Here is a 72,089-nt window from a genome sequence, read left to right as displayed (position 1 = left end):
TCCCAATCTTCTCTGCCTTTTGTTGATTACTGTTACAATGATTTATCTTTCTCCATTCTTTTTATTTTTAATATGTGTCAATCTTTAAAGTAGGTTTACTTTAGAAAACATGGATCTTGGTTTTTTATCCACTCTGACAATGTCTATTTTTAATTGGTGTATCTATACCATTGATATTTAAAGTGATTATTGATATATTTGGATCAATATCTAACTTTTTTTTTTACATTTTCTATTCATTGCTCTTCTTCTTTGGTCTTCTTATTGTCCTTCACGTTTTTCTTCACTTTGTGGTTTTAATTGAGCATTGTATATTATTCCATTTTCTCTCCCTTCTTAGGATATGTATTATATATTTTTTAAAACTTTTTTGAGTGGTTTCCTTAGAGCTTTCAATATACATTTACAACTAACAAGAGTCTACCTTCAAATAACACTATACTGGTTCACAAGTAGTACAAATACTTTATAATAACAAACGTATCTTATTCTCCTTTCCTGTCCCTTGTTTTATTGCTGTTATTTATTTCACTTACACATACAAAATTATATATGACATACATACACTTAAACACATATAAGCATACTTAAGCTATTATTATATTAAACAAACTGTTAGGTTAATTATGGATAAAAAACACAAGATTTTATTTTACTTTTATTTTTCCTTTCTCTAACACTCTCTTTTCTTTATATAGATCTTAGTTCTGAATTTCATTTTTTTTCCTTCTAAAACATTTCTTGCAAGGTAGGTCTACTTGTGACAAATTACCTCAATTTTTGCTTTTCTGAAAATGATTTCTCCTTCACTTTTCAAGGATCATTTCACAGGGTACAGAATTCTAGGTTAGTGGGTTCTCTTAACATTTAAACATTTCACTCCACTCTCTTCTTGTATGATTACTGAAGAGATTTCAGATGAAATTCTCTTCTTTCCTTCTCTATAGATAAGTTGTCTTCCTCTGACTTTTTAGAAGATTTTCCGTCATATTTGATTTTCTGTAGTTTTAATATGAAGTGTTTAGGGGTAGTCTTTTAGCATTTTCCTGCTTGAGGTTCTCTGAGATTCATGGATCTGTGGTATGATGTCTGACATTAACTTGGGGAAATTCTTGGTCATTATTGCTTCACATATAGCTTCTGTTCTTTTCTTTTTTCTTTTTCTGGTATTCCCATTACATATATGTTCCTTTTTAGCAGTAGTCACACAGTCCATAGATACTCTGCTCTTCTTTGTCTCTTTTCTCTATGCTTTTGCATTTTGGAAGTTCCTAATAAGATATCCTCTAGCTCAGAGATTCTTTCCTCAGTCATGTCCAGCCTACTAATGAGGCCATCAAAAGCATTTTTCATTTCTGTTACTGTGGTTTTTTAATCTTTAGCATACTTTTTCATTCACAGAATTTCTATATCTCTACTTACATGGCCCATCTGTTCTTTCATGCAGTCTACTTTTTCCATTAGAACCGTGGCATAAGATCATAGTCGTTATATTTTATATTTAAAAAATTTTTAAACATCTTTATTGGAGTATAATTGCTTTACAATGGTGTGTTTCTGCTGTATAACAAAATGAATCAGCTATACATATACATATATCCCCATATCTCGTCCCTCTTTTGACTCCCTCCCACCTCCCTATGCCACCCCTCTAATTGGACACAAAGCACTGAGCTGATCTCCCTGTGCTATGCAGCTGCTTCCCACTAGCAATCTATTTTACATTTCGTAGTGTATATATGTCCATGCCACTCTCACTTCGTCCCAGCCTAGCCTTCCCCCTCCATATGTCCTCAAGTCCATTCTCTATGACTCCGTCTTTATTCCTGCCCCTAGGTTCTTCAGGACCATTTTTTAAATTAGATTCCATATATATGGACTCTTGATGAGTCTGGCTAATGGTTTATCAATTTTGTTTATTTCTCAAAGTACCATCTTTTAGTTTTATTGATCTTTGCTATCATTTCCTTCATTTCTTTTTCATTTATTTCTGAACTGATCTTTATGATTTCTTTCCTTCCGCTAACTTTGCAGTTTTTTTATTCTTCTTTCTCTAATTTCTTTAGGTGTAAGGTTAGGTTGTTTATTTGAGATGTTTCTTGTTTCTTGCGGTAGGATTGTATTGCTATAAACTTCCCTCTTAGAACTGCTTTTGCTGCATCTCACAGGTTTTGGGTCATCATGTTTTCATTGACATTTGTTTCTAGGTATTTTTTTATTTCCTCTTTGATTTCTTCAGTGATTTCTTGGTTATTTAGTAATGTATTGTTTAGCCTCCATATGTTTGTATTTTTTACAGATTTTTTCCTGTTATTGATATCTAGTCTCATAGCATTGAGGTTGGAAAAATACTTGATGCAATTTCAATTTTCTTATATTTATCCAGACTTGATTTGTGACACAAGATATGATCTATCCTGGAGAATGTTCCATGAGCACTTGAGAAGAAAGTGTATTCTGTTGTTTTTGGATGGAATGTCCTATAAATATCAATTAAGTCCATCTTGTTTAATGTATCATTTAAAACTTATGTTTCCTTATTTATTTTCATTTTGGATGATCTATTTGGTGAAAGTGGGGTGTTAAGTTCTCCTACTATTATTTTGTTACTGTCGGCTTCCCCTTTTATGGCTGTTAGCATTTGCCTTTGTACTGAGGTGCTCTTATGTTAGGTTCATAAATATTTACAATTGTCATATCTTCTTCTTGGATTAATGCCTTGATCATTATTTAGTGTCCTTCTTTGTCTCTTGTAATAGTCTTTATTTTAAAGTCTATTTTGTGTGATATGAGAACTGCTACTCCATCTTTCTTTTGATTTCCACTTGCATGGGATATCTTTTTTGATCCCCTCACTTTCAGTCTGTGTGTGTCCTTAGGTCTGAAGTGGGTTTCTTGGGTCTTGTTTTTGTATCCATTCAGCCAGTCTATTTCTTTTGTTTGGAGCATTTAATCCACTTCATTTAAGGTATTTATCGATATGCATGTTGCTATTACCATTTTCTTAATTGTTTTGGGTTTGTCTTTTCCTTCTCTTGTTTTTTCTGCCTAGAGAAGTTCCTTTAGAGTTTGTTGTAAAGCTGGTTGGTTGGTGCTGAATTCTCTTACCTTTTGCTTGTATTTAAAGGTTTTAATTTCTCCATTGAATCTGAATGAGATCCTTGCCTGGTAGAGTAATCTTGGTTGTAGGTTCTTCCCTTTCATCACTTTAAATATGTCCTGCCACTCTCTTCTGGCTTGCAGAGTTTCTGCTGAAAGATCAGCTGTTAACCTTATGGGAATTCCCTCGTATGTTATTTATTGCTTTTCCCTTGCTGCTTTTAATATTTTTTCTTTGTATTTGATTTGATAGTTTGATTAATATGTGTCTTGGCATGTTTCTCCTTGGATTTATCCTGTATGGGACTCTCTGCACTTCCTGGACTTGATTGACTATTTCCTTTCCCATATTAGGGAAGTTTTCAACTACAAACGCTTCAAATATTTTCTCAGTCCCTTTCTTTTTCTCTTCTTCTCTGGCACCTCTATAATTCAAATGTTGGTGAGTTTAATGTTGTCCCAGAGGTCTCTGAGACTGTCCTCAATTATTTTCATTCTTTTTTCTTTATTCTGCTCTGTGGTACTTATTTCCACAATTGTATCTTCCAGGTCACTTATCCATTCTTCTGCATCAGGTATTCTGCTATTGATTCATCTAGAGAATTTTCAATTTCATTTATTGTATAGTTCTTCATTGTTTGTTTGCTCTTTATTTCTTCTAGGTCCTTGTTAAACATTTCTCGTATTTTCTGCATTCTATATCCAAGATTTTGGATCATCTTTACTATCATTACTCTGAATTCTTTTTCAGGTAGACTGCCTATTTCCTCTTCATTTGTTTGGTCTGTTGGGTTTATACTTTGTTCCTTCATCTGCTGTGTATTTATGTCTTCTCAATTTGTTTTTTATGTGTGTTTTTTTTTTTGTTTTCTTTTTTGCGGGACACGGGCCTCTCACTGTTGTGGCTTCTCCCATTGCGGAGCACAGGCTCCGGATGCACAGGCTCAGCGGCCATGGCTCACAGGCCCAGCTGCTCTGCGGCATGTGGGATCTTCCCAGACCAGGGCACGAACCTGTGTCCCCTGCATCAGCAGGCGGACTCTCAAGCACTGCGCCACCAGGGAAGCCTGGTTAAATTTGTTTAACTTACTGCGTTGGGGTCTCCTTTTTGCAGGCTGCAGGTTTGTAGTTCCCACTGTTTCTGGTGTCTGCCCCCAGTGAGTAAAACTGGTTCAGTGGGTTGTGTAAGCTTCCTGGTGGAGGGGACTGGTGCCTGTTTTCTGGTGGATGAGGCTGTATCTTTTCCTTCTGGTAGGCAGGACCACATCTGGTGGTGTGTTTTGGGGTGTCTGTGAACTTAATATGATTTTAGGCAGCGTCTCTTCTAATGGGTGGTGTTGTGTTCCTATGTTGCTAGTTGTTTGGCATGGGGTGTCCAGCACTGTAGCTTGCTGGTCGTTGAGTGGAGCTGGGTCTTAGTGTTGAGATGGAGATCTCTGGGAGAGCTTTTGCCATTTGATATTATGGGGGGCCGGGAGGTCTGTGATGGACCAATGTCCTGAACTCGGCTCTTCCACCTATCAGGCTCAGGCCTGACACCTGGCTGGAGCACCAAGACTCTGTCAGCCACATGGCTTATAAGAAAAGAGAGGGAAAATAAAAGAAAGAAAGAAGAAATAAATAAATAAAATACAATAAAGTTATTAAAATTAAAAAGTATTAAAAATTTAAAAATTAGAAAGTAATAAAAAAAGAAAGTAAGAAGAAAAAGAGCAGCCAAACCAAAAAAACACATCCACTAAGTATAACAAGTGCTAAAATCTGTACTTAAAAAAGAAGAAAAACCAGACAGACAGAACCCTAGGAGAAATGGTAAAAGCAAAGCTGTACAGACAAAATCTCTCAGAGAAGCATATACACACACACACTCACACAAAGAGAAAAGGAAAAATATGTGTGTGTGTATATATATATATATATATATATATATATATATACATATATATATAAAGGAAGAGAGCAACCAAATCAATAAACAAACCTAACAATGATAATAAGCTCTAAATACTAAACTAAGATAAACATAAAACCAGAAACAAATTAGATGCAGAAAGCAAACCCCAAGTCTACAGTTGCTCCCAAAGTCCACCATCTCAATTTTGGGATGATTCACTTTCTATTCAGGTATTCCATAGATGCTGGGTACATCAAGTTGATTGTGGAGATTTAATCCACTGCTCCTGAGGCTGCTGGGAGAAATTTCCCTTTCTCTTCTTTGTTTGCACAGCTCCTGTGTTTCAGCTTTGGATTTGGCCTTGCCTCTGTATGTAGGTCACATGAGGGCGTCTGTTCCCCTCCCAGACAGGACAGGGTTAAAGTAGCAGCTGATTAGGGGGCTCTGGGTCACTCAGGCTGGGGGGAGGAAGGGGTATGGAATGCAGGGCAATCCTGCAGCAGCAGAGGCCAGCATGACGTTGCAACAGCCTGAGGTGCACTGTGTTTTCTCCTGGGGAAGTTGTCCCTGGACCCAGGACCCTGGCCATGGCAGGCTGCACAGATTCCTGGGAGGGGAAGTGTGGATAGTGACCTGCACTTGCACACAGGCTTCTTGGTGTCTGCAGCAGCAGCCTTAGTGTTTCATGCCGGTCTCCAGTGTCCACGCTGATAGTCGTGGCTCATGTCTGTCTCTGAAGCTAATTTAGGCGGTGCTCTGAATCTCCTCTACTCATGCACCCTGAAACAATGGTCTCTTGCCTCTCTAGCAGGTCCAGACTTTCCCCCTCAACTCCCTCCTGGCTAGCTGTGGTACACTAGCCGTCTTCAGGCTGTGTTCACACAGCCAACACCAGTCCTCTCCCTGGGATCTGACCTCTGAAGCCCGAGCCTCAGCTCCCAGCCTCCACCCACCCTGGCAGGGGAGGAGACTCTCAGGCTGGTGATTGCTGGTCAGCACCCATCCTCTGTGTGGGAATTTCTCCACTTTTCCCTCTGCACCCCTTTTGCTATGCTGTCATTCATGGCTCTGAAACTTCCCCCTGGTCCACCCCCTGTCTCCACCAGTGAAGGGGCTTCCTAGTATGTGGAAACATTTCCTCCTTCACATCTCCCTCCCAGAGATGCAGGTCCCATCCCTATTCTTTTGTCTGTTTTTTCTTTTTTCTTTTGGCTTACCCCAGTATGTGGGGGAGTTTCTTGCCTTTGGGGAAGTCTGAGGTTTTCTGCCAGCATTCAGTAGGTGTTCTGTAGTTGTTCCACATGTAGATGTATTTTTGATGTATTTGTAGGGAGGAAGGTGATCTCCACATCTTACTCCTCCACCATCTTATTTTTTTATTTTTTATTTTTTTGGTACACGGGCCTCTCACTGTTGTGGCCTCACCCATTGCAGAGCACAGACTCCGGACGCGTAGGCTCAGCGGCCATGGCTCACAGGCCCAGCCGCTCCACGGCATGTGGGATCTTCCCAGACTGGGGCATGAACCTGTGTCCCCTGCATCGGCAGGTGGACTCTCAACCACTGCGGCACCAGGGAAGCCCCTCCACCATCTTGAAGGTCCCCCCGATCATAGTCATTTTAAATTTCAGGTCTGATAGTGCCAACATCCCTGCCACATCTGAGTCTGGTTCTCATGCTCGCTTTTTCTCTTTAAACTGTTTTCTCCCTTTTAGTATAATTTGTACCTTTTTCTTGATAGCTGAACATCATGTACTGAGTAAAAGGAAGTGTGGTAAATAAGCCGTTAATAATGTGGTGGCAATGTGTGGGGAATGGAAAGCATTCTGTAGTGTTATAATTAGGTCTCAGTCTTTTAGTGACCCTGTGCCCTTTGACTGTGAGCTTTACAAATGTTTCTCAGTTTTTCCTCCCTTAGATGGGAAAGGATAGCTAGTGTGGACAGGAGTTGGGTATTTTCTTTCCTCATGTGGAAGGGTAGAGAGGGCTGAGGTTGGTATTTGCTATCTCCTGATGTGGTTAAGCTCTGAAAAAATACCATTTAGGCTATAGTAAGAGTCTCTGGAGGGCAGGCCTTGTTAAGAAGAACAAAATGCTCTGGCAAGTTTCAAAATTGTTCCTTTTCCCTTCTCCTACTAGAAGTATGAGGGGCTTTTTCTCTGATATGTACTGTGAGAATTTGTTTAGGTTTCTGGCGATAAACTCACAAATTTGTGGGAGTCTCCTTTTGACTGAGTCCCACTGGAGTTTTTAACTCTCAAACTTGTCCACACTGCATTTCCAGCAATTCATCGATTATAGTTTAGGTTTTCCTACATGTGTACTGGTTCCCATAGAAGTTTCTCCTTGTGGGTTTCTGCTCTGGTAAGTTGTGATAATTTGTTTCTCCAATTGCCTGTCTGTCTCTTCAGTTTGGGGGATAATGGTTTGCCCTGTGACCTCATTTCTCTGGAAGATCCAATAATAGTTTTTATTATTCAGTATGTTCAGCTTTTTATTTATTGTTAGGACAAAGTGACGACTTCCAAACTCTTTACATGCCAGATCAAAAACAGAAAGCCTCTGCTGTTGTTTGTTCCTATGTACATAAGGTGTCTTTTTTCCTTAGTCAACTTTTCAGAGTTTCTATTGTCACTAGTTTTAAGAAATGTAGTTATGATATGTTTTGGCATATTTTCTTCTTCTTCAGGTTTGTGAGGTTCTTGAATCTATGGGTATATAGAGTTCATCAAATTGGGGGAAATTTGACCATTATTTCTTTAAATATTTTTGCTTGTCCCCCCCTTTGGGGATGCTAAATATTTGTATGTTAGGATGCCTGAAACTGTCTTGCTGCTCACTGATGCTCTGGTGTCTATTTTTTGTGTCCATTTTCTGAGATTACTTTTGGACAGTTTCCATTGCTATGATTTTTAGTTCAGTATTTCTTCCTCAATGTAACCTAATATTAATACAACACAGTGTACTTTTAATCTCAAGAATAGTGGTTTTCTTATTATGAAGTTTGAATCATGTCTTTTTTATATCTTCCATATCTATTTAATTCATTTAATCTTCCCTCTATCTCCTTGATCATTTTTAATACAGTTATAACTGTACTTTAATGTTCTTGTCTACTAATTCAATCATGTCATTTCTAGGTTTATTTCTAATTCATTTTTCTCCTCCTTCTGGGTTATATTTACCTCTTTATTTTCATGCCTGATAATTTATAATTGTATGCCAGACACTGAATTGTTGTATGCTGAATATTTTCATGTTTCCACTAATATTTTTGAGATTTGTTCTTAAATGCAGTTTAGTTACTTGGAAACATTTGATCCATTGGGTCTTTCTTCTAAAGTTTGTTAGACAGGATCAGAGCAGCATTTGGTATAGGGCTAAATTGCCCCACTAGTGAGGCAAAACGTATCTATCTGAGTACCTTACCCAGTGCCCCACAAATTATGAGACTTTCCACTGTGGGTGGCCAGAACAGGAACAATTTCCATCCCTGTGCAGTGTGAGTGTGGTGTGTGTGTGTGTGTGTGTGTGCGTCTGTGTGTGCAGCTCTCTCCCGCCTGGTTCTGTGTCCTGGAATGCTAGTCATTTTGACCTCCCTCAGCTCATCTCCCCATGCAATATTTTAAGTAAACATTTTAGATATAGCAAAAACGTATGAAAAATAGTACAGAGTTTCCATGTACCCCACACCTAGTACTCTCTACTATTTACATCTTACATTAGTATGGTGTTTGTCACAAGTAATGTATCAATACTGACTCATTATTACTAACCTTATTCAGAATCTACTTTTTTGTATGTTCTTTTTTGTGTTCCAGGAGCCCATCGAGGATTACATTTGGTCATCATGTTTCCTTCTGGCTGTGACACACTTCATTTTTGATGACCTTGACAGGTTTAAGGAGTACTAGAGAAGTATTTTGTAGGATATCCCTGAATTGAGCTTTTTCTAATGGTTTTCTCATGATTAGACTGGTGTTATGTGTTTTGAGGAGGAAGGCCATAGAGGAACATGCTACTCATTACATCAAATCTTTAGTACATATCATCAACATGGTTTATCATTGTTAATGTTAACCTTGATCATATGGCTGAGTCCCCAAGTAACTTAGAACACCATTTCGTGCTGTACGTCCTCTGTTTAGAGACAGGAAGAGCTATAAACAAATACTGAACTATAGTTTCTTATTTTGCAGAAGAGTAGATTAGCCATTCTGTACTTCCTATGTATTCTAGAGAGAGAATACGGAAATATATTGTGGATAATGGGAGCTGTGTTTCTCACTGTCAGAAAAGGGAGTTACAAATATGGAAAGGGAAGTGAGCATAAACATTTTCATTTTGGATATGAATTGGGGGTATTAAAATGAACTCATGCTTTTAAATATATAGATACTGAAACAGATCACATGTGCATGTACATAATATTTTGAATGTTTATGGGAATGTATGTATAGTTATTCATTTATTTATTAGTTCTTTCCCTGATACAGACAAGAAATTATAATATTTCAATAGCAATGTATACACAGCACCCAGATCTTGGTTTCTAATATTATCCTCTTCTATAAATAAATATGATATTATATTATCCTCACCTTCATGTATCCTTTATGACATTGCTAACTTGGGGCTAGGAAAAGGAAAATGAACTTGGAACACCTTGTGGCAGAAAATAAGAAGTACTCAAAAAAAAATGGGAATACATCCAAAAGACATAGGAGTTAGCCTGAAGGGATGCCCACTTGTCTAATATGGGATAATTTGAGCATCAAAATAAATAATGGGGGATGAAGGGAAGATAGCGGAAGAGTAAGACATGGAGATCACCTTCCTCCCCACAGATACACCAGAAATACATCTACACGTGGAACAACTCCTACAGAACACCTACTGAACGCTGGCAGAAGACCTCAGACCTCCCAAAAGACAAGAAACACCCTACGTACCTGGGTAGGGCAAAAGAAAAAAGAATAAACAGAGACAAAAGGATAGGGACGGGACCTGCACCAGTGGGAGGGAGATGTGAAGGAGGAAAAGTTTCCACACACTAGGAAACCCCTTCGCGGGTGGAGATTGCAGGTGGCAGAGGGGGAAGCTTCGGAGCCATGGAGGAAAGCGCAGCCACAGGGGTGCGGAGGGCAAAGCGGAGAGATTCCTGCACAGAGGATCGGTGCCGACCGTCACTCACCAGCCCAAAAGGCTTGTCTGCTCACCCGCCGGGGTGGGTGGGGCTGGGAGCTGAGGCTAGGGCTTCGGTCAGAGCGCAGGGAGAGGACTGGTGTTGGTGGCGTGAACACAGCCTGCAGGGGGTTAGTGCATCATGTCTAGCCGGGAGGGAGTCCGGGGAAAAGTCTGGACCTGTCGAAGAGGCAAGAGACATTTTCTTCCCTCTTTGTTTCCTGGTGCGCGAGGAGAGGGGATTAAGAGCGCTGCTTAAAGGAGCTCCAGAGATGGGCGCGAGCCACGGCTAAAAGCGCAGACCACAGAGACATGCATGAGACGCTAAGGCTGCTGCTACCACCACCAAGAAGGCTGTGTGCAAGCACAGGTCACTATCCACAACTCCCTTCCGGGGAGCCTGTGCAGCCCGCCACTGCCAGGGTCCCGGGATCCAGGGACAACTTCCCCAGGAGAACACATGGCGCGCCTCAGGCTGGTGCAACCTTATGCCGGCCTCTACTGCAGCAGGCCCGCCCCGCACTCTGTGCCCCTCCCTCCCCCCCGGCCTGAGTGAGCCAGAGTCCCTGAAGCAGCTGCTCCTTTAACCCTGTCCTGTCTGAGCGAAGAACAGACTCCCTCCAGCGACCTACACGCAGAGGTGGGGCCAAATCCAAAGGTGAGCCCCGGGAGCTGTGAGAACAGAGAAGAAAAAAGGAAATCCCTCCCAGCAGCCTCAGAAGCAGTGCATTAAACCTCCACAATCAACTTGATGTACCCTGCATCTGTGGAATACATGAATAGACAACCAATCATCCCAAATTGAGGAGGTGGACTTTAAGAGCAAGATTTATGATTTTTCCCCCTTTTCTTCTTTTTGTGAGTGTGTATGTGTATGCTTCTGTGTGAGATTTTCTCTGTATAGCTTTGCTTCCACCATTTGTCCTAGGGTTCTATTCATCCAGTTTTTTTTGTTTTTTTAAGTTTTTTTCTTAATAATAATTTTTTATTTTAATAACTTTATTTTACTTTATCTTCTTTCTCTCAATCTTTCTTTCTTTCTTTCATTTTCTTTCTTTCCTTCCCTCCTTTAGACAACAAATCATCCCAAATTGAGGAGATGGACTTCGAGAGCAAGATTTATTATTTTTTCCCCTTTTCCACTTTTTGTGAGTGTGTATGTGTATGCTTCTGCATGAGATTTTGCCTGTATAGCTTTGCTTCCACCATTTGTCCTAGGGTTCTATCAGTCCGGGTTTTTTTTGGTTTTTAAAAAATTTTTTGCTTAATAATTATTTTCTATTTTAATAACGTTATTATATTTTATTTTACTTTATTTTATTTTACTTCTTCTTTCTTTTTTTCCTTCCTTCCCTCATTCCTTCCTTCCTTCCTCCCCCCTCCCTCCTTCCCTCCCTCCCTCCCTCCTTTCTTTCTTTCATTTTTCTTTCTACATCTACTAATTCTTTCTTTCTACTTTTTCTCCCTTTTATTCTTAGCCGTGTGAATGAAAGTCTCTTGGTGCTGCAGCCAGGAGTCAGTGCTGTGCCTCTAAGGCGGGAGAACCACCTTCAGGACGCTGGTCCACAAGAGACCTCCCAGCTCCACATAATATCAAATGGCAAAAATCTCCCAGAGATCTCCATCTAAACAGCAGCACCCAGCTTCACTCAACGACCAGCAAGCTACAGTGCTGGACACCCTATGCCAAACAACTAGCAAGACAGCAACACAACACCACCCATTAACAGAGTCTGCCTAAAATCTTAATAAGTCCACAGACACCTCAAAACACACCACCAGATGTGGACCTGCCCACCAGAAAGACAAGATCCAGCCTCAACCACCAGAACACAGGCACTAGTCCCCTCCACCAGGAAGCCTACACAACCCACTCAACCAACCTTAGCCACTGGGGACAGAAACCAAAAACAATGGGAACTACGAACCTGCAGCCTGCAAAAAGGAGACCCCAAACACAGTAAGATAAGCAAAATGAGAAGACAGAAAAACACACAGCAGATGAAGGAGCAAGATAAAAACCCACCAGACCTAACAAATGAAGAAGAAATGGCAGTCTACCTGAAAAAGAATTCAGAATAATGATAGGAAAGATGATCCAAAATCTTGGAAATAGAATAGACAAAATGCAAGAAACATTTAGCAAGGACCTAGAAGAACTAAAGATGAAACAAACAATGATGAACAGCACAATAAGTGAAATTTAAAATACTCTAGATGGGATCAATAGCAGAATAACTGAGGCAGAAGAACAGATAAGTGACCTGGAAGATAAAACAGTGGAAATAACTACTGCAGAGCAGAATAAAGAAAAAAGAATGAAAAGAACTGAGGACAGTCTCAGAGACCTCTGGGCCAACATTAAATGCACTAACATTCGAATTATAGGGGTTCCAGAAGAAGAAGAGAAAAAGAAAGGGACTGAGAAAATATTTGAAGAGATTATAGTTGAAAACTGCCCTAATATGGGAAAGGAAATCTTTAATCAAGTCCAGGAAGCACAGAGAGTCCCATACAGGATAAATCCAAGGAGAAATACACCAAGACACATATTAAGCAAACTGTCAAAAATTAAATACAAAGAAAACATATTAAAAGCAGCAAGGGAAAAACAACAAATAATACACAAGGGAATCCCCATAAGGTTAACAGCTGATCTTTCAGGAGAAAGTCTGCAAGCCAGAAGGGAGGGCAGGACATATTTAAAGTGAGGAAGGAGAAAAACCTGCAACCAAGATTCCTCTACCCAGCAAAGATCTCATTCACATTTGATGGAGAAATTAAAACCTTTACAGATGAGCAAAAGCTGAGAGAGTTCAGCACCACCAAACCAGCTTTACAATAAACGCTAAAGGAACTTCTCTAGGCAAGATACACAAGACAAGGAAAAGACCTACAAAAACGAACCCAAAACAATTAAGAAAATGGGAATACGAACATGCATATCAAAATTATCTTAAATGTAAATGGACTAAATGCTCCCACCAAAAGACACAGATTGGCTGAATGGATACAAAAACAAGACCCATATATATGTTGTCTCCAAGAGACACATACAGACTGAAAGTAAGCGGATGGAAAAAGATATTCCATGCAAATGGAAACCAAAAGAAAGCTGGAGTAGCAATTCTCATATCAGACAAAATAGACTTTAAAATAAAGACTATTAGAAGAGACAAAGGACACTATCTAATGATCAAGGGATCGATCCAAGAAGATATAACAATTGTAAATATTTATGCACCCAACATAGGAGCACCTCAATACATAAGGCAAATACTAAGAGTCAGAAAAGAGGAAATCGACAGTAACACATTCATAGTAGGGGACTTTAACACCCCACTTTCACCAATGGACAGATAACCCAAAATGAAAATAAATAAGGAAACACAAGCTTTAAATGATACATTAAACAAGATGGACTTAATTGATATTTATAGGACATTCCATCCAAAAACAACAGAATACACATTTTTCTCAAGTGCTCATGGAACATTCTCCAGGATAGTTCATATCTTGGGTCACAAATCAAGCCTTGGTAAATTTAAGAAAATTGAAATTGTATCAAGTATCTTTTCTGACCACAACGTTATGAGGCTAGATATCAATTACATTAAAAGATCTGTAAAAAAATACAAACACATGGAGGCTAAACAATACACTATTAATAACCAAGTGATCACTGAAGAAATCAAAGAGGAAATAAAAAAATACCTAGAAACAAATGACAAAGGAGACATGACGACCCAATACCTATGGGATGCAGCAAAAATTTCTAAATTATTAAAAAGGCACAACCTGCCAAGACTGAATCAGGAAGAAATAGAAAATATGGACAGACCAATCACAAGCACTGAAATTGAAACTGTGATTAAAAATCTTCCAACAAACAAAAACCCAAGACGAGATGGCTTCACAGGCGAATTCTATCAAACATTTAGAGAAGAGCTAACACCTATCCTTCTCAAACTCTTCCAAAATAAAGCAGAGGGAGGAACACTCCCAAACTCATTCTACGAGGCCACCATCACCTTGATACCCAAACCAGACAAGGATGTCACAAAGAAAGAAAACTACAGGCCAATATCACTGATGAACAAACATGCAAAAATCCTCAACAAAATACTAGCAAACAGAATCCAACTGCGCATTAAAAGTATCATATACCATTATCAAATGGGGTTTATTACAGGAATGCAAGGATTCTTCAATATATGCAAATCAATCAATGTAATATACCATATGAACAAATTGAAAGGGAAAAAACATATGATCATCTCAATAGACGCAGAGAAAGCTTTCGACTAAATTCAACACCCATTTATGATAAAAGCTCTCCAGAAAGTAGGCATAGTAGGCATAGTAGACATAGGAACCTACCTCAACATAATAGAGGCCATATATGACAAACCCACAGCCAACATCATTCTCAATGGTGAAAAACTGAAAGCATTTCCACTAAGATCAGGAACAAGACAAGGTTGCCCACTCTCACCGCTCTTATTCAACATAGTTTTGGAAGTTTTAGCCACAGCAATCAGAGAAGAAAAAAGAAAATAAAAGGAATCCAAATCGGAAAAGAAGAAGTAAAATTGTCACTGTTTGCAGATGACATGATACTCTACATAGAGAATCCTAAAGATGCTACCAGAAAACTACTAGAGCTAATCAATGAATTTGGTAAAGTAGCAGGTTACAAAATTTATGCACAGAAATCTCTGGCATTCCTATACATTAATGATGAAAAATCTGAAAGTGAAATCAAGAAAACACTCCCATTTACCATTGCAACAAAAAGAATAAAATATCTAGGAATAAACCTACCTAAGGAGACAAAAGACCTGTATGCAGAAAATTATAAGACACTGATGAAAGAAATTAAAGATGATACAAATAGATGTAGAGATATACCATGTTCTTGGATTGGAAGAATCAACATTGTGAAAATGACTCTACTACCCAAAGCAATCTACAGATTCAATGCAATCCCTATCAAACTACCACTGGCATTTTCCCCAGAACTAGAACAAAAAATGTCACAATTTGTATGGAAACACAAAAGACCCCGAATAGCCAAAGCAATCTTGAGAACGAAAAACGGAGCTGGAGGAATCAGGCTCCCTGACTTCAGACTATACTACAAAGCTACAGTAATCAAGACAGTATGGTACTGACACAAAAATAGAAAGATCAATGGAACAGGATAGAAAGCCCAGAGATAAACCCACGCACATATGGTCACCTTATCTTTGATAAAGGAGGCAGGAATGTACAGTGGAGAAAGGAGAGCCTCTTCAGTAAGTGGTGCTGGGAAAACTTGACAGGTACATGTAGAAGTATGAGATTAGATCACTTCCTAACACCATACACAAAAATAAGCCCAAAATGGGTTAATGACCTAAATGTAAGGCCAGAAACTATCAAACTCTTAGAGGAAAGCATAGGCAGAACACTCTATGACATAAATCACAGCAAGATCCTTTGTGACCCACCTCCCAGAGAAACGGAAATAAAAACAAAAATAAACAAATGGGACCTAATGAAACGTCAAAGCTTTTGCACAGCAAAGGAAACCATAACCAAGACCAAAAGACAACCCTCAGAATGGGAGAAAACATTTGCAAATAAAGCAACTGACAAAGGATTAATCCCCAAAATTTACAAGCAGCTCATGCAGCTCAATAACAAAAAAACAACTCAATCCCAAAATGGGCAGAAGACCTAAATAGACATTTCTCCAAAGAAGATATACAGACTGCCAACAATCAGATGAAAGAATGCTCAACATCATTAATCATTAGAGAAATGCAAATCAAAACTACAATGAGATATTATCTCACACTGGTCAGAATGGCCATCATCAAAAAATCTACAAAAAATAAATGCTGGAGAGGTTGTGGAGAAAAGCGAACCCTCTTGCACTGTTGGTGGGAATGTAAATTGATACAGCCACTATGGAGGTTCCTTAAAAAACTACAAATAGAACTACCATATGACCCAGCAATCCCACTACTCAACATATACCCTGAGAAAACCATAATTCAAAAAGAGTCATGTACCAAAATATTCATTGCAGCTCTATTTACAATAGCCCAGAGATGGAAACAACCTAAATGTCCATCATCGGATGAAAGGATGAAGAAGATGTGGCACATATACACAATGGAATATTACTCAGCCATAAAAAGAAACGAAATTGAGCTATTTGTAGTGAGGTGGATAGACCTAGAGTAAGTCATACAGAGTGAAGTAAGTCAGAAAGAGAAAGACAAATACCGTATGCTAACACATATATATGGAATTTAAGGGAAAAAAAGTGTCATGAAGAACCCAGGGGTAAGACAGGAATAAAGACACAGACCTACTAGAGAATGGACTTGAGGATATGGGGAGGGGGAAGGGTAAGCTGTGACAAAGCTTAGAGAGAGGCATGGACATATACACACTACCAAACGTAAGGTAGATAGCTAGTGGGAAGCAGCCACATAGCACAGGGAGATCAGCTCTGTGCTTTGTGACCGCCTGGAGGGTTGGGATAGGAAGGGTTGGAGGGAGGGAAACGCAAGAGGGAAGAGATATGGGTCATATGTATATGTATAACTGATTCACTTTTTTATAAAGCAGAAACTAACACATCATTGTAAAGCCATTATACTCTCATAAAGATGTAAAAAATAATAAATAATGACATTAAGGTGAATAAAATAAGAATCCAGGATTCCTTATGCATATAACAAAAGAGTAAAGGAAAGCATGGGTTAATTTAAAAAATTAAAGACAGAGAAAGGAAATATCTTTCTTATACTAGAAATAATCTAGAAGAAGTGACATCATCAACATGGCAGGATAAGAGTTTCTACCATCTTCCCCCCCAAAGAAAACATATTTAGACAATTAACAATGGATAAGAGACATTTGTGGATGTCCAGGAGGACAGTTCTAGCACAGCATTGGAACAAAAAAAGAAAAATCTGAGAGTGGATGCATTAAATAGGGAAGATGAACAGTTTAACATTACCTGCATCAACCCTCCCCCAAGGCAGTTTAGCTCAGTACCAAGAGGGAATTTCTTGGCCATGTTTTCTCCCATGGGGAAAAGCAAGCATATGAATGAGCACCCAGCTTCTTCAGCTCTGCAAGGTGCTAAAAAACAGACCTACTTCTTTTTCACCCCACCCAGAATACTGAGGTGTGCAGTGAGATAAGAACAGGGAATGACTGGGAGAAGAGTAGCTACGTTTCTCAGAGGGCATCAAAGAGATGTGGATCCTATTAACTGCATTACAGATTCCATCAGGGAGCCCACCCATGACTGCTGGTAATGCCTTGCCTACAGATCCCCCCAACTGACCCAATGCTTCACATGCCTCACTCACACATACCCTCACACATTGTGACCATCTCCCTGTGCATGCCTCCCCCCACAGAATGGTGAGAGTGAGCCTGTGTGGAGGCCTAGTGAGCTTGCATAGGAAGCTGGCACAACTGCAGAATCAGGAGAAACCTCATAAACGTAGGCATTCAGCACCACCTTAGGGAAAGCAAACGGGAGGTTGTCCACACCCAACCAGGCTTTGCAGTATTGATAGAAGGCATACAATCTTATTGTTTCTCCCACAAGAGGCAACCAGAAGTTTGGCACCAGCATATCCATAGAAAAGGTCTGAAAAAACCTCAGAATCCCTAACAGGGCTGATGGAAGGTATTTCTGTCCCAAAGTTAGTCAGTAAAGATGGGAAGATGTCACATCCTCTTCAATACAAAGATAGCAATGCAAGACTTCAAGGAACATGAAAAATCAAGGAAACAGGACGTCACTGAAGGAACACAATAATTTTCCAATAATCAAACCAAAAGAAATGGAGATCTGAAATTTGCCTGAGAAAGAATTCAAAATAGTTGTTTTAAGGAAACTCAGGGAGCTACAAGAAAACAGAGAAAAACTATTCAAAAAATTAGGAAAACAACACACAAACAAAACCTTTTCAGTTTAACAGAGAGATAGAAATAATAAAAAAGAACATCTCGGGCCAAAGAGCATAATGCATAAAACAAACAAAAAATAGAGAAAATCAATGAGAGATAGGGTCAAACAGAAGAATCTATGTAGTAGAAGACAGGTTTCTTGAAATTATCCAGTCAGAAAACAAAGAAAAAAGAATGAAAAAGAATGAAGGAAGCCTTGTGAACTATGGGATAAAATTAAGAGAAGCAATCTATGCACTATTGGAGTCCCAGAAGGAGGAGACAGGGAGAAAGGGGTAGAAAGCTTATTTAAAGAAGTAATAGGGCTTCCCTGGTGGCGCAGTGGTTGAGAGTCCGGCTGCCGATGCAGGGGACACGGGATCACGCCCCGGTCTGGGAAGATCCCACATGCCGCAGAGCGGCTGGGCCCGTGAGCCACGGCTGCTGAGCCTGCGCGTCCGGAGCCTGTGCTCCGCGATGGGAGAGGCCACAGCAAGTGAGAGGCCCGCGTACCGCCAAAAATCAAAAAAAAAAAAAAAAAAAAAAAAGAATTAATAGTTGAGGGCCTCCCTGGTGGCACAGTGGTTAAGAATCCACCTGCCAATGCAGGGGACATGGGTTTGAGCCCTGGTCTGGGAAGATCCCACTTGCCACAGGGAAACTGACAATGACCACAACTACTGAACCTGCACTCTAGAGCCCACAAGCTACAACTACTGAGCCCGTGTGCCACACCTACTGAAGCCTGCATGCCTAGAGCCTGTGCTCTGTAACAAGAGAAGCCACTACAATGAGAAGCCCACACACCACAACAAGAGTAGCTCCCTTCGACACAACTAGAGAAAGCATGCAGCAATGTAGACGCAATGCAGCCAAAAGTGAATAAATAAATAAATTTATTTTTTAAAAAAAGCAATAGCCGAGAACTACCCAAATCTGGGGAGAGATTTAGACATCTAAGTTCATGAAGTTCATAGGTCCCTTCAAAATTTAAACCCCAAATGATCTTCTCCAAGACACATTATAACAAAACTGTCTAAAATCAAAGACAAAGAGAGAATTTTAAAAGAAGAGAGAATTTTTTTTTTTACATACAAGGAAACTTCAGTTAAGCTATCAACTGATTTTTCAGGAGAAACCTTGCAGGCCAGTACAGTGGGATAATATATTCAATATGCTGAAAGGGGAAAAAAAACTGTCAAAGAATTATACTTTACCTGGAAAAGCTGTCCTTCAGAAATGAAGTAGAGATAAAGACTCTCCCAAACAAACCCAAGCTGTGGCAGCTCATCACCACTAGACCTGCCTTATAGGAAGTGTTGGAGCGTTCTTCAATGTGAAATGAAGGGCCCTATTAGTAACATGAAACCATATCAAAATAAAAGCCACACTGCCAAAGGTAAGTATACTTCAAATTCAGAATATTCTAGTACTATAATATGGTGGTGTGCTAACCTCTTGGTGCTAGTGTTAAGGTTAAAGGACAAAAGTATTAAAACTAACTATAGCTACAACAATTTGTTAATGGATACACAATATAAAAAGAGGTAAAAAAAAAGAGGTAAATTGTGACATCAAAAGCAAAAAATGTGAAGGGGAGTAAAAGAGCAGAGTTTTTGCATATGATTGAAGATAAGTTGTTATCAGTGTTAAATAGATGGTTACACGTATACTATGTTTTATGTGAGCCTCATGGTAACCACAAAGCAAAAACATATAGTAGATACACAAAAGATAAAGAGAAGGGAATCAAAGTATATCACTATGGAAAATCATCAATACACAAAGGAAGACAATAGAAAGGAAAAAAAGAAAAAGCAAACAACAAAAAAAGCCAGAAACAGTAAGATTGCATTAATAGGTGCTTCCCTATGAATAAGTACTTTAAATGTAAATGGCTTCAATTCTCCAATTCAAAAGCACATAGTGGCTGAATGGATTTAAACAACAAGAACCAAGGATATACTGCCTACAACTCATTTCAGTTTTAGGGACATATATAGGCTCAAAGTAAAGGGATGGAAAAAGATATTCTGTGCAAATGGAAACCAAAAGGAAGCAGGGAGTGCAACACTTACAGCAGACAAAACAGACTTTAAGCCAAAAACTGTAACAAGAGACAAAGAACGTTATTGTATAATGATAAAGGGGTAAATTTATCAAGAGGATAAACAAATTGTAAATTTAAATGCACCCAACAACATAGTACCTAAATATATTAAGCAAATACTAACAGATCTGAAGGGAGAAATAGACAATACAATAATAGTTGCAGATTTCAATACCCCACTTTTAACAATGGATAGATTATCCAGAGAGTGGAAGCAGTGGACTTGAATTACACTTTAGACCAAATGGGCCTAACACACATATAACAGAACATTCCATATTATAAAACCAGAATACACATTCTACTCAAGCATACAAAGAACATTCTCCAGAATAGATGATATGTTAGATGACAGAAGAAGTCTTAGCAAACTTAAGATGATTGAAATCATACCAAGTATCTTTTTTGACCACAGTGATACAAAGCTAGAAATTACTAACATGAGGAAATCTGTAAAATTCACAAAGATGTGGAAATTAGCCTGCTCCTGAACAAGCAATGAGTCAAAGAAGATATAAAAAGGAATCAGAAAATATCTTGAAACAAACAAAACCAAAAATACAACATACTAAAACTTCTGAGATGGAGCAAAAGAAGTTCTAAGAGGAAAGTTTTAGCCTACATTAAGAGAAAAGAAAGAACTCAAATAAATAACCTAACTTTACACCTCAAAGAACTAGAAAAAGAAGAACAAAGCCCAACTTTAGCAGAAGGAAAGAAACATCAGAGCAGACATAAATGAAGTAGATACCAGAAAAACAATAGAAAATATCAACAAATCTAAGAGCTAATTTTTGAAAAGACACAGAAAATTGATAAACCTTTTAACAAAGGAAAAAGAAGACTAAATAAATAATATCAGAAATAAAAGAGGAGACATCCCAACTGAAAGGGACATTACAACTGACAACACAGAAATACAAAGAATCACAAAAGGTTACTCTAACAATTATACATCAACAAATTGGATGACCTAGAGGAAATGGAAAATTCCTAGGAACATTCCTATCAAGAATGAATCATCAAGAAAGAAAATCTGCACAAATCAATATCAATAACATTGAAGCAGTAATTTAAAAACCTCCCAACAAAGAAAAGTCCATGAGCAGATGGTGTCACTGGTGAATTTTAATAAACATTTAAAGAAGAATTAGTGCCAATTCTTCTCAAACTCTTCCCCCAAAACTACAGATGAAGAGAACACTCCCAAACTCATTTTACAAAACCAGCATTACTCTGATACCAAAGCCACTACAAGAAAAGAAAACTACATCCCTGGTATATATAGAAGGGGAAAAACTCATGAAATATTAGCAAACCAAATTCAATTAACACATTAAAAGGATCATACACCATGATGAAGAGGGCTATATCCCTGGGATACAAGGATGATTCAACATACACAATCAATAAATGTGATACATCACATTAATAGAATTAAAGATAAAAATAACACAATCCTCTCAATAGATGTAGAAAAAGCATTTGAAAAATTCAATATCCTTTCATGATAAAGACTCTCAACAAATTGAGTATAGAAAGAATGTACCTCAACATAATAAAGGCCATATATGATGAGCACACAGCTAATATCTTACCCAGTGGTGAAAGGTTGAAAGCTTTTCCTCTAAGATTAGAAATAAGACAGGCATGCCCACTCTCACCACTCTTATTCAAGAGAGTACTAGATGTCCTAGCCAGAGCAATTAGTCAAGAAAAAGAAATAATAGGCATCTAAATCAGAAATAAAGAAGTAAAACTGTCTCTGTTTTCAGATGACCTTATGTAAAAATAATCCTAAAGACTCTGCTAAAAACTATTAGAACTAATAAATGAATTCAGTAAAGTTTCAGGATAATGTAAAATCAACATACAAAAATCAGTTGCACTTCTATACACTAACAAATGATCAATCTGAAAAAAAATTAAAAAATGAATCCTATTTACAATAGTATCAAAACCAATATAATACTTAGGAATAAATTTAACCAAGAAGGTGAAAGATCTGTACAATAAAAACTGTAAGACAGGGAATTCCCTGGTGGTCCAGTGGTTAGGACTCTGTGCTTTCACTGCTGTGGACCCAGGTTTGGTCCCTGGTCAGGGAACTAAGATCCCACAAGTCATACAGTGCAGCCAAAAAAACAAAACCAAACAAACTGTAAGACATTGATGAAAGAAATTGGAGAATACACAAATAAACAGAAAGACGTCCCATATCCATGGATCAGAAGGATTAATATTGTTTAAATATCCATACTGCCCAATGCCATCTATAGATTCAATGCAATCCCTATAAAACTTCCAGTGATATTTTTCACAGAAATAGATAAAACAATTCTAAAATTTGCATGGAACCACAAAAGACCCCAAGTAGCCAAAGCAATCTTAGGAAAGAAGAAAGCTGGAGGCATAATGCTTCCTGATTTCAAAGTGTATTTCAAATCCACAGTAATCAAAACAGTATAGTATTAGCATAAAGAAGACACATTGATCAATGGAACAAAATAGAAAACATGGAAATTAACCCATGCATATTAAGTCAAATAATATTTGACAAGGGAGGCAAGAATACTCAATGGGGAGAGAACAGTCTTCAACACATGGTGTTGGGAAAACTATATAACCACATGCAGAAAAATAAAATTGGGCCCCTCCCTCACACCACTCACAAAAATTAACTCAAAATGGAAGTAAAGACTAAAGATAAGACCTTATATCATAAAACTTCTAGAAAATAACAGAGGGAAGAAGCTCTTGACATAGATGTTGGCAATGATTTTTTTATGACACTAAAATCACAAGCAACAAAAGCAAAAGTCAGTAAGTGGCACTACATAAAACTAAAAACTTCTACATAACAAAATAAACAATTAACAAAATGAAAAGGAAACCTAAAGAATGGGAGAAAATATCTGCTAATCATACCTAGGATAAGGAGTTAATATTCAAAATATAGAAAGAACTCATACAACTCAGTAGCAGAAAAAAGAAACAATCCATTTTTAAAAATGGGCAGAGAACCTGAATAGACATTTTCCCAAAGAAGATATCCAAATGGCCAACATGTACATGAAAAGATGCTCAACATCACTTATCATAAGGGAAATGCAAATCAAAGCCACAAGATATTACCTCACACCTGTTAGAATGGCTATTACAAAAAACAAAAAGAAACAAGAGATAACAAGTGTTTTTAAGGATGGGAAGAAAAGGGAACTCTTGTGCACTGTTGGTAGGAATGTAAATTGGTACAGCCACTATGGAAAACCATATGGAGATTCCTCAAAAAATTAAAAATAGAACTAAGATATGACCCAGCAATTCCACTCCTGTGTCTGTATCCAAAGGTAATGAAATGAGTATCTCAAAGAGATATTTGCACTCTTATGTTCATTGCAGCATTATTCTCAATAGCCAAAGTATGGAAACAACCTAAGTGTCCATCAATGATAAAGAAAACATTATACACACATACATACATAAACACACACAAATGCACACACAATAGAATATTATTCACACATAAGAAAGAAGGAAATCCTGCCATTTGAGGCAACGTGGATGGCTCTTTAGGGTATTATCCTAAGTGAAATAAGCCAGACAAAGGCAAATACTGTATGATCTCACTTATATGTGGAATCTAATAAAACCAATCTCATAGAAACAGAGAGAATATAGTGGTGGTTGTTGCCGGGGCTGGGGGCCAGGGGAAGTGCGAGTCTGTCAAAGGATACACACTTCTAGTTTAATATTGAATAAGTTCTTGGGATCTAATGTACCTCATGGTAACTATAGTTAACAATACTGTATTATATACTTGAAAGTTGCTAAGAGAGTAGATCTTAAATGTTCTCATCACACAAAAAAAGGGAATTATGTGAGACAATTGAAGTGTTAACTGACCTTATTTTAGTAATCATTTTACAATAAATGTGTATACAGTCATCACATTGTACACCTTAAATTTACACATTATATATCAATTATGTCTCAATGAAGCTGTAAAAATAAAAATATGAATTTTTAAAAATAGAAAGTCTTCTGATACACATATAAAATGTATGGAATTAAAAAGTTATCATTTTGCAGCCATCAGAATAATAGATTCATGCAAGAAGCATCAGTAAATGCTAAGTGTAGTGGATGAATCGATGAGGAGTTAAAAGATATTTACATAGTCTCAAAGATTCCCCCCTCCAGGGAACTTATTAATATTAATGGAAAACAGAAACTTGACAGGGGAGAAACCTGGTAGACAGCAACCTTAAATGACCAAAGTTAATATAACTGGTAATGAAGTAAATCAATATCATATGAGTTCTGATATGATGAACTTACAATACAAAGTAATTTCTATGGTTTTTTTAAAGAAAATTATCAGAATCTAATTATAAGGAAACATCAGACAGAGACAGTCTACAAAATAACTGGTCTTTAAACTCTTCATTTAAAATGTCATGAAGAGGAGAAGCTTCAAGATGGCAGAAGAGTAAGACGCAGAGATCACCTTCCTCCCCACAAATACATCAGAAATACATCTACATGTGGAACAACCCCTACAGAACACGTACTGAACACAGGCAAAAGACCTCAGACCTCCCAAAAGGCAAGAAATTCCCCCACGTACCTGGGTAGGGCAAAAGAAAAAAGAAAAAAAACAGAGATAAAAGAATAGGAACGGGACCTGCACCAGTGGGAGGGAGCTGTGAAGGAGGAAAGGTTTCCATACACTAGGAAGCCCCTTTGCGGGCAGAGACTGCTGGTGGCGGAGGGGGGAAACTTTGGAGCCATGGAGGAGAGCTTAGCAACACGGGTGCGGAGGGCAAAGTGGAGAGATTCCCGCACAGAGGATTGGTGCCGACCAGCACTCACCAGCCGGAGAGGCTTGTCTGCTCACCAGCCAGGGCAGGCAGGGACTGGGAGCTGAGGCTCCAGCTTTGGTAGGATCCCAGGGAGAGGACTGGGATTGGATGCGTGAACACAGCCTGAAGGGGGTTAGTGCACCACAGCTAGCCAGGAGGGAGTCCGGGAAAAAGACTGGACCTGCTGAAGAGGCAAGAGACTTTTTCTTGCCTCTGTTTCATGGTGCGTGAGGAGGGGGGATTAACAGCACTGCTTAAAGGAGCTCCAGAGACGGGCGTGAGGCGCGGCTATCAGAGCGTACCCCAGAGACGGGCATGAGATGCTAAGGCTGCTGCTGCAGCCATCAAGAAGGCTGCATGCAAGCAAAGGTCACTATCCACACCTTCCCTCCTGGGAGTCTGTGCAGCCTGCCACTGGCAGGATCCCATGATCCAGGGACAATTTCCCTGGGAGAACACACGGTGCACCTCAGGCTGGTGCAACGTCACGCCAGCCTCTGCCGCCACAGGCTCACCCTGAACTCCGTACCCCTCTCTCCCCGTGGCCTGAGTGAGCCAGAACCCCTGCATCAGATGCTCCTTTAACCCCATTCTGTCTGAGCGAAGAACAGACGCCTTCAGGCGACCGACACACAGAGGCACGGCCAAATCCAAAGCTGAACGCCAGGAGCTGTGTGAACAAAGAAGATAAAGGGAAATCTCTCCCAGCAGCCTCAGGAGCAGCAGATAAAATCTCCACAATCAACTTGATGTACCCTGCATTTGTGGAATACCTGAATAGAAAACGAATCATCCCAAACTGAGGAGGTGGACTTTGGGAGCAACGATATACATATTTTTTGCCTTTTTCTTTTTTTGTGTGTATGTGTCTGCTTCTCTCTGTGATTTTGTCTGTATAGCTTTGCTTTTACCATTTGTCCTAGGGTTCTGTCTGTCCGTTTTGGGGGGTTTTTTAGTATAGTTTTTAGTGCTGGTTATCATTGGAGGATTTCTGTTTTGGTTTGGTTGCTCTCTTCTTTCTTTTTTTCTTTTTCTTTCTATTTTCAAATTTTTCTTTTTAATAATTAATTTTTATTTTAATAACTTTATTTTATTTTATCTTCTTTCTTTCTTAATTTTTTTCTCCATTTTATTCTGAGCCGTGTGGATGACAGGCTCTTGGTGCTCCAGCCAGGCATCAGGGCTGTGCCTATGAGGTGGGAGAGCCAAATTCAGGACATTGGTCCACAAGAGACCTCCCAGCTCCAGGTAATATCAAACGATGAAAATCTCCCAGAGATCTCCATCTCAATGCCAAGACCCAACTCCACTTGATGACCAGCAAGCTCCAGTGCTGGACACGCTATGCCAAACAACTAGCAATACAGAAACAAGACCACACCCATTAGCAGAAAGGCTGCCTAAAATCATAATAAGGCCACAGACACACCAAAACACACCACAAGTCGTGGACCTGCCCACCAGAAAGACAAGATCCAGCCTCATCCACCAGAACACAGGCAACAGACCCATCCACCAGGAAGCCTACATAACCCACTGAATCAATTTTACTCACTGGGGGCAGACACCAAAAACAACAGGAACTACGAACCTGGAGCCTGAGAAAAGGAGACCCCAAACACAGTAAGTTAAGCAAAATGAGACAGATAAACACACAGCAGATGAAGGAGCAAGATAAAACCCACCAGCCCTAACAAATGAAGAGGAAATAGGCAGTCTACCTGAAAAAGAATTCACACTAATGATAATAAGGATGATCCAAACTCTTGGAAATAAGATGGAGAAAATACAAGAAACGTTTAACATGGACCTAAAACAATTAAAGAGCAAACAAACAGTGATGAACAACACAATAAATGAAATTTAAAATTCTCTACAAGGGATCAATAGCAGAATAACTGAGGCAGAAGAACGGATAAGTGACCTGCAAGATAAAATAGTGGAAATAACTACTGCAGAGCAGAATAAAGAAAAAACAATGAAAAGAATTAAGGACACTCTCAGAGGCCTCTGGGACAACATTAAAGGCACCAACATTCGAATTATAGGGGTGCCAGAAGAAGAAGAGAAAAAGAAAGGAACTGAGAAAATATTTGAAGAGATTACAGTTGAAAACTTCTCTAATATGGGAAAGGAAATAGTTAAGTCCAGGAAGCACAGAGAGTCCCACGTAAGTTAAATCCAAAGAGAAACACTGCAAAACACATATTAATCAAACCATCAAAAATTAAATACAAAGAAAAAATATTAAAAGCAGCAAGGGAAAAACAAAAAATGACATACAAGGGAATCTCCTTAAGGTGAACAGTTGTGCTTGAAGCAGAAACTGTGCAAGCTAGAGGGGAGTGGCAGGACATATTTAAAGGGGAAAAAGCTACAACCAAGATTACTCTACCCAGAAATGATCTCATTCAGATTTGACACAGAAACTAAAACCTTTACAGACAGGCAAAAGCTAAGAGAATTCAGCACCACGAAACCACCTGTACAACAAATACTAATGGAACTTCTCTAGGCAGGACACACAAGAGAAGGAAAAGACCTACAATAACAAACCCCAAACAATTAAGAAAATGGTAATAGGAACATACATATCGATAATTACCTTAAATGTAAATGGATTAAATGCTCCAACCAAAAGACATAGACTGGCTGAACGGATAAAAAAATAAAACCCGTATATATGCGGTCTGCAAGAGACCCACTTCAGACCTAGAGACACATACAGACTGAAAGTGAGGGGATGGAGAAAGATATTCCATGCAAATGGAAATCAAAAGAAAGCTGGGGTAGCAATTTTCATATCAGACAAAACAGACTTTAAAACAAAGACTATAACAAGAGACAAAGAAGGACACTACATAATGATCAAGGGATCAATGCAAGAAGAAGATAACAATTGTAAATATTTATGCACCCGACATAGGAGTACCTCAATACATAAGGCAAATACTAACAGCCATAAAAGGGGAAATTGACAGTAACACAATCAGAGCAGGGGACTTTAACACCCCACTTTCACCAATGGACAGATCATCCAAAATGAGAATAAATAAGGAAACACAAGCTTTAAATGATATATTAAACAAGACGGACTTAATTGATATTTATAGGACATTCCATCCAAAAACAACAGAATACACGTTCTTCTCAACAGCTCATGGAACAGTCTCCAGGATAGATCATATCTTGGGTCAAAAACCAAGCCTTGGTAAATTTACAAAAACTAAAATCGTATCAAGTATCTTTTCCTACCACAACACTATGAGATTAGATATCAATTACAGGAAAAAACCTGTAAAAAATACAAATACATGGAGGCTAAACAATACGCTACTTAATAACCAAGAGATCGCTGAAGAAATCAAAGAGGAAATTAAAAAAAACCCTAGAAACAAATGACAATGAAAACACAACGACCCAAAACCTATGGGATGCAGCAAAAGCAGTTCTAAGAGGGAAGTTTATAGCAATACAATCCTACCTTAAGAAACAGGAAACATCTCAAATAAACAACCTAACATTACACCTAAAGCAATTAGAGAAAGAAGAAAAAAAAAACCCAAAAATAGCAGGAGGTAAGAAATCATAAGATCACATCAGAAATAAATGAAAAAGAAATGAAGGAAACAATAGCAGAGATCAATAAAACTAAAAGCTGGTTCTTTGAAAAGATAAACAAAATTAATAAACCATTAGCCAGACTCATCAAAAAAAAAGGGAGAAGACTCAAATCTATAGAATTAGAAATGAAAAAGGAGAAATAACAACTGACACTGCAGAAATACAAAGGATCATGAGAGGTTACAGCAAGCAACTCTATGCCAATAAAATGGACAACCTGAAGAAATGCACAAATTCTTAGAAATGCACAACCTTCCAAGACTGAATCAGGAAGAAATAGAAAATATGAACAGACCAATCACAAGCACTGAAATTGAAACTGTGATTAAAAATCGTCCAACAAACAAAAGCCCAGGATCAGATGGCTTCACAGGCGAATTCTCTCAGACATTTAGAGAAGAGATAACACCTATCCTTCTCAAACTCTTCCAAAATAAAGCAGAGGGAGGAACACTCCCAAACTCATTCTATGAGGCCACCATCACCCTGATACCAAAACCAGACAAGGATGTCACAAAGAAAGAAAACTACAGGCCAATATCACTGATGAACATAGATGCAAACATCCTCTAAAAAATACTGGCAAACAGAATCCAACAGCACATTAAAAGGATCATACACCATGATCAAGTGGGGTTTATTCCAGGATTGCAAGGATTCTTCAGTATACGCAAATCAATCAATGTGAGACACCATATGAACAAACTGAAAGAGAAAAAACATATGATCATCTCAATCGATGCAGAGAAAGCTTTCGAAAAAATTCACCACCCATTTATGATAAAAACTCTGCATACAGTAGGTATAGAAAGAACTTACCTCAACATAATAAAGGCCATATATGACAAACCCACAGCCAACATCATCCTCAATGGTGAAAAAATGAAAGCATTTCCACTAAGATCAGGAACAAGACAAGGCTGCCCACTCTCACCACTCTTATTCAACATTGTTTTGGAAGTTTTAGCCACAGCAATGAGAGAAGAAAAAGAAATAAAATGAATCCAAATCAGAAAAGAAGTAAAGCTGTCTCTGTTTGCAGATGACATGACACTATACATAGAGAATCCTAAAGATGCTACCAGAAAACTACTAGAGCTAATCAATGAATCTGGTAACATAGCAGGATATAAAATTTGTGCACTGAAATCTCTTGCATTTCTCTATACTAATGATGAAAAATCTGAAAGTGAAATTAAGAAAAGACTCCCATTTACCATTGCAACAAAAAGAATAAAATATCTAGGAATAAACCTACCTAAGGAGACAAAAGACCTGTATGCAGAAAATTATAAGACACTGATGAAAGAAATTAAAGATGACACAAATAGATGGAGAGATATACCATGTTCTTGGGTTGGAAAAATCAACATTGTGAAAATGACTCTACTACCCACAGCAATCTACAGATTCAATGCAATCCCTATCAGACTACCACTGGCATTTTTCACAGAACTAGAACAAATAATCTCACAATTTGTATGGAAACACAAAAGACCCTGAATAGCCAAAGCTATTGAGCAAGAAAAACGGAGCTGGAGGAATCAGGCTCCCTGACGTCAGACTATACTACAAAGCTACAGTAATCAAGATAGTATGGTACTGGCACAAAAACAGAAAGATAGATCAATGGAACAGGATAGAAAGCCCAGAGATAAACCCATGCACATATGGTCACCTTATCTTTGATAAAGGAGGCAAGAATATACAGTGGAGAAAAGACAGCTTCGTCAATAAGTGGTGCTGGGGAAACTCGACAGCTACATGTAAAAGAATGAAATTACAACATTCTTTAACAACATACACAAAAATAAACTCAAAATGGATTAAAGACCTAAATTAAGGCCAGACACTATTAAACTCTTAGAGAAAACATAGGCAGAACATTCCATGACATAAATCACAGCAAGATCCTTTTTCACCCACCTCCTAGAGAAATGGAAATTAAAAACAAACAAATGTGACCTAATGCAAGCTTTTGCACAGCAAAGGAAACCATAAACAAGACGAAAAGACAACCCTCAGAATGGGAGAAAATATTTGCAAGCAAAGCAACTGACAGAGGATTAATCTCCAAAGTTTACAAGCAGCTCATGCAGCTCAATATCAAAAAAAGAAACAACCCAATCCAAAAATGGGCAGAAGACCTAAATAGACATTTCTCCAAAAAGATATACAGCTTGCCAACAAATGTATGAAGGAATGCTCAGCATCATTAATCATTAGAGAAATGCAAATCAAAACTACAATGAGATATCATCTCACACCAGTCAGAATGGCCATCATCAAGAAATCTAGAAACAGTAAATGCTGGAGAGGGTGTGGAAAAAAGGGAACCTTCTTGCACTGTTGGTGGGAATGTAAATTGATACAGCTACTATGGCAAACAGTATGGAAGTTCCTTAAAAAACTAAGAATAGAACTACCATACAACCGAGCAATCCCACTAATGGGCATATACCCTAAGAAAACCATAATTTAAAAAGAGTCATGTACCACAGTGTTCATTGCAGCTGTATTTACAATAGCCAGGATATGGAAGCAACCTAAGTGTCCATTGACAGATGAATGGAAAGAAGGTGTGGCACATATATACAATGGAATATTACTCAGCCATAAGAAGAAATGAAATTGAGTTATTTGTAGTGAGGTGGATGGACCTAGAGTCTGTCATACACAGTGAAGTCAGAAAGAGAAAAACAAATACCGTATGCTAACACATATATATATGGAATCTAAAAAAAAAATGGTCATGAAGAACCTAGGGGCAAGACGGGAATAAAGATGCAGACCTTCAAGAGAATGGACTTGAGGATATGGGGAGGGGGAAGGGTAAGCTGGGACAAAGCGAGAGAGAGGCATGGACATATATACACTACCAAATATAAAATAGATAGCTAGTGGCAAGCAGCCACATAGCACAGAGAGATCAGCTCGGTGCTTTGTGACCACCTAGAGGGGTGGGATAGGGAGGGTGGGAGGTAGGGAGACGCAAGAGGGAAGAGATATGGGGATATATGTGTAACTGATTCATTTTGTTATAAAGCAGAAACTAACACACCATTGTAAAGCAATTATACTCCAATAAAGATGTTAAGAAAAATGTCATGAAGAGCACAAAAAGACTGAGGAGCTGTTGTAGATTTAAGGAGACTAAAAGACATGATAACAATGTAAAACATAATCTAGAATTTGCTTTGGCAATTATGTTATTTGATGAAGTAGTAAAATCTGAATAAAGTCTGTTCATTAGGTAATAGCATTGAATCCGTTTTAATTCCTGTTTTGGTAATTGTGCTGTGATTATATAAGAGAATGTCCTTGTTTTTAGAAAATAAAAATTGAGAATTTGGGAGAAAGACGAATGATATCTTCAATATACTCTCAAAGTTTCAAAAAATGACGTGTGTCTGTGTGTGTTTCTGGACGTATGCATATTTTAATGGGGAAAGGGTTGAAGTAAATGTAGTTAAATATTAACATTCGGTGAATCTGGGTAAAGCATATATGAGAATTTTGTAATGTTTTTTCAAATTTTCTTTAAATCTGAAATTATATCAAAATAAAATTTGATGCATAGCTGAATGTATCACAAGCAAAATCAATAGAGAAATGACAGATTAGTAAGAACCACATGCATGGTATATGACAAAGGCATCATTTCCTAAGTATATGGAGCCAACAAAGAAACAATAAGACAGTAAAACAATGGGCAAAGAAAATAAGTAGGCAGTTCATAGTAAAAGAAAAAAAAATGGCTTCTAAACACACAAAATTCTACCACATTCATATGAAAATATAATTTAAAAATATATAGTTACCTTTTTCACTTATCAAACTGTCAGAAAAATTTGACAATCTTTTAGCTTCTATGATGTATAAGTTTAAAATATCCCCAACCTGGAAATTCTCTTCATTAAAAACTACACACTTTCTGACATATAAAAATACTAGATATAAACATATGCCCATCAGAATGTGATGGAGTAAATAATAATGGTACACCCATTATTAATGTATATATAGGATATATACAAGTAAAATTTAAAAAATAAGTGATACAGATATACGGGTTCTAATATCTAGACTAATTAACAAGCCATGCCTACTTTCTGCTTACATTTTCAAAGATTATAATCGTCAGAGGAATGTGCGGACCATGAAATAGTGGAGGTAGCATTTACCTGCACTTTCTTTTGTAATGTTTTAAATATTTCAGGCTGGTGCATATATTCTCAATAATAAAAAATGAATCACATTTTCTCATAGAATTAAATGCCATGTCTGCTGTTTTAAAACCCTCCAGCCACTAAAATCTGTTCTTAATTCTGTTTCCAATGTTTGTATCAATACTTGCATTTTTCATCTTATTTCATACGTCATATTTTCTAATAGTATGTTAAACAATAATGGTACCAGTGGAAATCTCTAATTACTGATTTTAATTCAACTATTTATTTCCACTTAAAATATTTGTTGTTGCTTTTAGAGAATAACTATATTTAAGTAGTTTTCTACTATGCCTATTAGTAAAGAATGATGAACTAATCACTTTTCAGTAAATATTGATATCAACATATTGCTTTTCTCTTTTAATTTAATTACTTATTCTAATTTCTTGATATTCCATCACTGTTGAGTTTTAGAATTAAATTTTCATTTTATATACTGCAAGATTCTATTTGCTAAAATGCATGTGTAGTCATACATAACACGAGTCAATAATTATTTTTGTATTGTACTTACTATAATGGCTGTATAGTGACAGCATATTTTTAAACCACAAATGGTGCAATGAAAATAGTAAAATGTACTGGGAAACACTATCTTTCTCTAGGACTTGGAAGTATTGAATAAAATTATCTTGTCTTTAAACGTGAGCTAAATTCATATATAAGTCCATCTTTTCATGTTATTTTTTAAAATCAACTTTATTGATATAATTTACATACAATAAACTGCACCCATTGTGTTGAATTCAATGCATTTTGACAGTTGCGTACACCAACACAATAAAAATACAGAACATTTTCATCATCCCCAAAAGGTTCCTTGTACACATTTTCTGGTCATCCCTCACTCTGCCCCTAGCCCCAGGCAACCACTGATGTGATTTTTGTCACTTCACTGTATATTAGTTTTCATTTCTAGAATTTCATATAAATGCAACCATTCAGTATATAATACTGGTTTGTGTCTGCTTCTTTTACTCAGAATGGCTATGAAATTCATTTATGTTGTTACATATATCAGTAGTCCATTCCTTTTCATTGCTGAATAGTATTGTAGTATTCATTTATGAACATACCACATTTTGACTATCCATTCACTTGATGATGGACATATGCGTTATTTCCAGTTTGAAGCTATTATGAATAAAACTGATATCAACATTCATGTACAAGTCTTTGTATGGACATAAGTTTTTATTTCTCTTGGATTAAATATAGGAATGGGATGGCTGTGTTGTATAGTAGTTGTATGTTTAACTGTTAAGAATTTGTTAAACTATTTTACAGTGCTTGTGTCATTTTATATTCCCATTTGCCATGTATGTGTTCCAGTTGCTTCATATCTTTCAACACATGATGTCAATCCTTTTTAGTGTTTTTAATGAGTGTAGAGAGATGTCTCATGATTTTAATTTGTATTTCCCTGATGGCTAATGTTGAAAATCCTTTCTTGTCCTTATTGGCTATTTCATATCTTTTTTCATGAATGATCTCTATCTGAATTTGTTGCTGCTTTGCGGGGGGCAGTTATCTGGCTTTTTACAATTGGGTTGTAAATTTCTTTATATTTTCGGAATACAAATCTTTTATCAGATGTCTACTGCAAATATTCTCTCCCATTCTGTATCTTGCCATTTCATTTTCTTAACAGTGCCTTTCAAAGGACAAGTTTTTAATTCTGAAAAGTCAAACTTAACATTTTTTCTTTTATAGTTCATTATTTGTGTGTCCAATCTAAGAAGTATTTTCCTATGGTCCCGGTACATTTTAAATGGTTGCTCTATAATGACATTTACAATTTTTTATGATTGTTGACTTTTTCCAGTTTTTTCTTTTTCAATTTTGATCAATTATGTCTTGCTAGGAAATCAGTTACTCTTGGTAGTATTCTCTTCTGGTCCTATTGATTGACCCAGTATCTGTGGTTGTTTTTACTCATTACACATCTTGTTTAATTTTGCTATCTGTCTACTTCATTTCGGTTTCTGTGGGGTATCTAGTTTACTGGGGTTTTAAAAAATCTTTTCTATTTATTTTAATAGAGAAAAGATGGACTACTTTATAAATTTGGTGCCTGAATAAATTCAGGCATACTTTCCCATGCAAGAGAAATCTAAAATAGAACGGTTTATATAAAGCATGTCTATTTTTATCACATAACAAAAGTCAGGAGGTAACTTGCTGCTAGTGTTGATTAAATATATGTCAGTACATGTCTCTGATTCTTTTGGCCTCTCCCCTATGGTTGAGAAAATATTGCCTCTGCCCCAGGCATCATGTAAAAGGAAGAAAGCGTAAATTGATGACAGCAGCTAAGTCTGTCCTTTTCTTTAGGAAAGCAAAGGTTTTCCCAGAACTACCAGTGTTTTGCTTCTCCTGGCCTGAGTCAGTTCACTTGGCCACTACAAGCTTCAAAAGGTGCTAATGGAGTAAGCAGTGAGAGAGGAGTATTGGAATTGCTCAGCAAACCAACAGTGTCTACAACTGTGAAAGTGACTATCCATATCCAAGAAAAAAAGATATACAAAGTATACAAAACCCCCCACAAACACTTAAAAATCTTATAATATGTGAAGATTAACTAAGACTAGAAATTCAGAAACTGCGGAAGAATTGAGGGGCATATTTAAACATGTAAAAAGGGCTTCCCTGGTGGCACAGTTGTTGAGAGTCCGCCTGCCGATGCAGGGGACACGGGTTCGTGCCCCGGTCCAGGAGGATCCCACATGCCATGGAGCGGCTGGGCCTGTGAGCCATGGCCGCTGAGTCTGTGTGTCCGGAGCCTGTGCTCCACAACGGGAGAAGCCACAACAGTGAGAGGCCAGCGTGCCGCAAAAAAAAAAAAAAAAAAAAAAAAAACGTAAAAAATAAAATGTGAATGGGAAAATATTATATACAAAGTCAAGAGACAACAAATAGGCTATTTTTTTTTTTTTTTTTTTGCGGTACGCGGGCCTCTCGCTATTGTGGCCTCTCCCGTTGCGGAGCACAGGCTCCGGACGCGCAGGCTCAGCAGCCATGGCTCACGGGCCCAGCCGCTCCGCGGCATGTGGAATCTTCCTGGACCGGGGCACGAACCCGTGTCCCCTGCATCGGCAGGCGGACTCTCAACCACTGCGCCACCAGGGAAGCCCTAGGCTATTTTTTTTAAAGGAGTTACTACCTTTAGAACATAAAAAGCTGTTACAAATTGACAAGACAATCCAAAAAGAAAAATTTAGGATGGTTTATAAAGGCAACTTTGCAGATTAGCAAAGTGGTGAAGGAACTTTTAAAGAGGTATATTAACATGTCAATTAAAATAAAACTAGTTATTACTTTGAAATCATAAAATTTCTCAAGGTTAAAGAGTAACAGCTACTTGTAATACAGGAGAAGGGCATATTTTTATACTAATGTTAGAAATATGAAATGCTAGTTTTATTCTAGAGAAATCTGGCAACATCTATTAAAATAAGAAAACACAATTCAATCCATCAATCTCACTCTTACAGGGGGAAAAAAAAGCTCCAGTAGGTAAGGGCATGATTATGCTTGTCCACTAACCTATTATGCTATGTCAGCTCTTGAAGATGTTTATCAGATCATTTTTCCTAGTGACAAAAATGTCAATAAACAGTGGCAAAGTGGTTGAACAAATTATGGCAATCCACACCATGGAGTCTTCAGCTGGTTAAAGTACTGTTGAGTGCAAAATATGCAAAAATGTGTGTATAATCCCATATTAAGACAATTGAAACACACACTCATATATGTGTGCACAGATAACATATTAATTTGTCTACATATGGTTATGAGTATAAAGAAAAACAAAAGAAGTTCATCAGCATTGCTTATCTGTTGACAGACTGTTGATGGCTGGAGTGGCTGAGAATGGAGAAAGTACAAAATTCAAGAGATTAAATATATTATGTCACATTTATATAAAGTTTTATGTGTGTGCACATGTGTGTCTTTAAATATTTTTTTTAATTAAAAGAAAGGAGATTTTTGGTCTGACCTATTTGTCCCCACTGGTTCTAGAGACATGGGCATGAAATTAAAGCAATGAACAAGAGGAATCATATTTCTTGAGGAATTTGCTTCTATAGGAAGGCTTCTTCTACTGTATCAAATATATAGTTTCCTCCCACTATGAATTTTGTGACATTTTAAGAAAATGATGTATTCTTAGAAGACTTATTTTTCTCAATTATTTATCTGATGTCCAGTAAGGTGTAACTCATGGACAAAGACTTTTCAACATATAACATACAATATACAATATCATAGGGCCTCTCTGTAGTATGAATAACTTGTAATTAATAATTCTGACTTGTGTAAAAATACTTTCTCACTTTTAAGAAATACACAATTTTACTTGTGTATAATACAGAATACTGAAAACTGATTTCTGAATGAAGCTATTCCCATATTTAGTGCATTTGTCTTCCTCTAGCAGAAATTTTCTGATAACTTCCAGGTGTAGTGTTTTCTAGTCACTGCTTTTATAGGTTTTTCTCTCCAAAATGAGTTTCTGTAATGAAGTATGATTTGTGAATGTAGCCCTACCCACATTTAATCAAAGTACTCTCCCCTATGAATTACCTGATGTATAATTAAATACTGGTCCAAGTGACCATTTTCTTACATTTCCTGAATTCACAGAACAAGATTCCTTTTTGAAAAATTAATATAAAGTGCATTTTTATTTTAAAAATTTCTATTGTAAAACTGCCTTAAAATGGTTTTGCTGTAAATACAAGTGAACTGTATTATAGTGCTGTCATAAAAAGATACAGCTGTGGAGAATGGACTTGAAGACATGAGGAGGGGGAAGGGTAAGCTGGGATGAAGTGAGAGAGTGGCATGGACATATATACACTACCAAATGTAAAATAGATAGCTAGTGGAAAGCAGCCACATAGCACAGGGAGATTGGCTCAGTGCTTTGTATCCACCTAGAGGAGTGGGATAGGGAGTGGGGAGGGAGAGGCAAGAGAGAGGAGATATGGGGATATATGTATATGTATAGCTGATTCACTTTGTTATATAGCAGAAACTAACACACCATTGTAAACAATTATACTCCAATAAAGATGTTAAAAAAAAAAAAGATATGGCTAACTCACACTACTTTCCCAAGTCAAGTCTATACTCCACATTTCCCCCAATCAATTTATACCGACCTTGGGGTTTACCTACTTAAGATTTAGCTCTCATATTCCACTGATAATTTTCCATCATCCATTCCTCAATCAATTCCCAAGTATCCCTTGAGATACATGGAGGCCCACAAAACACTCTTCCTTTCTCCTAGAGATTGTGTGTTTACGAAAGGTAAAGTATCTTTTTTTTTTTTGGCTTGGTAATGTAGAATTGTATTTTTTAAAATATACCTGAGAATAAAAAAGTTGAGGGGCTTCCCTGGTGGCGCAGTGGTTGAGAATCTGCCTGCTAATGCAGGGGACATGGGTTTGCGCCCTGGTCTGGGAGGATCCCACATGCCGCAGAGCAACTAGGCCCGTAAGCCAAAACTACTGAGCCTGCGCGTCTGGAGCCTGTGCTCCGCAACAAGAGAGGCCACGATAGTGAGAGGCCCGAGCACTGCGATGAAGAGTGGCCCCCGCTTGCCACAACTAGAGAAAGCCCTCACACAGAAATGAAGACCCAACACAGCAAAAATAAATTAATAAATAAACTCCTACCCCCAACATAGAGAGAAAAAAAAAGTTGAGAATCAAACTGTTGGGCTCTTGCCACCAGTTTTCATTAACTCAACTTTCTATTAATTAGCCAATGGGGGGGCATACTATCAAAGAAGGAATCTGAGAGGCTCTTAGTCAATCTCCTCCTTTTGCTAAAATTTGGCAGCTACTGTAATAAAATTTGACACCACCAGAAGTAGTTTTCTCATATGTATCAAAGTTTATAAAGTGTTTAACAAAAGAGTGAATGCCTTAACTTTTAGCAGCAAAAATTGGGAATAAAGTAATGTTGCAAATCAGAGCACTTTCATTTTTTGGAAAGTCTGGAGAGTTTTGATAATTAAAAAAATATATGTCTGGACTCTGCATTCCTTAAGTAGCAACAGCTATCTCAGTGAATTAAAAACTTCTGTTAATGGCAATGTAGGTGGTCTACACCAGTACTCCCTCTGAGAACTATAAAAGGTGGAAGAAAATATTAAAAACGTTTAGCTTTGTGACAGCACTGGAGAGCTACCAAGGAAGTGAGAAACTGCAAGAATAAGATTAAAGACATAACCTCTGGAATTTGGAACTATTTATTAAAAAGAGTTGTTTACTAATTCTTAAAGAAAATGCTAGGCAAGAGAAACTTAAGACAGTTTTTTGACAAACTTATGGGACTAAAGGGACAAATAGTAGAATTAAGTTCCCTCTAAGGAGGAGCGTCCTGATAAATCTCCCAAAGTCCTAAGTCTTGTGGGTATCCCCTAAGAATAAGAGTGAAAAAAAATAGACAAGCCCTCACAGGGACTACAGCCCAGTTTCGAATAATCTTAGTACATGAGTGGATGAAGGCAATCAGGGATTGCTCATGTTCCTAGGCTGGTCACCTGTTAGAAGCAAAGGAAATCCTCTCTGAAAGATATCCAGGCCATCTAATCATATCTACAATTTTTAATATATAATGTCTAAGCAGTTCACTTAAAAGCACCAGGTATATGAGAAGACATCACCAAAACCCAAGAGAAACAATAGTCAACAGAAAAATACTATGGGATCTAGACAATGGGGTCATCACTAGGAGAAGGAGAGGAACATAATGAAGTAAATGCATAATTTGAATAAATAATAGCTAGAAATTTCCCCAAATGTGCAAAAAAAAAAAAAAAAAAACCCAAAGAAAAAAACCATTAAGCTCCAGATTTTAAAAAACACTGCAAACCCCAAGCAGGATAAATACATAGAATATCATACCTAAGCATATCACTGTCCAACTGTTGACAGCCTAAGACAAAGACATAGATTTTAAAGGAGTGAGAGAAAAGAATAATTTTTAAAAAACATAACCTTCAAAGGTAACTGGATTGAAAGCTTACTTTTCAACAAAACAATGAAATACAATCAAAACAAAATATCTCAAAATACTAATAGAAAATAACTGCCAACTTAGAATTCTATACTCAGTAAAAACATCCTTTAAAAATGAAGGCAAAATTAAGACATTTTCCAACAAATGAAAACAATTTGTCACTAGCAAACATACACTAAAAGAAATACTAAAAGGTGTTCTTCAGTCAGAAAAAAAAATGATTCTAGAAGGAAAATTCAAGAAGAAGGGAAAAAAGTAACAAAAATGGTAAATATATGGATTAACTTAAATGCATATTGACTCTGAAACAGTAATGATTGAGTGTTTCAACTACATTCAGAATTAAAATGCATGCTACCAATACCATATAAGTCAAGAAGGAAATAAAATTAATGTTCTAACTCTTCACCTTATACAGAAAGTGGTGTACTAATTTACATTAGCCTTTAATAAGTAAAGTATGCATATTGTATTAATATCTTACATAGTAAATTTTGAGACAAAAAGCACCACCAGAGATAAAAAAGACATTTTATAATGATTGTTTCAACTAACCAGAAAGAGTATAACAATTCTAAATATGAATATTTGTAAAGACAAAGACTTAAAATATATAAAACAAAAACTGGTAGCTCTAAAAGAGAGACAAATTCACAATTATTCTGGGAGATTAGTACACACATTCTTTTAGTATCTGATACAATATAGAGGATTAAGAATTTAAGAATATAGAGGATTTGAAAACAATTAATTTGTAGAGATTGAAAGGAAATAGTACTCTTCCAAATGTGCAGCTATCTTCTAAGAATACAAGCTCATAATAACCTAGTATGTAATAATAAATATGTAGAGAATGCATTAACGAAATTCGAAGGAAAGAATTCTAGGTTTTAAAACTCATTTTCTTGTTTCTTTTTCAAACAGAAATCAGTAAAAAGTAGGAATTTCTGTGGAAGATGCTGAGAATCCAGAGTGCTAAATCTGCAACCTGCAGCTAAATTCCATGATCTCAGGGCTAGTTCTAGTGTGACAGGTAGTCTATGGGGTGCTGCTTACATCATTGATCACTTTTGGGATATAGGCTGGGAGCACTTTATACCTCTTGGCCATGAGTTATCTGCTGCCATGGCAGGGAATTAGTAAACAAGGGAACACATTGGTTACTTAAAGATGCCTGTGAATATTCAGGTAAGTCTGTGGTTCTGATTTGCCAATCTCAAAGTCAAATTGTTAATTTTAAATTTACGAATCCAAATTTCCACACACTAGTAAACATTATAAACAATAAATAATACTGATTTCCCAAAGGAAAAAAAAGTAGAGTCCTTCTTTGTGCGTTTAATGTCAATTTTCACAAAAACGTCTAGCTTTTCTTCATTATAGACCTGAATTGTCTATACTGTTGCCTTGATTTCAGTGTCCTTAGGGTGCTTGGACAATGAAAAATTTTCTTAGAACACTGTTCATTAAGAAATTCCTTTGGTCAACATTGAATATTTTTGCTATGCAGGGCATGAAAAACTCAACAGCCCTGATTTATAAAGCTCCTTATCCAAAATGTGAAACAAGAAAGATTGCCAAGTTATCTCCTTCCAAATGTACTATTATTTGCAGGGGCTTGACAATCCCAAGTAACCAAGCATGGCCATTAAACACTGCTTAAACACTTTCTCCAGAGTGTCTCCCCATATGTATAAAACTGGACGTCAGCTATGAGATCCAGATATTCATACTTCTGACTAGATAAAGTGACTTTGGTTACCTCTTGCTTCTTAGTCAAGCTATAGCTCCTCAAAATTTTTATCCCCACACCATGATTGTGGCACTGAGCATTCTACTTCCCCAGTATCAGATTTCTCATGTATACTGAGTTGTACTTTCCAGTTGAAGGCTTTCCTAAAGTCACTACATTTATAGGGTTTCTGTTTAGTATGAATTTTCTGGTGTTTAATAAGATTTGATCTGATGGTGAAGGCCTTTCCACATTCAGCACACATATATGGTTTCTCTCCTGTGTGAATTCGATGGTGTTCAAGGAGTTGTGTCTTCTTAATAAAGGCCTTCCCACAGTCACTGCATTCATAGGGCTTCTCTCCAGTATGAATTCTCCGATGTCGATTTAAGTGTGACTTCTGGATGAAGGACCTCCCACATTCAGTACAAATATAAGGTTTCTCTCCTGTATGAATTCTCTGATGCATAATTAGTGTTGATTTTCTTGCAAAGGCTTTCCCACATTCACTGCACTCATAATGTCTTTCTCCAGTATGAGACTGCTGATGTATATGGAGGCCTGATTTCCGAGTGAAAGCTTTTCCACAGTCATTACATTTATAGGGTTTCTCACCAGTATGAATTTTCTGGTGTGTAAAGAGATTTGATCTGTCAGTAAAAGCCTTTCCACATTCAGCACATCTGTAGGGTTTCTCTCCTGTGTGAATTTGCTGATGTACATGAAGCTGTGATTTCTTCGTGAAGGATTTCCCACAATCACTGCATTCGTAAGGTTTCTCTCCAGTATGAATTCTCTCATGTGTAATAAAATGTGACTTATGGAAGAAGGCCTTCCCACATTCAGTGCAAACATAGGGTTTTTCTCCTTTATGAATTCTCTGGTGCATACTCAGTGTTGACTTCTGAATAAATGCTTTCCCACATTCACTGCATTCATAATGTCTCTCTCCAGTATGACATTTCTGATGTATCCTGAGCCGTGACTTCCAGGTGAATGATTTTCCACAGTCACTGCATTTATAGGGTTTCTCTCCAGTATGAATTTTTTGGTGTTTAATGAGATTTGACCTGTCAGTAAAGGCCTTCCCACATTCAGTACATATATAGGGTCTCTCACCAGTATGAATTTTCTGGTGTATAATGAGATTTGTCTTGTGGGTGAAGACCTTCCCACATTCTGAACATATAAAGGGATTCTCCCCTGTGTGAATTCGCTGATGCACATGGAGCTGTGACTTCTTTATAAAGGACTTCCCACAGTCACTGCATTCATAAGGTTTCTCTCCAGTATGAATTCTCTCATGTGTAATAAAATGTGACTTCCGGATAAAGGCTTTCCCACATTCAGTACATACATAGGGTTTTTCTCCTGTATGAATTTTCTGATGCATACTTAGTGTTGATTTCCTTGTGAAAGCTTTTCCACATTCAGTACATTCAAAGTGTTTCTCGCCAGTATGAACTTTTTTATGTATATTGAGGTTTGAATTCTGAGAGACATTTTTCCCACATTCATTATAATTATAGGGTTTTTTCCCTCCAGTATGAATTCTCTGGTGTCTGAACAGATCTGACTTCTGGATAAAGGCTTTTCCATGTGGACTGAATTTACAATCAGTCTCCTCAGTGTGAGGAGTTTTCTCATGGTTTGAGTTGAGGGAAAAGTCCTTCCCATATTCAGTGCATATATAAGGTTTCTCTCTTGTATAAACCTGAGGTACAGCAAATTGGGACTTCCGAGTGAAGACTGTTTCACATTTGCTACACTCATGATGTTTCTCTTCAGTATAAAGCCTTTGATGTGCAAAAAGCTGTGACTTATGGGTGGAAAGTTTTACACAATCAGAAAATAAATAGAGGTTCTCCCCATGAAATTTTTGATGTTGAATGAGAGTTTGCTTATGACTCAGAAGTTTCTTACATTGATTATATTCACAAGCATTCATTTCTGTATGAGAATTCATATGAGTAAAGATATTACCATATCCAATAATCTTATCAAAATTTTCTGTTACATTGTTTCTATTATAATTACATAGGCTTACAATAGGCTTCAAACTCTTTTGAAATGAGTCATAGTTATGGAGTCTTTTTCTTGAAGGAATAAGGTATGTGTTTACACGAAACATTTTCCTAATGTCTTTATTATACTCACAGTCTCCCTCATTAGTTAGTGTATCCTTGTTGATGAAGGCAACATGACTTAAATGTTTGTTCTGGTTTTCCTCACATCTCCCTGTCTGTTCATCATCTTGCCACAATTCTTCTAAAATGGAATACAGGTCATCTCTTGTGAAGAGATTAATTCTCTCAAACTGGATTGAAACTTCTTCAGACATTCCCTGTTGTGACGTTTCAAAACCAATACCCTGATCTAAAAAATAAAATAAAATAAAACACACAAAGAACAGTTAGCAGAACACAGAAGGGATGATACATAGAGTGGATACAGGGTGAACACAGAGAAATGGAAGAGGTTTATATAAACATAATACTAAATATAGATAAATATATAAAATATGAATAAATATATGTGTAGTAATCTCTTTATATATAATAATATGCAATAATAAAATAAGCATTTACATTAACTTGCTGTCTGATAAACAATAGCATTTAGACTTGCCAGGCATTTTTCCAAGTTCTAACTCATTTAAACATCATCACAACCTTTTGATATTGGTGTTATTATTATCCCTATTTAACAGATGAGGAAACTGAGCCACAGAAGAGTTAAGTAGTGTGTCCAAATCAAATGTTTAGTAATTGGGGAAGATGAGATTCAAACTGAAGTACATCAGTTCTGTGCATGTAGCAGAACTACATAGTAAGGGGTCAGAAAAACAAAGTGACAAACTAAGTGGCTAAAAAGAAGTGTTTCTGAGTCTAGATTCTTACTATCCTTCATCTATAAATCTTAATCTCCCTGCTTTCTTTTCCCTATTAACCACTGTGCCCTAAATACCAACTTATTTATGTTTAGAAAACTATTGTAGCCTCAGTCATCCTGAATTAGCTTTACTATTACAAACAATAAATGTATGTATATGATTCAATTCTTTACGTCCTGTTTGGGGTGCACATACATGCATCTAATAGGAAGAATATAACAGCAAAAAGGGCCAACTCTGAAGCAGAGACTGAAAGTTGTCCATCTGTCCCCTTCCTTCAACAGTATTAAGCTTGTAGCCAAGCATGTGTCTGCCTCAAAATAGGTCTAAAAAAAACAATAGGTCTGTGTAGCCTCATTTGTCATTAGGTAAAGCCAAGTAATTCAGTTATCACCAATCAAATGGGAGTAAAAGTTATATTTGTTGTAATCGGGCCAAGGTCTTAAGGAAGTGGGTGTGTCTCCCAAAACCCTCTCCTCTTCCCACTGGCTATATTCCAGACTTGCAGCTGGCAATGCCCAAGGCAGAGATAAGAAAACTACAGCCTCAGGCTAAATCCAGGCCTCTACCCAAAAGCTAAGAAAAGATTTTACAGTTTTGAATGGTTGAAAAAACAAAAGAAGAGTAATACTTCATGGTACATGAAAACTATATGAAATTCAAATTTCCATGTCCATAAAGTTCTTATTGGAACACAACCACATCTATTCATTGATGTATTGTCTATAGATGCTTTGGGGCTTCAAAACAAAATTGAGTAATTATGACAGCAATCACATGCCTCACAAAGCCTAAAATATTTACTTCTGGGCCTTTACAGAAAATATTTGCTGACCCCTGCTCTAGGAGATGATGGTGCAATGACTTTCTAGAAACTCTGTCCCTAAATAGTCATTGGAAGCAGAGTAGCCTGGCAGACCTGGACCACTCACTTTGGAACTGTCATGTGATGGGTGAATGTTTATATTCTCTAAGTCACTGTTTCTTGGGGGTCTCTCAGTGACAGGGGCTTAGTTTTACTCCAAGATACCATTCTTGCCCAGAATAAGAATCACTAATATTCCAAATTCTGAAATAGTGTGTATGACAAGATTCTCAGTAAATATTTAAGTAAAAATTAGATTATTCTTGAATATAGACACAGTCTAACCTCATATCCATTTCATTCTATCTCTAAGGCCTTGTAATGTCCCCAAACACATTCTTTATTTTTTATATTACATTTTTATTCATACACATTAATGGCTTTCATTAATCCTGAGGACCTCTAATACTGATTTCTAAACATGGATTTTCATCTTTTGCAACCTTTCACTTTCTTTAGCTTATAAACCCATTGCTACACCTGACAACATTTACGTTATTACCAACAATGTTCAATGTAAAAAGTTTGCTCCTGTGGTAAAAAGTTTATCCATAATTCCTCTGTCACACATTGAATTACTCATTCAATAAAATACAGAATCATAATTCAGGCCAATAAAATGAATGTATGCAAGCTATCTTTCCACCAGTCACTAAAATCTATTTTATTACTGAATCCAAACATATATTCTTTTCCTTTTCCCCATTAAGCTTCCTTTTTCTGGTCCTCTGTTCCTATTCAAAATTCATTTTCTTCATGGATCATTTAGGGTTCTATGCTCTGAAAATGAATCTCAAATCTCAGCACAACTCTAGGAAGACTCTCTTTTCTTTTAACTTAAAAACAAACACAGATATTTCTGAGCCTTTCATAGTCATATTTAATCGGCATAGATTTGCACAATAACAAATGCTTAATGCTCAAAGCCTGAAATTTTAAACATTTCTTGCAGTTATCTTCCCTTTCTAATTACAATTATTAGCCCTTTTAATTACTCCTAGCAGAAAAATTTTCAAATCCCTCTGAAATAGCACAAAATAACCTCCTCTGCCTATCACATAAATTAAAGAAGTTAATTTCACTAACTATTCACTAAGGAAACATTTTAAAAAAGAGGTAAAAGACTCAGTTATCATACAAATTAATGTTGTTTTCTCTAAATTTCTGGGGGTTGAAGAATTAGAAAAGGGAAAAACAATGTATGCTGTAATAGTTAGGTCCAATTCAAGGAGTAAGTGAAACCTGAGAGCAAAGCATAAGTATGTGGATTATCTGAATAGGCAGATAGGCCAGAAAATAAAGGGCCAGACACAGGGGTATCATTAAAGAAAGTGTTAAAACAAAGTAAACATGATTATGGAAACTAAACAGAGATAAATGTGAATTGCAAATATGAGGCATGTTCTTCCTTTAGTTTATAAACCCATTGAGAGAGGAATTTGTCATATGTTAGATAATATTTTGCACCATATAGCTATGACAAGATAAGCAGAATATTTTAATCAGTATCTAAGAAAAAAAGTTAAAAAAAAAAAAAGGAAACAGTATATCCAAATAGGGTTAGAATAATCCAGGCATAAGTAAATACAGACATGGTTTTGGTGATATCACTGGAAAGTAAAAGGAGGAGGGCATCTAACTGATATTTTATAAAAGAGAAAAATTAGTAGAAAGCGCATAAAGAATTATTTGAGAAGATGAGTCACAGGGAAAAGCAAAAAGCACAAAAAAATATGACAAAATTTTGAAAGGTGTACCATCTGCTGTTAGCATGCTGCACTGTAACTGCTCTTCCTCCACACAAGCAGCCACCTGATGGGCCCTTATATGTGTAAGGTATCAGTTGTTCCCCTGAAAGGCTTATGCCAGAATTGAGACACGTGATTCAATCTGAGACACACAGATAGGTCTAGGCCACTTTAACGAAGGCATTGTCTTTTACATATGTCCCATAATGCCAATAACTTCCAACTTCAATTGGTTAAAAATATGACAGAGCATTATGATTTATTTATATTGTTTAAAATCTTATAAACCCTGCTAAGGTCTGTGTGTACAATTACATGTATTTAAACTCTGTGTTGATTATTTGTTTTTGCTTCTTTCACATAACATTTCATAGTACATTTCTGTATATTAGTACTTCCTATACTTATAATTTTTTTTATAGCTATGGTAGTTTTTCCTCTGTTTGGACCATTTGGGATGTTTAGTTTATCCTCATACATAGTGTAGCCATAAAAATCTTTGTGTCAACTTCTTGACTTTTCTTTTGCTTACTTCCTTGGAGTATGTACCCAAAGTAGAATTTCCAGGGCAGGAAGCACGTTCAGTTTAATATCACTTATTATATGTTTCCAGAGTTCTTTCCAGAAAGATTTGGCTAAACTTACAGAGCTTTCAGCATTGTACCTGTTTCTCAATGTACCTGCCATCATTGTTTTAACTGTTATTTGTTTTTTGATGTTTTTATGTTTGTCATTTTTATTTCAATTTCACTTACTGCTAATCAGCCTACAAAATATACATATAAATGTGATTATTTACTCTGATTCTTATTTCCACTTATTAAGTATACTCTGAGAGAATAAATATATCCTCGCCCACCCACAGAGAAAAAAAAAATATGACAGAGACTTGTGGCACTCAGCAAATGTAGCATAAAGTAACACAGCTCAAAGTGTATACTCACCAGAGAGCAGTAAAGCCACAGAACAAGAGAAGAAAGACCCCCTGGTGGTGGTCATCGCCTAAAGATCCTGCTTACTACACCAACTGTTAAGTCACCTGCGGAGGAGGAATGGACTCCCACCCCAAATTTGGTTCAAATGTCAAGAGTGATGATTTGACACACATACCAATAAGGTGTGAAAAGGTTCATTACTCACACAATGAGGCTTTTAAAGGGAGAGCTCCCAAGCAGGTCCAAAAGTGACTTAAGAGAGCAAGAAAAGGAAACTTGCTTGGGTTGTTTATGGTGGTTGGGATATGGGGCTAAGCTGACTGATGAGTGCAACTTCCCACTAGTACCAAGGGAAAGAGCACCTGGGCTTTCTTGTCCATTTGCCCAGATGTGGGGCAGAAGGTGAAGAGACAGTGGTGAAGTTTAGAAGGTGTCAGCAGTCAAATACCAAAAATGAAGTCAGGATCTACTACAAGGTACATGATAAGATGTTCAAAATATTTTGTTATTAGAGAAACACAAATTAAAACAATAGTTAGAAATTAAAATCCATCAGATTAGCCACATTATGTGAAATTATTAAAAATATGGGCAGGGATGTGGAGAAACTGATGCCCTTGTATGTTCAGGGGATTGCAGACTAATACATCCAATCTAGAAAACAACATGTTTATACTTAGTGAAATAAAGTATTAGTATACTCAGTAATAAAACAATCCCACTACCCTTCCTCAAGAAATTCTCATTTCCTATAAGAATAGAAATTATTACAGTACTAGTTGTAGTAGCTAGAAAGTTGGACAAGTAAATGTGGTATATATACACACTATGAAATGTATGCGTCAATTAGAAGAAATGAACTAGAAAGACACATTGTAACATGAACCAATTTAGTTCTGAGAGAAAAAAATAAGAAACTGAGTAGGACATACAGCACAGTACCATTTCTATAAATTAAAATGACCAACAATTTAAATTTTACAAATACCCCACAAATACAAGGATAGATTGCAAACATATCAAATATAATAGAGCAGTTGCCTGGGAGTGAGGATTAAAAGGAATAAGTAAAGAAATAAAATAAATTTTTTTTAAATTGTAAAATAGGGAATTCCCTGGCTGTCCAGTGGTTAGGACTCTGAGCTTCCACTGCAGGGGGGCACAGTTCGATCCTGGTCAGAGAACTAAGATCCTGCATGCTGCATGCTGCAGGGTGTGGCAAAAAAAAAAAAAAAAAGAAAAAAGTTATGAAAGAAATAAAATAAGAAGGGGAGCTTAAACAGAGTGATGAATATATTGACTACACACTGAGGACTGTAATTTACTCAATTTCCTGCACACAAGGTACAGAAACTTTTTGTAAAATATCAAAATTAATAAATTAATCAGAAAGACCTAGTGAGTGTTGTGTTACACTAGCCAGGTAGGAAAAAAATGTCAGGAAGCATAATTACTAATATCACATACAATAAAAACCTGTCCCCAATTGTAGGTAATGGTACCCTCAAAGTCAACAGTTGGAGGAGAGGCATGGGAGAAGATATAATAAGGCCATCTCTAGGTGACAATTCTGAAGCACTAAGGGAAAAGAAAAACAATGAAAAGAAATCAGCAGGAGTGTGACCCACAGTAATTTTTTTAAAAAGCAACTCTATGAGCCCCTGAATGTGCAAGAAAACGATTTAAGACCTTGATGGAGGTAAAAAGAATAAAAAAATTCTATAAAAAGGGAGGGAAAGCAAAAAGGCAGTATCTTAAATCCAACATGCCAGTAGTTGTAGCACATCCCTCCTAAAAAGTCAAGCAAAGTGGGATGAAGAGAGTGGCATGGACATATATACACTAGCAAATGTAAAACAGATAGCTAGTGGGAAGCAGCCACATAGCACAGGAAGATCAGCTCAGTGCTTTGTGACCACCTAGAGGGGTGGAATAGGGAGGGTGGGAGGAAGATGCAAGAGGGAGGAGATATGGGGATATATGTATATGTATAGCTGATTCACTTTGTTATAAAGCAGAAACTAACACACCATTGTAAAGCAATTATACTCCAATAAAGATGCTTTTTAAATTAATTAATTAATTTAATTTAATAGACAACCAGCAAGGACTTACTGAATAGCACAGGAAACTCTGCTAAAAAAAAAAAAAAAGTCAAGCAACAAAGACACTGATATTGGAAGGGGCCTGAAGTGGGGATGGCATTTAGATGTCCAAGGGGCCAATATCAACTCTATCCATGCAGTTCCAAAAGTTCAGAATGTTGAGAAACATCATAATAATAGCACTTCAAAGTTGTCAGCCTCTGCCAGTACAACTGCAGTTCGGTTGTGCTATCTCTTATGCTTTTTGTTCCCTACTCACCTAGATAGCTTTGGCTTGAGATTTCACCATCCAACATACATGGCTGTTCTCCCCGCTCCAAGTTGAAAATGACTTCTGGTTTGGGAACTTGACACCCTAATAACAGGAAATGATAAAATACTTGATTTCAGAGGTCATACAATGAAATATTCCATTTAATTTCCAGAAAAGTTCATGGGGAACAGAAGTATATTCATAATATTGTTAAGAACATAGGACAAAAAATAAGGACAAAACTATTACACACTTCAGATGTCCTGCAGTCTTTAGAAGTCCCACGTACCTCAGAAATCTCACAGATTTCAGAAATTCCACTGAGAAAGAAAATACACTCAATTAGGTACAGCCTTACCCAGCAGAGCTGTGCTTACCCACTGAGATCAAGTTGAAATAGTTTTCCAGCATTACATCCCTGTATAGACTTTTCTGAGCAAGGTCCAACTGTTGCCACTCCTCCCTGCTGAAGTCTACAGTTACATCCTTGAAAGACACTGATCCCTGGAAAAACACATGCTTATTCAATGTAAAGGATCAGGATTGCAGGACAGGAACAAGATATTTAGAAACTTATTTTTAATAATTTTTAACATGATATGACATATAAGATTCCCACTAAATACCTAAATTTTACATTATTATTTCAAGGAAAAAATAAATATTAAAAGTATCATGCCATTCTTTCTATGGTTCTGATAATATTCTGGAGTTTTATTTTGTTTTGTTTTTATCTGTGTGCTGGTTACAAAAGAATAAGCTGTGAAAACTCATCAAGCTGCATACATGATTTGTGCATTCTTTTCTATGTATGCCATATTTCATTAACACTTCACTTAGAATATATCTTCTGCTTTTCACTTTGCACTCATCAATCTACTAAGTCAATTCTTTCTTTAAAAAAGATGAATAAAATAGGCCTCTTTTTCCAATAAACTGTGTGGTATTGGTATAAATATAGATGATAGAATTCAATGGAATGTAACCAAGAATCCAGAAATAAACCCTCATATTTAGGGTAAACTGATAATTCAACACAGGTGTCAAAACAATTTAAAAGGGGAAAAATAGTCTTTTCAACAAATGGTGCTAGGACAAGTGGACATCCACATGCAAAAAAATGAGGTTGGACTCCTACCTCATGCCATATTAAAAAAATAAACTCAAAATGGATCAAAAGACCTAAATGTTCTTAAGTTTTAGCTAAGAAGGGTATATCTTTGTGACATTGGATTTGGCAATGATTTCTTTTTTTTTTTAATAGATCTTTATTGGAGACTAATTGTTTCACAATACTGTGTTAGTTTCTGTTGTAGTTTCTGTTGTACAACAAAGTGAATCAGCTATATGTATACATATATCCCCATATCCCCTCCCTCTTGAGCCTCCCTCCCACCCTCCCTATCCCACCCCTCTAGGTCATCACAAAGCACCCAGCTGACCTCCCTGTGCTATGCTGCTGCTTCCCACTAGATAACTATTTTACATTTGGTAGCATATATATGTCAATCCTTAGATATAAAATCAAAAGCACAAGCAACCAAAGAAAAAAATAGATAAATTGGACTTTATCAAAATTAAAAACTTTGTGTTTAAAAGGTTACCATCAATAAAGTGAAAACACAGGGAGAATTCTCTGGTGGTCCAGTGGTTAGGTCACTGTGCTTCCACTGCAGGGGGCATGGGTTCGATCTCTGGTTGGGGAACTAAGATCTCACATGCCCTGTGGCGCAGCCAAAACAAACAAACAAACATATAAAAGGTGTACTTTTAAAAAAAGAGAGTGAAAAGACAACCCAAAGACTGAGAGAAAATGTTTGCAATTATATATCTGATAAGGGACTTGTGTATAGAATAGATAAAGAACTCTTACAACTCAATAAAAAGATAAATGATCCAATTAAAAATGGATCAAGAATCTGAATATACATATCTGCAAAGAAGATATACAAATGGCCAAAAAAGCACATGAGAGGGTCTCAATATCTTTAGTCATAAGGGATATTGAAATTCAAATCAAAGAGATACCCCTTCAAATTCACTAAGATGATTATAATTTAAAAAATGCTGTTTGTGCCTATCTGTATTTTTATTATTATTTTGTAGCAAAATAATAAATGACATTAAAATTTTCATTCTGACATTTAAAAAACTGCTTAAATCATTAGTCACTAGTCATCAGAAAAATGCACCCATTAGGATGGCTATAATTAAAAAAAAAAAAAGACACATAATAACAAGTGTTAGTGAGGAAGTGGAGAAACTGGAACCCTCATACAGTAAAGATGGGAATGTAAAATGGTGCAGTCACTTTGTAAAACAGTCTGATACTTCCTCAAAAGGAATAATATGACCCAACAGTTCCACTTCTAGGTACATACCCAATAGAAATAAAAACACTTATCCACATGAAACTTGTATAGGAATGTTCATAGTAGCATTATTCTTAATAGTCAAAAATAAAACCAGTGCAACGTCTGCCAACTAATGATGAATTTTAAAATGTGGTATATACATACAAGAGATTATTCAGCCATAACAAGAAATGAAGTATACTGATTTATGCTACAATATGGATGAATCTTGAAAATACTATGCTAAGTGAAAGAAGCCAGTCACAAAAGACCACATATTATATGATTCTATTTATATGAGATGTCCAGAACAGGCAAACCTATTGAGACAGAAAGAAGACTACTGGTTGCCCAGGGCTAGGGGGGAATGGAAGGATGTCGGCGGGTGGGGGGGGGGGTGTGACAGCTAAAAGGTATGTGTCGGAGTAGGGAGGGAAAGAAAGAAAATGTTCTACAACTGTGAAAAAGGGTGCACAACTCCATGAATATACTAAAACCCACTGAATGCACACTTTAAATGGGCAATATATATGGTATGTGAAGAAGACCCTTTTGAGGCACTGTCATTTCCAGATGGCATACAATAGTTTGTGGCAGTCCAGTGTTTCTTCCAAGAATAACTATAAATGCCAGATGAAATACTGAAATCATCTGTTTGGAAGTACTGGAAGCTTGTTAGGTACTAAGACTCTCAAGAGAACATTGAAGATTTAAGTTGATGTGCGCAGACACTTTTACACTGGGAGTATTTACCAGTTCTGGGTGTGGCAAAAGGTGAAAATCCAGCTTTGAACAAGTAGAAGGCTACAGTTGGGTGACAGAGAAACCAGAACTCAAACACATGGCCAATTTTCCCCTCAAGACATCTGTCAAATCCTAGGGTTGTATGGGCAGAAGACTAAAAACTTAAGCAGAATAACCTCTGAAAAGCAAAGCAAAATTTTAGTAGTCTGGTAAGAAGACAGAGTTGGCATCTATCAGGAGGAGGGTCCACAGAGGACAAACCAGGCTCTCAGCTGAAAATCTTAGATGGCCAGAGTGAACCAAAGGTAGACTATTATTAGGGCTTAAACTCAGCCTTGATTCAACATAACACTGTGCCTGACTGGATAAAGATGTTCATCTTCTACTCTATCTGCTCAGGGAAAGATGAATCCACTATTGAGAAAGATATCGTAATCTAGATCTTCTACAATGCTTTATACATGTTTTGATACAATAAAAGAAATCCTATGCCTATCAGAAAACGGGGCCAAATATCCAAAACCAGAGGAAAAAAATTCAAAAGAAACAGTCCTACAGCACTTTGGAGTTAGAAGAAAAGATGGAGAATTTCATTAGAGAAAATGGGACTTATAATAAAGATATCAAATGAAAACTGAAAAATTCAGTATCTAAAATCAAGAACTGAGAGAGGTTTAATTGCAGAATACAGAATTACTGAAATGGAAGACAAGCAAACAGAAAATATACAAACCAGACCACAGAGTTTTTTTTAAATAAAATAAACACAAGTGCATGTGACGTATCACATGTACAACACAGTGAAAAGGAAAAACATATTGTAGTCTGAGAAGATAAAGAGGGAGAATATGAGGCAGAAGCAAAATTTGAAAAAGTAATGGTGAATGACGGCAACCCAAAGATTCAAGAAGTTTCTCAAATCCCACTTTACAATACTGTAAATACTGACTATGCAAAAACAGTAAGAGTAGTAATATCTTGTGAAGTTTAAAATATGTGTAGAATTTAAATGCAGCAAATGGAATTAAGGTGTTTTAGTATCTATTGAGAAGGGGGAAAGGTAATAATGAGTTAAAAATGGATATTGTAATATCTAGGGAAACGAAAGAATGTATAACAAGCAAGTTAACAAAATTAAAATTAAAATTTTGACTAATCTAAAAGAAAGTCAAGAAAGGAATGTAAAAATAATATTAAACAGACAGTTCAAACATAAAACTAATAAAACTGGATATAGGACTTCCCTGGTGGCATAGTGATTAAGAATCTGCCTGCCAATGCAGGGGACATGGGTTCGAGCCTTGGTCCAGGAAGATCCCACATACTGCAGAGCAACTAAGCCCTCACACTACAACTACTGAGCCTGCGTGCCACAACTACTGAAGCCCATGTGCCTAGAGCCCATGCTCCACAACAAAGAAGCCACCACAATGAGAAGCCTAGGCACCACAACGAAGAGTAGCCCCTGCTCGCTACAACTAGAGAGAGCCCGTGCCCGGCAACAAAGACCCAATGCAGCCAAAATAATTAATTAATTAATTTAAAAAGAAAGAAAGAAAGAAAATAACCCTGGATATAAATTCAAGTATATCAGTAATTGCATTAAATATAAATAAACTAAACAATCAAATTAACAGCAAAGATTGAGACTTCCAGTTCAAAAAAAAAAAAAAAGTTAAATGCATTCCACCCTATTCATCCTGCTAAATACCTACGTTTTTTTCTAAAAACCTAGAAATATATACAAACATCTTTCCACACCCTTGACTTTCTCTCAAGAGCATACGTTCCTACAGTGAAACTAATTTTAGCATCTTTTGGAATCTTGATAGCCCCCAAATTTCCCAAAACATCAAATCTAGTTCCTTTTTGCTCGACAGTTCTTCCTTCAATCTGTCTCTTAACATTCATATTTTACTATAAGCAAGAAGAAGAAACCAGGCTACATCTTCAACCTTTTGCTTGAAGATCTCCTCAGAGAAAAATACAAGTTCATCATTGACAAATCTGCTTTTCACATAACTACAGGACAAAATTCAGCTAAGCTTTCTGCCACTGTATAACAGAGATGTCCTTTTCCTCCAGTTTCCAGTAACACGTTCCTCATTTCCTTCTGAGTCTTCAGCAGCGGCACCATTAACACCCATATTTCTATCAATAGTCTGTTTATAATAATTGAAATATTCTCTAAAACAATATAGCTTTTTTCCTAGTGTGCTCCTCACTTCATTCTGAGTCCTCGAGCAGAGTTAACATTCATATTTCTATTATCAGTCTGTTCGAGGAAATCTAGGCTCTTGCTATTATACTCTTCAAAATTTTTACAGTTTCTATTACCAAATTCCGAAGCCATTTGACATTTTTGGGTATTTGTTACAGCATCATTCCACTTCCAGGTACCAAAATCTGTAATGGTTTCCTATTGCTGCTGCAACAAATTGCCAAAAACTTAAAACACAAATTTATTATCTTACAGTTCTGGAGGTCAGAAGTTGAAAATAGTTCTTACTGGGCTAAAATCAGTGTGTTGGATGCACTCCTTCTGGAGGCTATAAGGGAGAATCCATTTCCTTGTCTTATATGACTTCTAAGAGGCTCGTGGTCCCTTCCTCTATCTTCAAAGCCAGCAGAGTAGCATCTTCAAATCTCCCCTTGACTCTGACCCTTCTGCCTCCCTCTTTCACTTATAAGGAACTGTGATTACACTGGGCCCTCCCAGATAACCCAGAATAATCACCCCATCTCAAAATCCTTAACTTAATCACATCTTCAAAGTCCCTAGTGTCATGTGAAGTAACATATTCACGGGTTTCAGGAATTAGGATGTGGATACCTTTGGGGGTTATTATTCTGCCTATCACATCCAGTAAGAAAAGATGGGATAGTTAAAGTAAAAAGAGTGGCTTAAAATTTCTGAGTAAAAATGACTTACAATCTAGAATTAGCTATGAAATTACTGAGGGTAAAATAAAAATATTTCCAGACATGCAAGGTCTCAAAAAATTTACTTTCCACACAATACTTTCTAGAGAGCTACTGGATAGTAGTCTCTAAAAATGAAAGCATAAATCAGGAAACAGCCAGAAAACAAGAGCTCCAATACTTGAGAGACATGAAAGGAATTCCTAGTATCATGCCAAAGGGAGACCCCCAAGTCAGTAGATGAGTATCAAATAGAGAGCAACTTCAAGCAGGTCAAAGACTCTAAGGGAAGCTTCTTTCAACAGCTGAAATAAATACCTATATTCTGGAGCCAAATTGCTTGGGTTTTACTTCTGGCTTCACCACTTACTAGCAGTGTGACCCAGGGCAAGTTACTTCTCTGTGGATCTGTTTCCTTCTCTGTAAAATGAGGATAATGATTATAGATACCTCAAAGGGGTTATGATTAAATCAGTTAATAGAGAATGTTTATAGTGCCTAGCATATAGTAAGCCTATATTAATGTTTGTGATTACTGTTATTATCTAATATATTTTAACATGTTGAGAAGATATTTATATACCTGGGAAGAATGTGGAGTTGAATTAGTGATCCAAATATGGAAAATGAAACAAATGATTAAACCAAACAATAATTAATTCCAGGTAAAACAAAAAATAGTGCATAAAAGGTAAAATAAATGGTTCAGCTGTGAATATAATTAAAATAATCATAATAATAAATACAGCCTATTGATTTACCCAAAATTATGATATACCTATATTAGAAGGAGGGGAAGAAGAAATGTTCGTATAAGTGTTGAAGCCTTAAGTGTCTGAAAGAGAGTTAAATCCCTATTTTCCATTGTGCTAAGTCAGTAGAAACTGCCTAAAACTGAAAACCAAAAGGTACCAATATAAACATGTTATTTAGACATGGGAACGTAAATACTAAAAAAATTAGTTCAATTGAGTTCAGAGTGACGTGATTACCTTTAAGAAGCTGCAATTTGAGGGATAAGAGAGCAGCTAACAGGTGGTTTGTTTTTTTTTAAATGAAGCTTCAAAAAACTATTTGATTGAGTAAACATATCTATAACCTTAATGATATTCAAAATTAAATATTTACTTTTAAAAGTTAAAATGCAAAGAACAAAGAGGTAAAAAAATTGAAAAAAACAAAAGACCATGCTTAATATATAAATAACTCCTCCTTTTAAAAAAAAATCAATGAACTGACTTCAACCCCTGGAAAAACAGAGTAGATGCACTTGTCCCTATTCACCCACTAAGTACCTCTAGTAACCATAGACATTATCCATAAAGCAAACATAAGAAGACTGAAAGCTTAAAGAAAAAAAGCAAACTGTCTAGGGACCTTAGGAACCAAAGAACTACACAGCATGAGTTTCCTGAAGTCTATTGACTCATACAGCCCTGACCAAGTACTAGAAAAGCCTACAACCCAGAAACACCAACAAAGGCACAACAAAAAAACTCACAGAAAAGTCTGCTCTCTCTAGCTAAAAGACCAGGAAAGGGGCAATCTAGAAACAAGAAAACCTTTAGGCAAAACATGCTCCAGTCAAACATAATAAATAAACAGAAAACTCGGGGCCTGATCCCATGCCCATCAGCAAAGACCCAGTGGGTAGCTTGGATTCCCACTCTTGCCTGGCTGAACAGAGGGGCCCCATCACGCTCCAATGGAGTGGTATGGAAAAAGAAAAAAGCCAAGTGGAGTTTTGGGACTTTCATCCATGCATAGTAGTAATGAAAGAAAAAAACAGAACAATATCCCTCCTAAACATGATTACAAAATCCTTAAAAAATATACTAGCAAATACAAATATATAAAAAGAAGTGTATGTCATGACCAAGTGGAAATTATTCAGAGGTTGCAAGGCTGCTCAATATGTGAAAATCAATCAATGTAACCTACCGCAGCAATAAGCTAAAAAGGAAAATCACCTGACCATGTCAACTGATGCAGAAAAAGCAACTGCCAAAACTCAACATCCATTCACTCAAAACTTTTGCCTCACAAGGTGGTCCTTGCACCAGCAGCACTAACATCCTGTGGGAATCCCAGTCCTATTAAATCAGAATCTGAAGTCATGTGCAAGTTGAAAAGCACTGCTTTGTAAGTCACTATAGAAAACCTGTTAGTGAACTTCTAACAGGGTTGTTAAAGACACTGTCCTATCTCCATTCATCTGAAGATCTATCAAAAATTTTCTCAAACATCAAAAACCAGAAAATAGTTACTATAGATGAAATAAATTACTTTTCAACAATATAAACCATGAATTTCACTTCCATCATTGCTATGTCTTTCAGGAAGATCAGACAATTTTACAGTTCAAAGTTCATAACTGTGTGAAGCCACACAACTCACATATACCTATAATCCAAGCTTGACTTGGAGTTGATAATCTCTTCTTTACTTTCTCTGATCTTAGTTTTCATTTATTTATACTTACACATTTACTATATGGTTTAATAGATGCCTCCTAAAATCCACTAAAAAATAAAGAAAGCAACAAATACATGAACAAATAAGAACTCACCAGGGACTTGGTCATTTCTGGTTCTTCTGGGAAAGGGGCAGAGATCTGAAAAAACAGATTGACAGAGGGACCGATGAGAGAAGGAAGTGTGTCAATGGCACACATGGACATATACATCATTTAGTGTCCATGCAACTGACCCAAAAACTTATTCCTAGAATTACATTATAAAAAAATCATCCTGTGTTGCACAAAGATTTAAATCCAGGAGTTTTACCACAGCTAATACCAAAAAAAAAAAAAAAAAGTTTAGAAACATCTTGATAACAATAATTGTGGACAGCTTTAAATACTTTATAGGGCATCCATAGACATAATGTCATGTAAAATTAAACTACTGTAGAAAAATGTGTTAAAATGCTAAGTAAAAATAAAAATATGTACCAAACAGTATGAGTCCATTTTCATTGAACAATATGTGTGTACATACACACATACATGAATGAATTCATGCACATAGAGAAAATTATCTGGAAGGAGCTATATGTTGACAGATATAATATTTGGGTGATGGTAAAATTATAAGTAATTTGAATGTTTATATTTTTCTTATTTGCTAGTAAAAAGCAAAGTAACTTTTTAATGATTTTGCTCTGAGCTTCCGTGACCAGCCCATCACAAGTAGTGAGAATATCCGTAAGTAAGACCAAAAAAAGGGAGACTGCTAGCTTTTTCACTGTTCTTTGCTTACAGTTCTTTTTTTGGGGGGCCACACCCCACGGCTTGCGGGATCTTAGCTACCAGAACAGGAATTGAACCAGGACCCAGCAGTGAAAGTGCTGAGTCCTAACCACTGAACCACCAGGGAATTCCCGCTTCCCATTCTTAAAAGGGAACTGTCAATGGAAACTTTGTCTTAACTACAACATAGTAAGTGGATTTGGTTCTAGTTAATAAACCTTAAGACCTAAGTCACTTACTGACAGAAGCCACTGTTTTCTAATTTTTTTTTTTTTTTTTTTTTGCGGTACGCAGGCCTCTCACTGTTGTGGCCTCTCCCGTTGCGGAGCACAGGCTCCGGACGCGCAGGCTCAGCCGCTCCGGGCCTAGCCGCTCCGCTACATGTGGGATCTTCCCGGACCGGGGCACGAACCCGTGTCCCCTCCATCGGCAGGTGGACTCTCAACCACTGCGCCACCAGGGAAGCCCCTCTAATTTTTTTATTGAGTTTTCTAACATAAAGAGTTGAATTATTAGTACAAGAAATACACATATACCTTCCATCTAGTTTCAACAATTAGTATTTTGCCATATTTGTTTAATCTTTCTATATAAACATAGTTACATGTAAATGCATACATATATATGAGTATACTAGTGTATATACTTTTTCTTTGGCTGAACCATTTGAAAGTTGCAGATGTCATGACACTTCATGCCTAAATTCATAACATCAATCTCCTAAAAGATCATTATCATGCCTGAGAAAATTATTAGCAATTCTATAACACTTTAATATTCAGCTCATATTCAAAATTCCCAATTACCCCAGAAAAACCTTTTCTTGCTGTTTTGTTGAAAGCATGTTCCAATCGAGACTCATACATTGGGGACTGTGTCCCTTTTACCCTAGACCTATCCTCCCCAGTATCTTTTTATGATGGACTTTTAAAATTTTTGCTTCTAACATACACTTTTTAATATAAACAACATTTTGGTTACTTCTTTGCTAATTTTTTTGTGTGGTATAACTTATGTAAAGTACATTAATATTAAGTATACAGCACTTTCCCCTATTTTTCACATCTGCCATCCAGATCAAGAGAGAGAACATTTCTAGCACCTTTGGAAAGTATCAGGGAATCAAACTATTATTTTTGAAACTTGTCAAAAAGCAAAAGAGTCAGTCAAGCATCACCAAACACTTCATGAAGGAATTTCTCTTTCTGCTTATATAATTATTCCAGCTACAAGTTGCCAACTAAAAATTGGCACTGGCCATCTGCCTCTACAAGGGTTAAGTCACTAGCCACTGCAGCTGCTGACCTTCAACACATCCTGAAAGGAGTTCATGGTGGAGATCAGGAATGAGGCACTTGATGCTCTGGCAAAAACTGGCAGAACAGCCCTGCAGATAGTAAGATATTTTCAGGAGAATATTTTATGAGCCCAAATTCTTGCATCTCCTCATATCTAGAAAGGCATTAAAATCATTAACAGAGACATCTGCTCCTTGTGACTAGCAGCAACCTTCGCAGGACTAGCAGCAAGACTTTGCCAAAATGTGTGCTTGACTGTACGTACCACCCCCTTCACCTGAATCATATATAATAGTGACCCTCCCCACTAGCTCTCGGAGCAGTTTCTCAGAGCTATATAAAACAGTCTCCTGGGCTATGGTCCTCATTTTGCCCCAAATAAGACAACTCTCAACTCTCACATTATGCATTTTTATAAGTTGACAAAGTAAAGGAATGGTAGAAATAGAAATGTCCATTTTGCACACATAATGAAATATGGATCTAAGAAACAATCATCAATGGCTGCTCACATCACAAAACAGATAACCAGACATTATGTGCCTCCTGATCAAGTATATCACCTGGGAAGTAGTCTTGCTCCCCAAAAAACAAAAACAAAAAAAGGAATCTGAATCTGATCAAGCCTCTAAATCTTACCAATCCAATCCACATAAAATGATACTTTAAAATGTATTGTAATTTTTTAAGGTGTGATGTGGCTATTTTTATTAAAGGAATTTTACATATTGAAATATTTATGGATAAAATGACAAAATCTTTGAGATTTGCTTCAAAATAATCCAGCAGAAGAAAAGAAATATTGGAGGAAGGGATAGACGACAAATGACTGGGCATGAGTTGATAATTGTGAAAATTGATGGGTAATTGCGGCGTGAGGGTTTCTCTCTAGTTGTGGCGTGGGGTTTTTCTCTTCTCTAGTTATGGCACACGGGCACCAGAGCGCATGGGCTCTGTAGTTTGTGGCACATGGGCTCTCTAGTTGAGGCGCACAAGCTCAGTAGCTGTGGTGCACAGGCTTAGTTGACCCGTGGCATGTGGGATCCTAGTTCCCTGACCAGGGATCGAACCCGCATCCCCTGCATTGGAAGGCGGATTCTTTACCACTGGACCACCAGGGAAGTTCCCTAAATGAAGCTTATTTATACTACTTTCTCTACATTTGTATTTTTTAAATTTTCATAGGAAAAGTTTAAAAAGTCATTTTTTAGATAACATCAGCTGAAAAAAATGCACAACCTAAAAGGTGAGAATTATGTTTTATTTGGCAGACTTGCTGAGAACTTAAGCCCAGGATGCAGCCTCTCAGATAGCTCTGAGAGACTGTTCCAAAAAGGTAAGGGAGGAGCCAGGATATATAGGAGTTTTTACAAAAAAAAAAAAAAAAAAAAAAATAGGTAGCTGGAATATGAAAAGATTACTGTTAAAGAAAATCCACTGTAATAGCCTATATGGGAAAAGAATCTAAAAAAAAGTGGATATATGCATAAGTATAACTGATTCACTTTGCTGTACACCAGAAACTAACACAACATTGTAAATCAATTATATCCAATAAAAATTTTAAAAAAAGAAAAGAAAATCCAGACATCTCAAGTTAATGAATTTAGCAGTTCTCTATGTATGGGAAGATTCAGAGTCTGGGCTCATTAAATCATGGCTTTGATATGCACCTTAAATATCTAGGGCCAGTATCCTGGTTTTTTTCCATCCTGAATCACCTCAGGGTGCACAGTGGGGGTGAGTGCAGTGGCTGATGGATTGTTGACCACAACTTCCTTTGTTTACTGATACAGCAGATGACAACTTTCTTTGTCCAAAATAATCAGAGATCTCTGACTATAGATTGAAGAGCAGATGATATTATGGAGCTACTGTAACTTTTGTTAGGTGAGTAATGGCCTGGGGGTTATGTGGGAGAAAAAAGTCCACACCAGTTGGATTTGCATGCTAAAGTATTTGTGGGTAAAATGACATGGTATCCAAGATTTGTTTTAAGATATTCTAACTAGAACAAAGCAAGTGAGAAGAGATAGGTGAAACAACACTGGCAAATAGTTGATAATTATTGAGACTGGGTGATGAGGGCATTTGTAGGTTCATTATAACATTTTCTCTACTTTCCTGTATGTTTGAAATTTTCTATAATAAAAACTTAAAAAAATAAATCCTCTCCCACTACAGGGAACAGCCTTTGAGTACTTGACATGAGCCATGCATTGTTCACATTGCAAAGGATCATGCTTTGTTTCAGCAAGTCCACCTCTGAAAAGATTCATGCTTCTGGGCTTCCCCCTCCCCACTCACAGGAACTGTCATATTCCTGCCAAGCCAGGATTTGAACTGGACATGGGATCTATGAGACAAGCTCTTTTTGGCTGGCATGTTCACAATGAGCTTCACCTCTGTTTTCTTAGAACTCCAGTCTTCCCAGGAGCCCTAAGTTGAGTGAGGGTCCAAAGACTGCCAGTGATTATCGGGCCAAGTTGGGCTGGAGTCTGAAAAAACGATCCTGAAGGTTCAACTAAGTGGTCTGACCTCAGGGCTCTGTGGAAACACAAAGGGATCCTGACAGAGAGAGTGCCACTCAGTGACAGCCTCTCAGCTGTCCTCGCAAGAGTGCATCAAACAGTATGGAACAGGGTGGCACAGGGGAAATATATGAGGTGTGGAGCCAAATCAATGTACATTTGAATCCCAGGTCTTCCATCTTCTAGCTGTGACAATCGGAAGAACTTACTTCAGTCTCAGTTTCCTCATCCTTATACTTTTAAGATAAACCAATTTTATAATACTTAAAAAGCACTCAGTCCATGTGTGGCACATAAGTGCTTGTTATATATTAATTACTGCTATTATTACAAAATCAGTAATCCACATAGAATGCAATTACTGTATCAAACATTATCTGACTTCACCAGCCCCTCAAGTCATCACCAACCCTGACACTCAATTCCTCACTCCCACTCCTCAATCTGCTTACTACAACTATCAACTGCTGCACACTGACCTCACCCCAGCAGCTATTACTCACACATCAGAATCACTGGTTCCCTTGTCCTGCTTCCCACAGGCCGCAATTGAGGCAGAAGATAGATGGGTTCCAGGCTAGACATTTACAACCATCCTCTGTTTATATTTCTTGAGGCAAGAAATAGATGGGCTCCAGGTTAGACATTTACAGCCAGCTTCCTGTTTACACTTCCAGATAGAAAGAACACAGGAACAATGGTAAACAGCTGCACTTTGCCTCCAGTGGACACTTTAAGATAACAGTAATAGCAGGGGCAGACAGGAGCTGAGTCCTGCCCAGATTAAACGATAAAGAGACCACATATTTCTCATGCTTGAGGTCAAGGAGACCTCCCCAACTACACATGCATAGAAAGGCTCCTCAGGGGTCAATAAAGGGAGGGGGTGCCACCCCATAATAGGTGGTGTCAACCTTCCCACAGGCTTCTGCACTGGAATCCATCTTGGCAAAAAGATGTGCATACATGTGAGGGAGGGACCTAGGATAGGTCAGGTGTGGAAAAAGAAGTGAGATAACTGGTTAAAGATAAGCAAAGACCCAGATGAAATGCCTTATATAAATGATTTAACCACCTCCTTGCTTCACTCCTCCTCATTAGGGAGGATGCCCATACTCTTTCTCTCCGGGTGTGTATCTCTGCCTTGCTTCTGTCTTAACTACACAAACTGTTTCTCTATGTCTCTCCCACATGTTGTGCTGTGTCTCTAATAATAAACTTTGTATCTGTTTTTACGGTTTCTGCCTCCTTGAAACATTCTTGCTTTCAAATGGGGCAAGAGCCAGGGAAACTTTGCCCTTGCTGGTCTAGGGGCTAGGATTCTTGGTTTTCAGCCAGGCTACCCAGGTCCAATTCTTGGGCATGGAACTAAGATCTCACTTCAAGCCACCACTCACTGCTCTCTCCACAAGATCACAATCACTCATTCTACAGTCCCTGATCACAGAACCTCCAACATCTCTACCTCATGGTCCTGGTTCTACATCAATCATGCCCTGAAAAGGAAAAACTCCTCCTGTGTTATTTTTCCTCTATTCTCAACACTTCTGGCCACCAAATGTGTGTGTGTGTGTGTGTGTGTGTGTGTGTGTGTGTGTGTGTGTGTGTTGTGTGTGTTTTGGGAGGAGGGGGCCGCAAACCAAGCAATTCTACAACACCAGCTGGGTGTCCTACAATTTAACTCAGTTCTGACACCATCTACTTAAGAGTTAGCACTAGATCACACAGGTTAAGGGCTTAGTCCTATGAGACTGTCCCCACCCCAACTTCAGGTGCCAATCACAAGTTCAGATTGTTACTTGTGCTCTGACCAACTGGTTATAATCAGAGGTTCCCACGACCTCCTCCTCAGTCTCCATTAATTTGCTAGAGCAGCTCATAGAACTCAAGAAAATATTTTACTTATTAGATTACCAATTTATTATAAAAGAATATAACTCAGAAACAGCCAGGTAGAATAGAAGAGATGGTTATGGCAAGATATGTCGGAAGCAGTGCATCTCTCTCCCAGAATCTCAACATGTTCAATCCAGAAACTCTCCAAACCCCACACTTTTGGGTTTTTATGGAGGCTTCACAATGTACAAATGATTGATTAAATAACTGGCCATTGGCAACTGATTCAACCTCCAGCCAGAGAGTGGGTTTCAAGTTCTAAAACGCTAATAATTTGCTTAGTTCCCCTGGCAACCAGCCCCCATCCAGCAATTCACTAGGGCCTTTCCAAACATCACTTCAGGTGTGGTTGAAAGGAATGTTTTATAGCAAAAAACCCCCACTAATTTCACCCTATCCCTTTGATGCTATTTCAAGAGACAGGAACAAAAGAAGCCCCTATAGCCTTATCACTTAGAAAATAATAAAGGTGTTAGGAGCTATGTGCTGGGAACTGTGGATGAAACCCAAAATATATATTTCTTATTATATCACAATACCACATGTACCAATAACTGGCCTCCACACTGTTATCACTACTGTCGACTGAAAAAAAAATGCACAGCCTAAAAGGTGAGGATTATTATTTATTCAGCAGACTCACTGAGGACTTAAGCCCAGGATACAGCCCCTCAGATAGCTCTGAGGGACTGTTCCAAAGAGGTAAGGGAGGAGCCAGAATATATATGAGTTTTTGCAAAACAAAACAAAACCAAAACCATCTAATTGGAACATCAAAAGATTACTGTCAATTAAAGAAAATCCAGACATCTCAAGTTAATAAATTTAGCACTTTCCTATATATGGGAGATGCAAGAGTCTGGGCTCACTGAAATCATTCCTTTGACATGCATCTAACTATCTAGGGCCAATATCCTGCTTTTCCCCATTCTGGATTCCCCTTAGGATGCACAGTTGGGGGTGGCTGCAGTGGCTGATGGCTTGATAGCCACAACATACTTTGTTTACTGAAATGGCAGGCAGTGTTCTTTGTCCACACTATCCACAATGCATCTCCCTCAGTAATCCCAAGACTCCAATTCCAGACATACCTGCACCTGTGATGGACTCTGAGAAATCACCCAAGGACTCCTACCACTATCCACACCACTCACTAGGCCTACACCATTAGCCTTTCCAACAAATTTACACACAAACACGCACACCAGTTGGAGCTCAATCAGTGAACAAATCTAGGAATATTTTTGAATTTTAAAGGTAAACTTTAAAATCTAAAACACATCTAAATCATGTGTGAAAGAACAGATTATTTACAGAAAAAGAATTAAGAAAATCAAGATGCCCCATATGCAGTAATGAAAGCTAACTGACATCAGAAGTAGCATCTAAAGGACCACTTCTGTTAGGGCCAAAGACATTTTCAGAAATAAAAGCACTTGAAGAATATCTCTTATCATTACCTGAGGAAAATACCCACAAAAAGTATTCCAAACAAATGTAAAATAAATCAGATGAGAAACAGCAAATAGAAAAATTGTTCAGCAATAATTTTTGCAAGAGATATATAATTATTTAAAAAGATGATTATGTGATTAAGGAGGCCATTAAACAGAAAATTAATAATACTATCCTATGACAAAACATTTTAAACTATCTCAGGAAAAAAACAGGAGTTATCTGGGGTGTAGAATGGAAACAATGAACAGAAATTTCATCAATCCAATAAAAGTATGAAAAAGGAAAAGAAAATGAGTTAAAATAAATAGTAAACATTAAAACAGAAGGTATAAAAATCAGGTAAATCATTATTACACTAAACTGAAAAGGTAAAATTATCCTATTGACAAACAAAGACTAAGTTATAGGTTGGATTTGAGAAAACTAAAATGTATCTATTATAAGTAGTTAACCTAAACAATGAGACAAATAGAAATATAAAATAAAGACCTGGGCAAAGATAAATCATCCAAATGAAATGAAAGTGAAAACAAGGATAGCAATATAAATACCAAAGTGAAATTCAAAATTGAAATTGCTTTTTGTTGAAAAGAGGGATCCTGTAATAATAGCATCCAATAAATGAAAAAAATGATACAAAATGCATTAACCATTAGGTTTATGTGTGTCTCTCCCCCAAACACACACAAATAAATCTAGCAAAAAAGCATATAGAACTACAAAGTGAATTATTAGTGAGAGATTATTTTTATATCTTTTTTAGAATATGATGAATCAAGTAGACCAAAATTAGGAAAGAAAAAAACTTGAAAAATACTAACAGGCTATATTTAATATACATGAAGAGAAGTTTATACCACACAAACAGAAAATATACTTTCTCCTATAACCATTGAACAAAGTTCAATGTAACTTGTGTAACTTGTCTTCAAGGAAAATCTTGACAAATTTTTAAAAGTTGACACTTTGTAGTCTACAGTTTATGACAACATAATAAAATTTTAAATAAACAAAACATATCAATAATTTGGGAATGAAGAAACTCCAATAACTCAGGATCAAAGTGGAACATCAAACTGAACTTATACATTTCAAAGATAAAGATGTATATAAAAGAAACTTTATACCCCTAAACGTATCCAGTATAAAACTGGGAAAACAAGGGAAAGAATGGCAATTTGCATAAAATGGAGATAAGAGAGAAACTATCTAAAAAGATAAAATTAATATAAAAACAGAAGAGAGTATAAACACAATCGGTACTTCAAAATGACCAATAAAGTAAACCTTGAGATGATTGATAATAAAAAAGGGAAAGAAAATGATACATAAATATTAGGAATGACACAGTAGCTACTAATCTGGATATGGAAGGGATCAAAAAGTCTCTAGCAAAGTGTACCATGATAACGATAAAGAAAATTTTCACATACAGAGGTATGGGGAAGTCATTCTGGCTTATACATGGTTCTGCCTGAACTTGTGTGAACACACACAGCACATCTGCTTTAACCATTAAAGTAAAGAAGTCTGTTCCGAAGATAAAAATAAATAACTCCCTTCCCATGACATCCCCTTCCTAGACACCAAGGTCCTGCTCTCTCATTATATGTACTAAATCTGGTGCTCTTAAAACCTTGAAGGAATATATCCCTGTCATGTTTGATGTATGATTTTTGTTCTGATAAGGTATAAGACTGCTAAAAATCATGCTTCAACCCAGAGGTTCCTCAGAGCCTTCTGAGACGCTATCTCCTGCGCTACAGTCCTCAGTTTGGCTCAAATAAAACTCTTTTCTACTCCTGTTATGATTATTTATTGATTATTTCCATCGACAACTTTTAAAATATCAGAAATAGAAACAAACCAGTAATTAGAAAAAAGAGAGGAAATCAATGAAGATCTAGCATCCTTCCCCCTCAGAGCCTTCATTACTCAGGCCCCACAGTTATCCTCCCCACCCCCCACAGACTGCGGGAAGCCGTCCACAGATCCAACATCAAAGATCCCACAGACCCCATCACTCCGCCTGGGAATCCACCATCGTAGACCCCATCACTCCCACCCCATGTCTCCGCGGATCCACCATTAAAGACCCCACTATCAATCCGCCGGGAAGCCACCATCAAGACCACACCGACCCCTATTATTCCACCCACTGACCGCCTCCATCACTGACCTGATTGTTCTTCACGGACATCAGAGACACCTCTTCACTCAGCCCTCGGAAACTCCCTGCACTCACCAGCCCCTCACCCTCGCTCTTTCAAGACAGTGGTCATTTAATCACTGGAACGACAACAGCACCCACTTCCTTTTTCTGGATCCCTCCCTGTCCTTGCGGAATTCCTTAGGCGCCTCCTGGGTGTGCGCATGCTCAGTAGCGGCTTCTTTGCCAAAACTTGCCAGTATCCAACATGGCGCTCTGCTGAACCCCCGCCCCTCTCTAAATGTCTTAAATTTGAAGTCATTATGGCGGCGCCCCTGTAGTCACTCAAGCCTGTGGGCGGCCATGTTGAAGTGACGTAGACTTGTGTGTAGTTAAGAGTTGTCAGGAGGAAAGGTGGACCAGAGGTATGTATCCTGGAATTAAGCCAGGAACAACCCAGAGCTGTGGGTGACCAGAGTCGGTCACCCCAAGTAGCCCCAGGCCTTTCCCCTACTCCTGTGGCTTCAAACACCATCAAACAATAATATCTAATCAGCAATTATTAAACACTCCGCCCCCAAACAGTAGAATAAACATTCTATGCAAGCACCTATGTAGCGTTTACCAAGGGATACCATAAGCTGGGCTGTAAAACAAATCTTATCGAATTTAATAGAACTGAAATCTTAGAGAGTATTGATGGAAATAATAAGTAAACAATCTAAGATAGGAATATAAAAGAGTTTTATTTGAGCCAAACTGAGAACTGTAGCCCAGGAGACAGCTTCTCAGATAGCTCTGAGGAACCACTCCCCTGAAGCATGGTTTTTAGCATAAGCTTAAACCTTATCAGAACAAAGAGCATACATCAAACATGACAGGGGTATATTCCTTCAAGCTTTCAAAAGAGACAGATTTATTACATATACAGTGAGACAGCAGGACCCTGGTGTCTGGAAAGGGAACTTTATCTTTGAGGGAGTGTTAACATTGGAAGCTATAGGAAGGGAGTTATTTATCCTTACCTTTGAAACAGACATTCTTTACCTTAATGGTTAAAGCAGACACACTGTGTGTACTTGACAGGCCATGAGTCAGGCTGCTTTAGTTCACCCAAAGTTCAGGCTGAATCATGTATAAGCCAAAATGACTTCTCCATACCTCAGTATGTGAAAATTTTCTCCATCAAGAGTATGTTCTCTGGACACAATAGAATCAAACAAGAAACCAGTAACAGAAAGACAATGGGAAATTAACACTTGTAAATTAAACAACACAATTCTAAATAATCCGTGGGTCAAAAGAGAAGACTCAAGGAATTTTTTTTTTTTTTTTTTTCGTATGCGGGCCTCTCACTGTTGTGGCCTCTTCTGTTGTGGAGCACAGGCTCTGGACGCGCAGGCCCAGCGGCCATGGCTCACGGGCCCAGCCGCTCCACTGCATGTGGGATCCTCCTGGACCGGGGCAAGAGCCCATGTCCCCTGCATCGGCAGGCGGACTCTCAACCACTGCACCACCAGGGAAGCCCTCAAGGAAATTTTTTAAATACATTGAAATGAATGAAAGTGGAAACGAAATGTATCAAAATTTGTAGTTGACAAGTAAAGTAGTGGTGAAAGGAATTTTATACTGCTAAATGTTTACATTAGAAAAGAAGAAAATTCTCGAATCAATAACCTAAGTTCCCACGTTAATAAACTAAAAGAGGAAGAGCAAAAAAAAAAAGGTCATGAAGAACTTAGGGGCAGGATGGGAATAAAGACACAGACTTACTAGAGAATGGACTTGAAGACATGGGGAAGGGACAAAGTGAGAGAGTGGCATGGACATATATACAGTACCAAATGTAAAATCGATAGCTAGTGGGAAGCAGCTACATAGCACAGGGAGATCAGCTTGGTGCTTTGTGACCACCTAGTGGGGTGGGATAAGGAGGGTGAGAGGGAGATGCAAGAGGGAGGGGATATGGGGATACATGTATATGTATAGCTGATTCACTTCGTTATAAAGCAGAAACTAACACACCATTGTAAAGCAATTATACTCCAATAAAGACGTTAAAAAAAAGAGGATACCCAAAACCATTCTACACACATAAATTTGACAACTTAGAAAAATACACCAATTGCTCATAAAAGCACAAACTCCAACAACTTTCACAGCAAGAAATAAATATGTTGAGTAGCTCTATAATTGAAGTCAAAATTTAAACATCTGAAAATGAAATCTTCAGGCCCAGATGTTGGAGATTGGAGATTTCTAACAAACATTTAAAGATTAACACAAATTCTACACAATCTCTTTCAGAATAAACAATTGAAAGGAACACAGTCCAACTAACTTCATGAGCCCAGTATTGCCCTGATACCAAAATGAAGGACAGTACCAAAAAAAAAAAAAAAAAAAAAAGAATACAGATCAATATACTTCATGAATGTTGATAAGGAAAAAATCCTTAACAAAGTATTAGCAAATAGAATTTTTAAATATATTAAAAATAAAATTCAACTGAGTAAATTTTAAAGATCTTATTGGCTTTATTCAACGATTCATGAGCCTGGCAGCATCCAACGTAGCAGATAGAAAGGAGCTCTGAGAAGTTGTGCAAAATGAAATTTTTTTATGGGCAGAAGAGAGCAGGAACAAGGAAGTTATTTCTATCAGGCAGAAAGCAGATTGGTTATTGCAAGATTACTTTCCTTTAGGGAATGACAGGGGTCTATCAGGCAGATTACCTAACAAGTGCTGATCAGGTGATTCCGTATTGACTGGTTTAAGATTTTATTTCTTGGAGAGCTGAAACTGTAATTAAGGTATGTGTCGGTTTGGTGACATGAGGTTTAGCATAAGTGACTCCATTTGGGGCCTCTTATTATGTTTTTAACAAATATATAAAAATAATCATACACTATTACCAAGTGGTGTTTATTAAGTCATGGAATAAA

The 72,089-nt window shown here is 37.3% G+C and overlaps 1 protein-coding gene and 1 pseudogene across 3 annotated transcripts; both read right to left on the bottom strand.

Moving 5' to 3' along the window:
* Nucleotides 1-39,581: 39,581 nt before the first annotated feature.
* On the bottom strand, nucleotides 39,582-69,366 carry ZNF484 (zinc finger protein 484). Of its 3 annotated transcripts, XM_032635847.1 has the most exons (6): nucleotides 69,175-69,326; nucleotides 59,132-59,176; nucleotides 56,881-56,982; nucleotides 50,920-51,046; nucleotides 50,549-50,644; nucleotides 41,395-44,119 (listed from the first exon to the last, which is right to left on the bottom strand). In XM_032635847.1, the coding sequence occupies exons 4-6, from the start codon at nucleotides 50,951-50,953 to the stop codon at nucleotides 41,793-41,795; spliced, it is 2,457 nt and encodes an 818-aa protein (XP_032491738.1). In that variant the 5' UTR covers nucleotides 50,954-51,046; nucleotides 56,881-56,982; nucleotides 59,132-59,176; nucleotides 69,175-69,326; the 3' UTR covers nucleotides 41,395-41,792. The 3 variants fall into 3 exon arrangements, with proteins under 3 accessions (XP_032491737.1, XP_032491738.1, XP_032491739.1); XM_032635846.1 differs by lacking the exon at nucleotides 56,881-56,982 and having other exon boundaries at nucleotides 39,582-44,119; nucleotides 69,175-69,366; XM_032635848.1 differs by lacking the exons at nucleotides 59,132-59,176; nucleotides 69,175-69,326 and having other exon boundaries at nucleotides 56,933-56,959.
* LOC116755844 lies at nucleotides 41,247-41,705 on the bottom strand (annotated as a pseudogene).
* Nucleotides 69,367-72,089: the final 2,723 nt, after the last annotated feature.

The sequence above is a fragment of the Phocoena sinus genome, chromosome 6, assembly GCF_008692025.1.
Source record: "Phocoena sinus isolate mPhoSin1 chromosome 6, mPhoSin1.pri, whole genome shotgun sequence".
NCBI lineage: Eukaryota > Metazoa > Chordata > Mammalia > Artiodactyla > Phocoenidae > Phocoena > Phocoena sinus.
The sequence above is the reverse complement of the archived record's forward strand: the minus strand, read 5'-3'. Positions and strand labels throughout refer to the sequence as shown.

What these genes read in the sequence shown, in the direction of transcription:
- ZNF484 (XM_032635846.1), bottom strand. Translation starts at nt 69,195, where the DNA reads ATGTCCGTGAAGAACAATCAG. An exon ending in TGTCCGTGAAGAACAATCAG is followed by an intron (nt 59,177 to 69,174) that starts GTCAGTGATGGA and finishes CTGTTTTTTCAG; the next exon opens with ATCTCTGCCCCTTTCCCAGA. An exon ending in CTCAAGCCAAAGCTATCTAG is followed by an intron (nt 44,120 to 50,548) that starts GTGAGTAGGGAA and finishes TTTATTTTTTAG; the next exon opens with ATCAGGGTATTGGTTTTGAA.